The sequence below is a fragment of the Coturnix japonica genome, chromosome Z (genome assembly GCF_054131305.1).
Source record: "Coturnix japonica strain WE chromosome Z, WE-NBRP24, whole genome shotgun sequence".
In the NCBI taxonomy this organism is placed as follows: Eukaryota; Metazoa; Chordata; class Aves; order Galliformes; family Phasianidae; genus Coturnix; species Coturnix japonica.
In genome coordinates this window covers 69,453,448-69,525,536 of record NC_140702.1, presented here as the reverse complement: position 1 = coordinate 69,525,536, position 72,089 = coordinate 69,453,448, and positions in this window count along the sequence as shown.

The following is a 72,089-nucleotide window of genomic DNA, read 5'->3' as shown; positions in this document are numbered from 1 at the left end:
CAGATACAGAAGGTGAACTTTTTTCCACATGCTAGTATGTAATTTATATGTTTGGTTTTGGTTTTTTTGTTTTGTTTTTATTTTTTGTTTTTTTGTTTTTGTTTTTGTTTTTGTTTTTGTTTTTTGGTCTTGTTTGCAGCAAGTCAGTGCTTATAATAAACCTGCATGACACGATCTGTCACCGTCTGTGGTCATTTAGCACATCATCATGTAGTAGAACTCATGCATAGTTTCTTCTCGTAATTCTTTGTCCTCAAAAGATGTACTGTGTCCATGCAATAAAATTTGTTTTGGGTTGTTTTTTTTTGTTTGTTTGTTTGGTTTTTTTGTTTGTTTGTTTTGTTTTTTGCTGTTGTTGGTTTGGTTTGGTTTCTTTTTTTGGGGGGGGGGGGGGGGTGTTTGCTTTTCGTTTTTTGTTTTTCCACAGTATCTAAAGAATCTTAAGTTTCTTTTCACTAAATGCTGTGGAAATATTTCCCTCTACTCTGTTGTGAACTGAAGCTCAGTGAAAGCTCTGAATTCAGTCTTTCCCATGGAAGAGATAGATAACAGTGTTCAAGTAATCTGAACAGAGACTTGCAATTAATCCAGAAATTAGTCTTTGGTTGGTTTGATTGTTTAAAAATCTTATATATATGGGTCCTAGGCTGTCTGAATAATTTTTTTTTTTTTTTTTTTCACCTAACTTTCAGTGGAGCCCTGTATCCAAGCAAGAGACAATGGACACAAACTGGAATATCAGAAGTTCACTGTACAGGTGATGGAATGTTAGAATAGCTTGTCCCAAGTGGTTGTAGAATCTTCTCCTTGGCCAAGTCCAAAAGGCATCTGAATATAAACCTGGACGTCAGGTGATCTTGCTTGAGGAAAGAATCTGGATGAGGTAACCCCCCAAAGATCCATACCAACCTTGATCATTCTGTGATTCTGTATCTTCAGATATCAATGAAAAGACGTTAATAATTTTGTTAAGATCTTCTCTCATCGTATGAACTTAAACAGGTTCTATTAAAGAATTTCATTATGGTGAATTAATTACCCACTAGACCAGTCTAAATAAGCTGCTTAATATATGTCTACAAAATATCTGAAAATCCCCATTATGGGAATACTAATGATGTGAAGCTAAGCATCACCTTAACTCTCTGAAACACTTTGTTGCTAAATAGTAATAGAAAACAGAAAATTTCCACATATGTGTTTATAAGGATTTTATGGAACTTCTTTATCATAATTGATGAATATAAAAAACAAACAAACAAAAGAACAAACACACACACAAAACCCACAAAACAAACAAACAAACAAAACAAACAAAACAAAAACTACAACTATGAAATAATGAAATATTAATGCTATATTCATATATATATTCATATAGCATAGAAATACAATGCTTTTTATAATACCTTTATTTTCCAGGACATTTTCAGTAAAGTTTTTCATTTATTGGAAATGTTAATAACTTCTATAGTTTCACAATTCAAATTATCTGCACATGATTTTTAGTTCTGTCATACGAAATTCTTTCTTTTTATCCAGATTCTTGAAATAAGGTAACCTGATGAAACAAGGCCACAAATGAGGCTATGAATAAAGAGTGTGTTTGCATATAGTTTAATGATTATAAGATCATTCACACAAGCTGTAATCATTTATCTGTTAGCTTCTTATCAGTCATATTCTATTATTAGTTTGCCATCCAGTATTGTTTTTTTAACCATCAGAAAGAGATAGCTAGTTGCAAATGGTGATTTTTCTCAATTGAAGGTCAACATAGTTAAGCTAGAAATGTTTCCGTAAATGTTTACAAGTCTCCATTTTTATAAGGAAGGTTTAGACTATTCCTTTGAGTTAAGATTTAAACAATTAAGAATCTGTGGGATGAGTGTGTATCTTTATGTAGTACAAATATTCCCCTATTCAGGGTCTCAGTGATGTAAAATCATCCCTAAATATGTGAAATTTATATACTCTTAGATTTTGCAAACTGAAGATGTTAAAGATAAAAAAGATTAGTTGGGCAATTTGCATTCCTTATATTCTGAGCTATTTTAAATTTTTAGGAAATAAATATTTATTTACTTGATTGTTGTCCATTAATAATTTATAATATTCATGTATTAGATATTCAAAATCTGCTGAGTATATAAATATATATATATCCATGTATCCATATATATATGAGGTGAGTTTTTTGTTTGGAGAGCCCTGACTGGAGCTCCAGCCCTTGGAGCCTATGGAGAAACATTCCTTCTGAAGGAGCTGGAGACTGTAGTGACCTGTGCTGGAGCCAGATACCCCTGCTCTGTTGAGAAGGGAGTTGAGAGAGCAGCATGGCAATGTTTAAGTATCCTTTGGTATTGAAATACCACTAGACTGCATGAGATGGAACACAGTAGTAGGCTGTAATCACCAGAGTGTTTAATTCTCATGTTTTTGTTCTTTTTCTTTAACCTGCTTATCTTTGTCTAGCTAATCTAACACACTTCATCCTCAAGCCTTATAACATTTTTTTAAGGAAACTGTAGATCCTAGAAAAAATGTTGTGACTTCATAAATAGTGAAACAAAAAGTGGCTAACTCTTTTAGAAACATACTTTAAAATCTTAAACCTTATATAAGCAAAAAGTCCCAGGGGCTATTCAGCAGTTGTTTCACCATTTTAAAACAAAATTTAGGAATATATATTTTAAAAGTTATTATAGCTTGAAAGTGGTGTCTTCTACATAAAATAAACCTGTATTCCTGATGCATCACATATTACACTGGCCATTACAGGGAATGAAAATCTATCTATGAAAACAAAGTTCTGTAGAGTATACATGTCCCTCCCCAGTTTTTGTTATATGTAAGAATATGAAAAAGTGAACCCAAACTATTCTCTGCTGTAGGAATCCTGTTCTAGTTCCCTTAAACTATTCCTGTAAATATGTAATACTTACCAGGGAAATATAGTCAGGCTGAGAATCTAAACAGAAACTGAGTCTTTTGATTTACTGGATTGTGTGAACTAGCCATCAACAAACAATCCTACCTAAATCCACAGAAGAGTACATGGAAGACAAGAGGATGGCAAGGATGCAGCTGTCTTTAATGAGAAGAATGAAAAGGAGAAATGTTGAATCAAAACCAGGAAGATTAGACTGAGGAAATAATTATTTGTTCATGTATGATTTTACAGCAGAAGAGGCAGAAGTACTACATATTCCTATGCAATGGAAGAATTTTGGTAGTGAGGAGCTGCTGAAAGAAACTCAGAGACAGACATAGAATTTATCCTATTAAATGTGGACCTTTAGAATCAGTATTTAGCCAAACAAAATTTATAAAGAGAAAGCAGAAGGGACTGAGAGAAATAATTCTTTCAGGATCTGTCCCATTAAGTGTGCTTGTTCTCCTTCAGTTGCTAAGATGCTCCTGTAAATGACAGACAAGAAACAGACTGATAATACTGCATGGTCATTTCTTTCAGCTTTTAAAATGGAAATGGAGGATATCTGTACTATTGTATCAGGTTCAAATGAAGCTGTGTAGGAAGCACAGAAAAGAAATCACAAAGGTTATGCCATAGCCAGCTTTCTCTTGTTTAAAGACATGCAGGCACATAGCTCTGAAAAGCAAATAGGGTTCTCATTAGAAACATACACAATACAAAAGGGGAAAAAAAGAACCCACAAATCCTAACTTTAGTTTATTCTTCCAAGGATCTGCTAGTTGACAAAAGGTCAGAATGCCATGAACCACAGATGCTTTAGACTTGTAAGAGTAAAAAAAAAAAAAAAAGAAAGAAAAAAGAAAAAAGGAAAAAAAAAAAAAGAAAAGAAAAGAAAAAAAGAAAAGAAAAGAAAAGAAAAGAAAAGAAAAGAAAAGAAAAGAAAAGAAAAGAAAAGAAAAGAAAAGAAAAGAAAAGAAAAGAAAAGAAAAGAAAAGAAAAGAAAAGAAAAGAAAAGAAAAGAAAAGAAAAGAAAAAAAAATCACCACCACCACCAACAAAAAAAAAACAAACACCAGTATATTTGTTTCTGAAATCCTGGTTAGATGAGTTAGAAGAGTTTCCAGGGAGTTTTAGCTTGTCTGTCCAACACCTATAGAACAAATAACTGACATTTTTTTATCGGACTTTACCAGTATTACAGGTATTTTAACAAGGATTAACCTGGTATCAAGCATAAAAATGCTAAATTTAATGTCAGGAATGCAGGTCTGTTTACAATGAACCTGGGTTCCAGCTTTGGAAGGTGAAAAGACAGTGTGAACAGGCTGAAGAAAACCAAAAGTTTTGAACTGAAATGTAAAAGTACAAAGATAGTTGGTAATATGAAGACACTTGAAACAACCCATGTGTGACAGTAAGTACAAAGCTGAAAAAAGCAAATTAGGAAGAACAATGTTGAGCTTCTTATAAAGAACAGCAAGTAAAACGTTTGTTTTATACTATCTATTGTTAGAATGAAAGGTAGAAAAATGAAAGAAGTTTAATCTTGGAGGGGGATGGGGGGGGGGGGAGGAGGGAGGGGTAAGAAGGGGAGAAGCAGAGGAAAGGGAAATTAGCTACAATTACATTGACAAAAAAATGTGACTGAAGAATTTCCTTGTTATATTGATTTTCAAAAGTGCTGAGATGCACAGATCATAGAATCATTAAGACTGGAAAAGATCTCTGCAATCACCTTCCATCTATCACTGATATCACCCGTTAAACCACATCCCCAAATACTACATCTATTCTTTCCTTCAAAACCTCCAGAGACAACAACTCCACTACTTTCCTGGGCAGTCTGCATAATGACTAGCCACTTGATTGGAGAAGAAATTCTTAGTAACAAATCTGAACCTCCCTTGGTGCAACCTCAGGGCGTTCCCTCTTGCTAATTACATTGGAAAAGAGACCAACCCTTATCTCATCACAACCTTCTTTCAGGTAGTTATAGAATGCAATAGGGTGTCCCCAGAATTTCATCTTCTCCAGACTGAACAATCTGACTTCCCTCAGTCACACTTCATAAGACTTGTGTTCCAGACCCAACTCCTCACCAGTTTAACTGTCCTCTGGACACATTCCAGAGCCTCAGTCATTCTTGTAACAAGGGTCCCCAAACTGTACACAACACCTAAGCTGTAGTTCTACCAGGGTTGAGTAAAGGGGTGGCCAATATCTTCCCTGTCTTTCTGGCTTCAGTATTTGTGATAAAAGCCAGAATACAATTGGCCTCCTCGGCTACCTGGGCACACAGCTGGCTCATGTTCAGCTAAGCTTTAATCAACACTTCCAGATCCTGTTCTTCTACACAGGTTTCCAGACATACTGCCAGACACTTATAGTATAGCATGAGGTTGTTGTGACCAAAGTGCTCGACTTAACATTTGGTGTTGCTAAACTTCATTCCATTGGCCTCAGCCCATCAATTGAGCCTGGCCAGATCTCTCTGAAGAGTCTTCCTATCCTATCCTCAGGCAGGTCAACACTTCCACCCAGATTAGTGTCATCTGCAGACTTACTGAGAGTGCACTCAATCTCCTTACTTAAATCACCAGTAAGATATTTAACAGTAAACTTAGCTAGTAGAGTTACGTGCACAATTCCCTTAAGGTCTTTCCAAGCCATCCTTTTATATATTTAATTGAACCAAAGCAAAACCTCTTTAAATAAATGTTCTTAAGGAAAGTAAATAAATAAATAAATAAAAATAATATCTTTTGAGTTATAAAAATTGGAAAATATCACTGTACCAGCAACAACCTCTCTTTTAGCTTTTCATCGTGATTTGTTATTAACCTTGAGTGTTATAGTGTAGTTTTTTATTAAATCAACCTAGACATTTTTAACCACATTTCCTCTCTTCAGAAGCCTCAATCCTTTTAGTAAATGGGATAAATATTGTGCATTCAACAAGACATTTTCACAGTTTCATTTCTTTCTTTCCTTGGTGTTCATGGTTGTTATGTCTACACATCAAGAAACATATCACAGCAGGAAGATGTTCAGTCAAACTAATTGGTTCTGAGACATCAACTATATGTACAATTTAATGTTTTTATTTCAGACTAGATTTTTACTAGATCTACAAAAATATGTAAGAATCTTATAATCACAGAATTACCTATCTGTACACTGTGTGACCAGTTCCTGTCCCCCCACAGGACCACCCTAAAATCAAAACATATGTTTAAAGGCATTGTTCAGATATCCAGCAGGCTTGATGCTGATATCTGACCGTTATCTTTGATTAAACACAAAATCACCCACCAGTTTTCAGTGTCTGAATCCATGTTTTCATTTGTTACGTTTTGTTTTGTTATATATATTTAAAATATATATATATTTTTATATTCAAGTGAGAATTACATCTTCATCTTCTACATCCATGTTCTACAACCTTGATCTTCCCTGTCTCATTAGTCCTTTTTTGTTCTCATTAGTATATTAACTTATGAGTGGCAGATGTGAACATCCTATATGCATATATAGGAAATATCTATATGCCATGAACAAGAATAGGAGGCTCTCATCATATAAATGTCCTTCTCCTTGTCCACCAGATATTCTACTCAAAAGCTGTACATTCCCATTATGCAAAATTGTGGGAATGGTAGATCTTATTAGGTTCATGTTTCCAAGGAGCAAAATTATGTGACCAACCTGCTCATATCTGCCCCATTTCTTTTTCTTTATTCTCCTTGTATGTTCCAGGATCATTCTCCTCTTTCAGTGTTGATTTTTTACTCTCATCTCAGATGGTTATTACTTTAGCATTTTATGACTTCTGCTATCACTGTATAACTCTCAGCTGTAAGAAATACAAACCAAAATGGCCCAAAAAAGAAATATGGATCAGTGAATGAATTCAGTAACATAAAAAGAAGTCGCATCTATTTTATTCTATCTTTCAGTTCAGCCAAGATGCTGAAAATTTCAGCAAACAATGCCCCAACAAGACTGTATATTAAATGTGCAGTACTAGTCTGACATTTAAAACAAGCAAACAAAGAAAAGTCTGCAAGAGCTCACCTTCTGTAAGCTTTCCCAGAATATTAAAATCTTCAGACATTATCAACACTAGAACAAGATGGATAAAATACTCTAGGGCTGTTAAATATCTTGAATTTAGAAGTTAAGAAGCTAATGTCCTTTGACATCAGATAATGACAAGGTTAATAAAGCTATGTCTTCTTCTACTGTCAATATGACTTAACCATTTGATAAAGGAAAAGGGAAGACAAGGTGGTTTTAATTCTAAGCTATCCTTATTCTTGCACGAGGAATATTAATGAAGCAACTCTGTAGGGATGAATTTAAACAGTTAAATAATTTAGGTCCTTGGTTTGCTCCTTGTTCCTTAATTATCCATGTTAGTTTGTTAAGAGGCTCTTTTTTATGACAAAGTCAATGATTTTCCTCTGGGGTGAAATCCTGATACAGTTCTGGAGACAATTAATACCTGCAGACAGTAGGCATGAGGCTATACCATGCATCCTTTTGCACATTTGCGTGGGATTTCCAGTCTCTAATCTGATATTGTTAATAGTTCATCATGTCCTTATGCAATGACTAAGATATTCAACATAAACCCTTGGCCTTATCCTATCAGATGCTTGTACCAGTGTCCCAGTTTCATGTGGGATGGAATTATTTCTTTCTAAGAGTTTGGTATGATGGTATATTTTTTGTTGTAGGAGAAAAAAAAAAATGTTGATGGTGCACCAGTGATTTTAGCCTCTGCTAAGCAGTGTTCACAGAATCACAGAAACACCAAGGTTAGAAAAGACCTACAAGATCATCCAGTCCAACCAACCACCTATCATCAATAATTCTCACTAGACTGCGTCCCTGAAAACAACATCCAAATGTTCCCTGAATGCCTCCCTAGGCAGCCCATTCCACTGCCGGACCACTCTTTCCCATTGGCTTCAGCCCACCTATCCAGTCTGTCCAGATCCTACTGTAAGGCCTCACTACCCTCAGGCAGATTGACACTTCCAGCCAGCTTGGTCTCATCTGTAAACTTACTGAGGGCACACTCAATGTCCTCATCCAGGTCATCAAGAAAGATATTGAAGAGAACAGGCCCCAGCACCAACCCCTGGGGAACACCATGCGTGACCAGCCACCAGTTGGATTTAGCTCCATTCACTGCCACTCTCTGGGCCAGGACCTCCTCTGGGAGACAATGTCAAAGGCTTTGCTGAAATCTAGGTAGACTACATCAACAGCCTTTCCCTCATCCACCAGATGGGTCACTGGATCATAGAAGGAGATCAGGTTGGCCAAGCAGGACCTGCCATTTGTGAACCCATGCTGGCTGAAGCTGATCTCCCAGTTGTCCTGCACATATTGCGTGATCTTCCTCAAGACAATCTGCTTCACAACCTTCCTGGGCACCGAGGTTAGGCTAACAGGCCTGTACTTCCGTGGGTCCTTCTTACCACCCTACTATAGATGGGAGTCACATTGGCAAGCCTCTAGTCTTCTGAATCTCACTGGTCACCAAATAGCTCTGACAGATTATAGAAAGCAGCTAGGCTATCACCTCTGCCAGTTTCCTCAGCACTCTCGGGTGAATCTCATATGGACCCGTGGACTTTTGGTAGTCCAGTTACAGTAGTAGGTATCTGACTGTCTCCTCCTGAGTCATGGGGGCATTAGTCTGATCCCCAGCCGAGACTACCAGGTCAGAGAGTGGAGAACCCTGAGAATAACTGGTCTGACCTTTAAAGACAAATGTAAAGAAGGTATTCAGAACCTCTGCCTTTTCCTTATCCTCATGGTCACATTCCCAGCCTCATCCAGTACAGAATGGAGATTCTCCTTAATCCTGCTCTTAATACTGATGTATTCGTAAAAGAGCTTCGCCTTTCTGATTTTCTATCCACACATCTTAACAACTTCTCTGTACTCTTTCTGAGTCGCCCATCCCTTCTTCCACAGGAAGATTCTCTTTTTCTCCTAGAACCTCAAGAATAACTCCCTATACCAGTCCATACCAGTCTTCTTCCTCACTGGCTCATTTTGTGGCTCAAGCTCCTGCACCTTTAATACATCCTTCTTGAAGAGCCACCAGCCATCTTGGACCCCTTTACTCTCTAAGACTGAATCCAAGGTGACTCCTCCTACCAGTCTTCTGAACAATTCAAAATCCACCCTCCAAAAGTCCAAGGTAGCAGTTTTTCTGCTCTCCCTCCTGGCTCCACCAAGAATTGAGAACTCTACAATTTCATGGTCACTCTGTCCAAGTCAGCCTCTGACATCCACATTTCCCACTAGACCTTCTCTGTTTGCAAACAGCAGGTCTAGCAGGGCAGCACCTCTCATAGGCTCTCACCGGCTGCATCAGAAAGTTTTCTTCCATATACTCCAGAAACCTCCTCGACTGCTTCTTCTGTGCTGTGTTGTATTCCCAGCATGTGTTGAGGAAGTTGAAATCAGACTGAATAACATCAAAGCACTCTTTAACATATGGAGCCACATCGTCACCCAGTCTTCATTGCCTGTCCTTCCTGAAGAGTTTGTAACCATCCATTGCATCACTCCAGTCATGGGAGCAGTCCTACCATGATTCCATAATGACAGCTAAGACATGTTTTTTGGGGACAATTCATTTGTGGAAATGTCCATTATTCATATGTAAGTATGACACAGGACTTATATGGAAATACCCTTTTTCAAGATTTGTATTTATAATACAAAACAATGTTCCTCTCATCTAGATTTCCCTTTATTTCTATTTTAAGATCAGCTTGATGAACTTCCCTCATACCGTTTCTTCTTTGCCAAGCATCTTTACAGTCTGTCTTGGATTTTTATTTATTTATTTATTTATTTATTTTTTAATCAGCTAAGAATATTCCTAGCTACTACTTCTCATGATGGTTTCTGGATTTACTTATTCCCTCTTCTCCAGTTTTTTTTTCATTTTCAAAAAGATAGTGAAAAATTGTCTTATGAAATAAACCTCCAAGAAATGTAGTATGGGGTAGGCACAATGTTCAAAAGAGTGGAGTTTCTTTGTCAACAGATATAATATTTCTTGTGGTCTTCAAGATAATGATCAGCTTCACTTTGCTGTAGGAATCAGTTGACACAAGAAAATTGTTTGACATGTAATGAGTAGCATAATGAAAGTCAGGTCCAAGTTTTTAAGCATATACATTTTATGTCTCTCTTTTTCATGTCTTTTATCTCCCTGTAACAACATATTACTCAACAGGAGAGGTCTCTGAGTGTGTGTTGGACACAGTGTTACAACCCTGGATCCCAGGGACAACTTCTTTGAATAAACTTCCTGTGTCTTTTCTGCCTGGACAAATAAATACTTCATACATTTTTCTCGCGATTTCATCAGAGTGTTAGGCATTGGAATGAGATGATTAGTCAGTCATCTATAGCACTGTTCATGAAATAGCACATAACTGTTCAAGATACTGTCACACAATGTGCAAGTCATTTCCTATTTTCTTGTCGTTCAATAGCAGTCCTTTGATAGATAGGACAGAGAATATATAAATAGCAGACATCTAAGCCAAAATATATGTTCTTGAAGTAATTAAATGACTGGAAGAGAAAGGTAATTTTCTTATTATTAATCCTAACCATTTAGCTCAGAGAGCCTGCACACCTCCAATACGCATTCAGTTTCATTGAATGCTTTTTTTTTTTCTTTCTGACATGTGGTTATTTAATCTTCTACAATCATCTGCCAAATACATTTTTCCTAGCTATACCCGTGAAGCTTTTTATACTATTGATGTTTTCACAGTGAACAGTGTATGTGTGTCAAATTATAGCTATTGATCTATGTCGGTTCTTAATGTGTATAGTTGTTTAGATAGAATTATATTTTGTCTGTTTGTGGTTATGTGAATAAAAGAAAGTAAAAAAGATAAAAAAAACCTATCTTTTTATTTATTTTATGAGTTTCACTGTTGATGGAGGATTGTTTATTTGAATTGAAAACATCCTGAAATCAGTGTTTCTTTGGTGTGTTTTTTTTTCCTTCTTCTTAATAGCAAGCAAAAGTAATAGAACATGCAATCTTAGCAGGAGAGTGAAATCACACCAAAGCTAACAAAACCACCTTCCTTAACTTTTTTTTTTTTTTTTAAGTAACTGTTTTTTTTTAATATGCCTTTTTTAACTTTGATATTTCTGTTGAAGATAATCTAATAAAATTCCGGCACATGAATAGATATGGTCAAGCAGTTAACAAAATAGTGATAATAATTTTACTAATAATGATGATGATGATGATGATGATGATGATGATGATGATGATAATAATGATAATAATACACTTTATAAGTGATGCCTCCCTGAGTAGTGTGAAGAGCAAGTATTTTTTCCTGTCATTCTAGTTTTTCTCTTTTTCTCCATTTTGCACCTATTGCTTTCCCTCTGTAGTATATGGCTTAGAAATAAATGAATGCAGGCAACTCAATTCAGTTACAGTAGTGGACTGTGAACTTAAGGGAAAGCTATTCTTTTCCCACATATGTCACAATCTGATTTGGCGGCTTCCACAAGACTTGTCATCTTGGTGTATACCCAGTTCCATTCTGATTTTGGTTTTGTCTTATATGTTCAAAATCATAGTGTTCAGATTTACTCTTGGGAATGTACTTGAAACTCCATGTAAGAAAAAGAAATAATAATAATAATTTAATAATAATAATAATAATAATAATAATAATAATAATAATAATAATAATAATAATAATAATGCAACTGGAATATCTGAACATCTTGCAGTGTTGAGTCCAAATTTAGTTTCTCTAACTGCTTGAGATAGAATGTGATCAAATAATATTGCTTATTGATTGCTTTTCTATTCTATCCCCTCCTTTTTAAGTTACTAATAATATTTCTATGTCATTGGGAAAAAAATAAAAAAATAAAAAAAGTTTGTTTTACTGTTGCTAGAGAAGGTCTTTTTTGCCCCTTCTTACAAATCTTCCATGATACTCCTGATCTTTTTGTCCCTTACCATAAGGAACAACAGCCCACAGCTAGAGAGCTAATAAATGGTAGTTGTGTTGATGGTGGAAGAGTGTGCATCTTAGTTTATTCCTTTCTTCTTTTACACTTGTATAAGTTTTTATGTTTCAATCTAAGTGACTAGTTTTCCTATTAAATATTTTCAGGGAAAAAAAAAAAAAAAGAGAGAGAGAGAGAGAAAGAAAATAAAACCCCTCCTCTCAATTTAGAATTAATTATATATTTTGTTAATGTAAAGTCTTAAAATACATCTATATATCTGAAATGCAATGATTAAGTGTTGTTTTGATCCTTTCTAATGCCTTGTACTATTCATGTACAAACCAGCTGACATTTTCTAAAGGACTGAGACTGTGGTCTGACCTCACTTCTTTTCCTGTAGTGTTTCTCTTTATCCTGTTTCATTTTTATTTTTACTTTTTCTTTTTACTCCTGCCTTCTTTCCCTTTCATATTACTGCCTGCAGCAAGGTCACAATGAGAAGAGAAATTGTTTGGGAGCCAAGTATCTGTCACCAAGGAAAAAGAATTGTTTATCTGTGGAGATGGCAGATTTAAGGAGTATCAGAATTGTACATAAGCCATAATACTGATGAAAGAAAACATGATAGAAATTAAAAAGGGAAGAAAATATTCTATGGGCTAATACATAACATCAAAGTCCTACTTACATCAAATATAGTGGTTTCATTACTACAGTTATTTGTAGTGCACCCAGTTGCAAATCCCTTCCCCTAGTGCTGGATGTCAAGTAACAACATAAATAGAAATTGGGATAATCTATTACTGAAGTAATTGTGAAGACGTGGCGCTGAAGTCAGTTGTTAGAGAAGGAGATAAGAAATGAATAATCTGGTGAATGGAGTTAAATCCAGCCAATGACAGGTCACCAGTAATGTTCCTCAGGCATCAGTATTGGGGCCAGTCCTGTTTAATATTTATAGATGATCTGGAAAAAAGTACTGAGTGCACACTCGGTACAATTGCTGATGACATATATCTGCGGGAAAATGTTGATCTGCCTGCAGGTAAGAGGACCCTACAGAGAGATCTGGATAAGCTGTATTTATGGGCCAGCGACATGTATGAGATTTAATAAGACCAAGTCTCAGGTCCTGAACTTTGGGCACAATAACATCATGCAATGCTACAGTGGCTGGAAAGCTGTATGGAGAAAAAGAATCTGGGCTGCTAGTTGACAGCTGGCTGAACATAAGTCAGCAGTGTACTGGACTACTGTGTCCAGTTGTGGTGCAAAAATGATACGTTTCTCCTGGAAAGACTCCAGTGGAGGGCCACAAAGATTAGCATCTCCCCTATGAGGAAAAGCTGAGCGATCTGTGTCTGTTCAGCCTTGAGCAAAGAAGACTTAGAGGGGATCTGAATAATGTTGTTAAATACCTGCAGTGTGGGAGTCAAAGGGACATGGACAACCTCTTTTCAGCAGTCTGTGGGGATAGGACAAGGGGAAACAGCCATAAATTGGAGCATAGGAAGTTCCACACCAATATGAGAAGGAACTTCTTTGCAGTAAGGGTGATGCAGCACTGGAACAGGCTGCTCTTTCTCCTTCACTCAAGATATTCAAGATCTACATGGACACCTACCTGTGTAGCCTTCTGAAGGTGCCTGCATTACAGGAGGTTGGACTTCATGATCTCTAGGGGTCCCTTCCAACCCCTTCAATCCTGTGATTCTTTAGCTGAGATTTCTGAGTATCTCCATAATAGTCAGAAGTCTCTTAAACTTGGCCAATTTGTTTAATGGGAAAGATGAGGAGAACAAATGTTGACTATTCCAGCTATTCAGAAGTCAGTGCCATAGAGTAAAGAATTCCCGCACTTTCAATCACGGCGGTGAACTCTGAAAATTAAAAGGCATGAACAAAAAACAACAGGTGAAGATAGAAGCATTGGCAGGGACTGGAAGGTTTTAAGGAGAGATTATACAAACATATGTCATGTAATAGAATTCTTTCCCATCTCAGAATACGGTGATTAGATATTCTGTATACCTTTCAACCTGTCTTGTTGTTGTTACTGTTGGCTTTTTTGTGTTTAATTTCTATGATTTACTTTATTTTCACATGCGATTGTTTAGTGTTTAACATATGAAAAGATGCTTTATCACTCTAGACAGTGAAGACTGTAATGTTGTAAACATATGCACATTAGAAGAAGACATTAAGTTTAAAGTGGAGCATAGAAATTTATTTTCAAAAAATATGTATTTTTATTATTATTATTTTTCCATGTTTTAAGAATTTTAAGCATTTTAAGTAGTACATTTTAAGCACTGGTTTGAGGAAATTTATATATGATTTTAAATATCCACCTCAGTAATGCAAAACTGCCTTGAAAGTAATGCTTGCCCACAATGTCGGAGTTAAAAGTTCATGGAATGGCAGTAGAGGATGAACTTTCCCACTCATATTCTGTTAAATTTTGTTGCCATGCAACAGATGGCAACAGGGAGGCAGTCAGATAAAATGTTGTCCAACATGGAAGTGTGTACAATGTCAATGAATTCCTCTAGGTGGAAAAAATGTCACCCACTGACATTCATCGACATTTTCAGAATGTTTATGGAGACTAAACTGTGGATTTTAGCACAGACAGGCAGTGGGTACTACATTTTAGCAGTCATGGCAGTGATGTGAAAGACAAGCTATTTTCCATGTGACCATGCAGATTTTTGTGAGCATGGCATGAAAGTTCTTGATCATTGTTGGAAAAAAAATCCATAACTAATGATAGAGTGTTTTGTAGTTGAGAATTTAAACTGTTAAATAGTGCTACTGTGCTCTTTGTAACTGTTGCAGTTTCCCTGGAAATAAATATGAGAAATATGATCAAACTTTCAGAGCAACCTATATGTGTTAACCAAGCAATTAGCCAAGTACATTGAAGTAATGAGAGGTGAGTTTTCACATTCACAGATGTTATTTTACTGACAAAAACGTTGACTACATGTGGAAGATGCATACTCAGTATAAAAAGCTGTCAAACAAAAACTGTATGGAAGCATTTTTTTTTTTTTTTTTTAAATGAGACCCAGAAAACAACCAAATAAAATTTGCAGTGAATTTAAAATGGAGTTTATGGATATGAAACTGTGGGAATTTGAAATCCAGATTACAGTTCAAAATCTTTCAAAGTATGAAAAAAAAAAAAAATTAAAATATAGTACAAGTGAATTGCCTGAGAAGGAATTACAATGCTTTAAAAGAAAATCCTTTCCTTTTTCCAAGTCCATCTTCAGTGCAGACTCTAGTGTTCCCTCCTTGGTTGAAAAGTTAGCCACATCCCTTTTTGTGGTTTAAAAATCTTAAGAGAAATTGTGTAAACATTTTCAAACCCCATGCAGCTGGAGCCCTGAAGCACTGAGCTACAAGCAGTGGTGGAGTGCTGTGCTGTGTTTTTGCAAGTACAAGACAGAAAATCTATGTAATTACCTCTGAAGCAGAAGAAGCTGTGCAGCCTGACAGAACAGCATGTGTAGGAAGCACTTTGTCAGGTCTCTGCTGACTAATTTCCCACTCTACACAGTGTGGTTTTTTTTTTGTGTGTGTGTGTGTGTCTTTTTTTTTTTTTTTCCCCTCCTTGTAGACTTTCAAGATTAACCCATTCTATGCAATATTCTGTCTCTCTACCCAAATGTAAAAACAAAGAACTATTTTCAGTACCAAAAGTCTAGTCTGGGTACCTAAAGAAGTGAATGTTTGTTATGTAAGTAAGAGCTGTGATGTTAGATAACTGCAAAGAGGGAGGCAAGAGGATGCAATGACTGAAGTGAGGATTTCCTTTTCCAAAAAACTCTTTCAACATATGTTTTGATGAGAAGATGTTAATGCAGCGCTTGATTATGCAGAACTCACTTTGGAAAAGTTTCTTAGGTTTCAGTCATCAAGAGGCACTGGAAAATCCTTTTTTTTTTTTTTTTTTTTCTCCCTCAGAGATTTAGGAAAACTTGAATGTATCTTCAGAATTTCATCATCCAGCTTCCTGCTTTTGCAGACAACTGTGGGTTGGTATTTTTGTTTGTTTGTTTGTTTGTTTGTTGTTTTTGTTTTGTGTGAAGATTCACCCTCAAAGACATTCCTATCCTGATATTTTAGTTGGAGAATTGCAACAGAAGATCTATCCCTGGATAGTTTCAAACCCATTTCTGATTTCCAGCCTGGACACTCTTTTGATTATGTAAATATACTGGAAATATTTTAAATGTAATAAATGGGGATCCTCTTCTGTATGAGCAATATGGTAGGAAACTATGGAAATAAAGTGAAATCATAAATCATCCATAGGTTGACTTACTCCAAAACTCCAAACTGTCATTGTTTCTGTTGGAAACCTGGATTCAAATGGATTCATGGAATCTGAAGCTACAAAAAGTCACTTTAATCTCTTTTCTGACCTCCTGCAGCACACAAGTTGTAAATCATTCTCTGACTCCTGAATGAAACTCTTGTATTTCGGACCATCCTAAAGGAAGCTGATGTCCAATATGGAATCTGGAATATTTGAAATCCATTGGAGAATTTGCCTAATAATAACAGTTAAGATGGAGTAAGCCATGTATATTCTTCAAAAATAATATTACCTCTTTGGATCTGGATCTGATGTCTGAAATATTTTCTCATTCAGGCAATTCAGATAATGAAGGCATACTGCCTGGTTTGGTGGTGTGTATTAAGGTCTAAATGATGGATATGTATTATACATAAAGTGTCAGTGCTAGTAAATAAACCATGTCTTAGTAAGTATTTGTTGACACAGAGGAGTGCATGACAGCTAACAAAAATCACTGATTAAGCCATAATAACTGTGATCAGAGGTCAACTTGAGCAGGACAAACATAAAAATTATTATATTAATAATATAAAAATAAAAGTATTTTCATCACAGACATATAAATGTAACTTATATGTGTTCCAATGCAAGTGTCTTGTCCATGATTTAATACACATATCCTCCTAACAGAGTAATAGGAGGCTAGGTGGGAAACCATCAAGCACTGAAAATACAAATATCACAGAGTTTGAAAACTTACCTCATACAGATATCTAATAGATATATCCTGGTTTGGAGCTGAATCCTACACAAACTATGAATAACTATGGCTCCTTATAGAGCCATGGGTTTATGTGGACTTCTAAAACACTGTCCAAGTAAACCAGCCACATAGTTGATTTTAAAAGAATCAGTGTCCCCATGGAGCCCTGTAGCCATTAATTTGTATTTTTGTGCAAGAACTAATAAGCCCTTTTGAACATGGATGGAGGAACTCCTGTCTTCCATCATTCCATTTACAACAGCAGATTTAATGCTGTCACAGCACAGAGCTTGGAATCTACATCTTCTATGCTGTTTCCTCATACGCTTCACTATAGAAGTTTTCATCAGTGAATTTCCTCCCCACATAGCCTTTGTTTCTGTTCATTTAGTTATAAACAGCCAAGCCTTCACTTTGAAAGTAGATTCTTTCTTCTATTAATAAAAACAATAATAATAGTAGTAACAGTAGTAGTACTAGTAAAATAAAATAAAATGAAACAGAAAGAAAATGAAGAAATGAAGGAATGAAGGAGGAAAAGCATCAAGACTAGAGGATGTTTCAGATTCTCCTCAGGCCTTCTATTAGAATTATTAGTCACTTTTCCCAAAAGCCCTTGAAACACTGGATATTTAGCAGGTATATCATACAATATCATTTCACTGACAACAGTGGTCTAGAGGAAACTGGGTGTGCACTGTTTATTTTTAAAGCATATAATTGGTATCTGGTACAAGGAACTTATTGTTAAACACAGCCAGTAATTCCTAAGTAATACCTGTGAAACGGATGTAATTATTACTCCCCTCTATTACCAAGAACAGCTACATTTTTTAGTGAAAGGGTTTTTGTTTGTTTATTTGTTTTTTATTATTACTCCATCTTTTTTTTTTTTTTTTTTTCTTTGACTGACTAGACTTTTAGCTATACTTATATCAATGTATACATTCTGGGTATTTGTAGACTTGCTGTTTCCAGAAATGTCAGTCTTGTGCAGTGAACCTACCAAAGGTAATGGTTTACCTTCATCCCATGGAGGGAGCTTTTCTTCTCCTCTAAAAAGTATACTTGGAGCTTTCAGTCCTGTTTCATACTATTTTTATCCCAAATGGATGTAATTTGAATAAAAGTTCAAAAGTTTAAAAGATGACTTATTCTTCAGTTTTGGGGTAGAGACACAGTTGATAGGAATTAATCAACATCATTATGTTGCTTGTCACCAAAGTTTTTTTGTCTATTTATGTTCAGTACAACATCAAAGTTTTTATCCACATTGTCACACCTCCAATCATACAAGTTTTGGCTGGTTCTCTCTGATAGAAGCCAAGTGGGAAAGACTGTATTGCATTTTTGCACTTTTTTTTATTGTGTTTGGAATCAAGAAAACAGGAAAAGGTTGAAAACTTGTATAAGAAAAATTTCAAAATCATTAAGAAAAATGTATCAAAGGAAAATTTTTTTGGTAAAGTGTGTTTTCTTCACTAGCTTAGAAATTCACTGCACATTTTCCTGTGATAAACACATATTTTTTTCTTTTACGTTTATTAATTTGTTTTTCTGTTGAAGTCATCCTGTTGAGATTTCGTTCACAATTCACAGGCAAAAATTCATGTGCAGCTCAAACCTGATTTCAGGTGACTGGAAGCCTCTCAAGAGCTGTTTTCAATGGATGGGAATCAAAAGAAAATTGGAGAAATTAAAGTAGTAAATAAATAAAAATAAAAAGTTTGTGGATGATTTATCTCATTTTTTTTTTTCTTTTGCATTTTATTTTCCTTTCCTTCCTACTGATCATATCTAGTCATCTTTTCATGACCCCTGTAGCCTGTACTGAAAGTGTGCAAGATGAAAAAATTCTGGATGAATTTCTTTCACTGTCTGAGGAGGACAATTATATTGTTAAGTTGGGTATTTCAGTCAGATATAAAATCTATCAAATCAGAGATCTAAGATCAAAATACTTTGATGTCTGTTTATACACAACAGCTTGTTCCTCAGTGTCAGGAAGGATTTTGCTCCTTCTTACCAGCTGGTGGTATAAGAAAGTGTGGTAGACTGATCAGCAAGAAAACAACCTATTCCCAGGTTTGAAGAATCAGCATGCCAAAATAATGAGATTTTTACGTCCATGTGTTGTCTTTCTCCCTGAAACTCAAAGGTTTTGCCATCCAGCTCAACCTGGACATTCAAAATAGAATGAGAAACCATGAAAGAAAAGTTCAATGTTCATATATTGTCACAGTAAAATGAATCCCACTGACCACTAATGAGGATGCTGGGAGATGAGAAAGATTTTTTTGTTTGTTTTTTGTTTTTCTCCCGTTTAATAAATCTCCTATTCAAGAAATGCACTGTATAAGCATTGGAAGAAATTACTATTCAGGGGTAGTAGAAAATCGCACTGTATATTCTGTTGGTTCGGCATTTTTATAGCTGAGTATAAAGACTAAGAGTCTAGCTAAATTCTCATTCACTTTGATTCATATACAAAATAGTTCTATTGTATCCCAAATTCTGATAGATACACAGCATTCTGCTTTATTTTGATCTACCAAGATAGGAATAAAATCTGAACAAAACATCCTGCAAGTAAGTACACTTTCTTATCGTCAGTCCTGCGTCCTTTTGTTAACAGGAATTTAAGGCAAATTTTTCCTGCCTATGTTATGTACTAAAATAGCCAAGGAATATATTGATTAGAGAGAAGAAACAAACATTGATTACCTGCATGATTGTTACTCACACTGATTTTCAGAAATTATCTAATTATTTCTTAAGCACCAAAAAATTTAAGATACTACAGAGACTCACTGAAGAGTGTCTTACATGTAGAGAAACAAACAAACAAGCAAACAAAGAAAGAAACAAAACCATATTATTTTAAAAGCTTTTATTATTATTATTATTATTATTATTATTATTATTATTATTATTATTATTATTATTATTATTTTATAATGGACATTAACAGTCTTTCCAGAAGAAATCATTTTTCTTGATTTATTGGAATAACTTCCTCAGCAGTGTTGGAGGAAATGGTCCTGAAATCCCAACAAAAATGTATGTCAACTTTTTTGTTTATTTTGGTTGGTTTGTTGATCTTTTCGCACTTACCTGTTTAGGAGAACATATGTTAAATGAAAAAGAAATAAATACATAAATCAGAAATGTCTTATTGATTTATTTTTCTTTTCCCCTTCTCTTTTTATTAATTGATTTTTGCTCATGTTGTGTGGAAAGTTTTCTTTAAAAGCACTGAATTCTTACTACAAGGATATACAAAGTGCTCACTCAGCTCCAGCTCCAGATCCCATTCACCGATGACCTGAGACAAGACATGCTTTGTTACTTCCCCAGCAGTGTAACTTTAGGTCACAGAGTAACAAATCAGGTTTTAACTTTGCCTGTCTCTGGTTAAATCACTGCTGTACCAACCAAGAGGGTGGCCACCACACACTGTTCACAGGAAGTTTATTGAATTAATTAACATAGACCTTGGAATAATGATCTTGTAACAACCATGACATCACCTCATTAGCATGATCACTTTCTTGCCAAGTGTGATACCTGCTATTGCTTTTCTTTAATGAGTGGAAATTATACTGTTCTCAGCCATTTGGATGAAATACTAATTTCTTCACTTTTCCAGATGTTTCTTCATGAGTGGGATCAACTATAATATATTGAGAGGACTAGGTGGTTCAGATTGTCTTTAGTCATAAATGACACAGAAATCAGTAGAGTTTGCTGAAATATTAATCACAATATTTTGTAGTTTTTTTTTTTTTTTTCCCATATTGTCTATATTATTCATATTTATATACCTATACTTGAGTACGTGAATGTCCACATTATAGAGATTTTTGTGTGTGTGATCATGGTGGAAATCAATCATGCTTCTATGTCAGTCTTATAATAATTAGAATGAGTAAATAGAAATTTTAGTTTTAGGTGTTTCTTACAAAAAGTTCTTTCAAATATTTAATACTATTCATATATATATATTTATATATATATACACACACACACACACACATGCATATATATATGTATATATATTATTGTGTAAAATATTAATCACTAATTTGACTGATAATTCTCACCCTTAAAGAAAGAAATGAGCAAGTGAATAGAAAACAACATGTTGTCTGTACATCAGATATCAGGTACCAGGTGCTTTACATGAATGCACACAGAATGGGTAATAAACTGGAGAAGCTGGAGGCCATTGTGATGTTGTAAAGCTATGATATAGTTGAAATCATGGAAACATGGTGGAATGATTTCCACAGATAGAATGTTTTGATGGATGGATGCTGACTTTTCACAAGAGATAGGCAAGACAGGAAAGGCAGTAGTGTAGCCCTCTATGTTAAGAAAGAATGTGAATGTATGGAAATTAATGATGGTGATGATAGGCTGGAGAGCTTGTGGATCAGAATAAAAGTGAAGACTAATAAGACTGATAATATTATGGGTGACTGCTACAGGCCACCCAACCAGGATGAAGAGGTGGAGAAGGCACGTTATAGACAGTAGGATGAGAGGGAACAGTCCTGGAGGTTCCTAGAGTGTGTGGAAGATAACTTCCTGACACAGCTGGTGCGGGAGCCAGTGAGGGGAAGCAAAATCCTGACCCTGCTGATTGTTAACAGAGAAGGTCTTGTGGGGGATGTAAAAGTTCAAGGTTGTCTGGGGCATAGTGATCACGAGATGCTAGATTTCTCAAGCCTTGTTGAACCACCACAGAGGAGAGTCAACAGAACTGCCACCTTGGACTTCCAGATGATGGACTTTAATCTCTTTAGGACCATGGTTGAGAGGGTCCCTTGGGAGGCTGTTTTGGAGAGTGCACATGAAGTCTGGAAATACTTTAAGGAAGTTATTTTAAAGCTGCAGGAGCTGACCATCCCCAAGTCACAGAAGACAAGACAATGGGCAAAGAGATCAGACTAGCTGTACAGAGACATTTGACTGGATCTCAAAAATAAAAGGAAAGTTGATGGTCTCTGGAAGAATGGAACAAAGAGTTTCACTTTTCACTTGTCACAAATAATAATAATAATAATAATAATAATAATAATAATAATAATAATAATAATAATAATAGTAATAATGCTTTTGAAGTTAAATGTTGTCAGCTGTGCATAGCAGTGTAGTTAAAGTGTTATTAAATTTCAGATTTAGAGCCACTGAAAAACTATTTGCCTATTCCACTACAGTGTTAAGGCAATTTCCCATTCTTACTGAATTTATAGTATGAGGGTCTACTTTTATTATGTCTTATCACTTCTGGAACACAGACTCTATGAGGAGTGGCTGAGGGATTGCTCAGTATGGAGGAGGCTCCAGGGAAACCTCATCACTCTCTATGATCACAACTATGATCACAACTACCTGAGGGAAGGTTATAGTTAGCTGCAAGTCAGCCTCTTCCTCGTTACTAGTGAAAGGACTAAAGGGAATGACCTCAAGTTTCTCCAAGGAGATTAAGGCTGGACATTAGGAAATTCTGCTTTCCCAGAACAGTGGTCAGGTACTGGAATGGGATGCCCAGGGAGGTGGTGGAGTCACCAACCCTGGAAGTGTTCAAAGAATGTTTAGACCTTGTCTTGAGGGACATGGCTTAGAGAGAGCTGTTGATGATAGGTGGACTGTTGGGACTGGATGATGTTGTAGGTCTTTTCCAATCTTTGTGATTCTGTGCTTCTACAATCCTATGAATCCAATACCTGATGTGTTAATAAGAATTATTAACATTATTGGGAATGGACTGTCTTCAGCAGTACAATGAGATTATACTCTGGTACAAATAAAAATGGAATTTAGAGTTACACTGTTAATTTGGATGGAATCTCTTTAAATACTATGATTCTTAGCCAATACAATCATACTTCAGCACAGACTATGTGCCCTCTAAACTACTGAATTATATGTAGTTCACTACAAAAGCAATTCCTCCTACTTATTTCCTGAAAATTATCAAAGAGCACAATGACATTATTTGGTAAAGAAAATTATCAGCTAGGAAATACTATTTTTCAGCTTGATTACCACCACTCCTTATTCATTTTTACCAACCATGAACAGGAGTCTGCATGTTTTGCTCATAAAATCTGCACCAGTGGAGGTGACCCACAGTCAGTGTTGCCAGTGGTGAAACACCCCACCTAACCCACTGCCTCACTGTGCTCATATCCATCATTTTGTCTACATCAATGCCCAGCAAGCAAAAGTGAATATCAACAGGTCACATTTTTATCCACACACTGGAATTTAATTCCACATCTTCACTACATACACATTTCCATGTCAAGTGCCATTTTGCCAGGCTGCCCTTTTCTGTTGCTATCTGTAGCACAGAAACAAAACTGAATGGAATATTGTTGTGTAAGTTCAACTGTCATACCATGAATACCTGCCTCTGATGTTGTGGGCCAACATAATAAAATAAAAGGCATTTCTTTTAGAGCTGCCCTCATAAATGTCAGTTACACAAAAAGTCTGTATTAATTGATTACATTTCTTTATTCATTTTTTGGTGAAGAAAATAGAAAATAATTGTTCCTTTTTTTCATACTCCCCATTAAAAAAAAAAAAAAAAAAAGAAAGAAAAAAAAAGAAAAAAAGTCAAATTAGCAGATGGAAAAAATAACTGAATTTGTAAGCAAGAAGAAATATTTTCTACTGTTCTGGCCTCACAACATGGAAAAGACATCATACAAGAATCAATCAATAGTTTAATAAATCACAACAGATTAAGAGATTTCTGTATTTTTGGCACATTATATCACAGAATCACACAGAATCACAGATTCTGTGATATATCACAGATATATCTTTATTCCTTCATATATATATATATATATATATATATATATATATATATATATATATATATATATTTATTCCTTCCACATATATATCTTTATTCCTTCTTCTCACCCATAGCTGACAAGTGACTACCTTACATATGCACAACAGTGTATGAAAATAGTCCTTAAATGCAATTATCAAAAACTGTGTTTTTCATCATGTCAGTTGTTTAACATATGGTCTTTAATCTAAAAATATTCTGTGCCTTATTATTTTTGCCTATAAACTAGGCAGAAACTTTAAAGGTTTGTCTTGTACTGTATCAAGCTGCTTTTGAAGACTGTAGTTTATTACTTTGCCCATAAAACCAAGACAGCAAAACACAGTTTATTAGGCAGACTGTGCTGCTAATTTAACAGCAGTGGAAACATACTTTATTAATTTCATAAGGATTAACACAGAGGAAAATGGCATTGACTATATTTTAAAATCATTATAAAAACATGTTGTTGACATTCTGGAGACAGGATTCCCACTACCCAGAGACAACAGATCACTTCTTCTTGCTAATAGCTGAGGAAAAATTCTTCTGATTAATCTGTGCTATGGCTCTGAGAAATGAATGGGATTACATCAGTGGCCATCTGGATCCCATTGGCTACCAATGTCATTGTTATGTCCTGAACATTTTATGGAAGCCAAAGTCAATTCGTTTTTCAAGTATCATGTTCCTGGATACACACATATGTACCACAAATTTTCACCCTATAAGACTAGCACCAGAGGACACAGATTCTTAACTGATTTCCAAAAAAATCTTACTAAAGTGGAAGCACATATGAAGTGACGATATTTCATGTTTTATTCGATTCTGTCACAACTAGAAATACTCCTGCAGATTGTTTGATGTTTTGAGATTTCTGGTTGCATGTTTGAGAAAAAGGAGACTCAATTTAATTAAATGGACAGTATAGAAAGATCAAGATAACAAAGCATGATTCCGCAAGAACTATAAGTGTATCTATAAGGAGAATTTCTATTCCTTCAAGGGTTTCTGGTCAAAGTCCTTTTCTAGTGTGAAAAGAGATAATAAGAAATTGAGGCAATGTTATCAAGAAATCCAGATTGGTCAGTCACAAAAATTGATGAATATACATGAGAATGTGGGAATGCTTATTCCAGCAAGGGGAATCAGGAATAACAGAGAAGGCAGAAAAGGGTAGTAAAGGGCCAGTTGTGCATAAACAGAGCAGTTAGTGCATTCACCCTTTTTTTATTTTTTTTCACTAGTTACAGTATTTTCTTAATTCTCACTCTCAATGATATATGTGTGTACAGATGGCACATGCACTGTGGAAGTAACTTTGGGGCCAGTGGAGCCCTCACATCACTCTGGGAGCCAGTGGGACATTCTCCTCACAGCTCTGGAGTAGGAGAAACGTGTGCACCTAAATGAGCTTCTGCTGGACCAGTGGAAACAGCTTCTGGTCTTCCCAGTTCAAAATTGACAGGGAACTACTATAGAGTGCTACAGAGATGACTGTGATCTTGGAGCATCTCAGGAAAGGCTGAGAGATCTGCAATTGTTCATTCTGGAGAAGACTGAGAGACAATCTTATTCAAGTTTATAAATATCTAAAGACTGGAAACCACATGGATAGGGCCAGGCTACTCTTGGTAGTGACCAGCAGCAGAACAAAGGACAATGGGCACAAACTAGGACACAGGAAGTTTCAGCTGAGCATGAGGAAAAGCACTGGAAGTTACTCAGAGAAGCTGGGCAGTGTCCTTCCCTGGAGATACTCAGATCTTATCTGGTAGCTTTCCTGTGCAACTTACTACAAGGAACCTATTTAAACAATGGAATTTGACTAGATGAACTCTGAAGATCCTTCCAAGCCTTGCAATTCTGTGATTCAGCAAGCAGAGATGAAGAGGTCCTTTGGTTAGCAGCCTATGTTACCATCCATGCTTATGTTCTGTCTATCTGTGCATGCCTGCATGTCTGGGCTCTAGCAACAAACAAGATAATCTGGTCTCCAGCAGTTGGAGAAGACAACCACTCTTCAAATGTTCAGTGTTTAGACCTTTAGCCATACAAGCATATCCTTCTGTTCTGAGTCATGGAAGAACCCACAATGTTTGGGAGATACTCATTTTCTTATTTAAAAATAATAATAATATTAATTGGTAGAGGAAGTTAATTTTCTACCATGTTGTCTACCTTTGAACAAAATGAAATGTTTGGAATGGGTGGAAGAATTCTGAGAAATTCACAGCCACATGTTGAATGTTGCAACCTAAAAATGTTCAGTGGAAAAAGCAAACAGAACACAGATTGTGTGCTTTCCACACTTTCCTCTATGCCTGCACAGACACTGTTGCTCATTGCATCACTGGTGTTGGAAGGCTTTTACTAGAACTATGTCAACTATCTTGAGACATTAACTTTCCTGTAGCAGAGACATGTTTAAAAGCAGGATCTTGCTCTGCAGTAAATCAATGTATGTACCAGATTTATTTTTTTTTATTCCTATTTATCTCAAGGCTTTTAAGGATGGAATAACCATTTGAGATAAAATAAGAACTGGCTGGATCATAGAATCATAGAATCACAAGGTTGGAAAGGACCCACAAGATCATCTAGTCCAACTGTCTTCCCTTTGCCATACCTACAGAAAACCAGTAAACCATATCCCCTAGCTTCTTATCCAGACGCCTCTTGAACACTGCCTGGGATGGCACCTCCACCACCTCCCTGGGCAGGCCATTCCAGTGCCTGACTATTCTTTGAGAGAAAAAGTTCTTTCTTATGTCCAGTCTAAACCTCATCTGATACAACTTGTGGCAATTTCCTTGGGTCCTGTTTGTTGCCTGGGGAAGAGGCCAAGCCCCTCCTCATCACAAGCTCCCTTCAGGAAGTTGAAGCATCAGAAACAAACAAACAAACAAACAAAAAAAAGCTACTTGTTAAAAGAAAATAACTTCATGTATACAAAAATATTTTGGTAAAAAAGGAACTAAGAAATTATTCTTCATATTTGGTGATGGGAAGAATAACAGAAGAATAACAGAACAAGAGACTAAATTCCATACTTATGAAAACAAAACCAAAAACAAACAAAGCCAAAAGCCATCTTTTAGGACAAGCACTGGAATAAACTAACAAGATGGCTAAAGAATCTTTCAGTTTCTAAAAACAAATCTCGCTTTCAATTCTGCTTAAATAATCTCTCTTTCTCCACTTTTCCTTTCAGGATTCCACTTTTTTTTTTTTCCCCCTTTCAAAATTAGGATTTTATCTATGTTTCAGCAAGATAATAGGACACAATACTTAGTGTATATTGGATAAAAATCAAACATATAAATCTCACTCAGAGCAGAAGACAAGGTCTGATTTCCTGAAAGTACTTCGGAGGATGTATTTTTCTAACTAAACATACATACATCAAAACCATGCCTTTGAGTTTGCTACTTAAAAAGGTAACCTCGCTGGATTGGAGTTTTTCGTGGCAGTGAGCTGCATGCAATTAAGAGTTCCACTAGCTGGGCTGTTCCTGCCTGCAAAAATGAATAGTTTCTGTATGACTTAAAAAAAAAAAATTAAAAAAAAAAAATAATAAAAAAAAATCAGCAGTTGAAATATACAATAAAAATGTCATTGCTATCTTTGCTTTAATTATGGAACTCACATTGTGATTATATTCTATCCCAGTTTTTCAGAAAATGAGACTGTAACCGTTATTGCTAAGCACTGTAACATCTCCTCACTGAGTTTGTGTGCCCTCATTTTTATTCAGTCATATTCAAACCCTATCCTTTTCTCACAGCCTTGCAATAACTAGGACATTTTTTTTTTCTTAGCTCATTCTGCCTGTTATAAATGAATAGCCTGGAAAAATTTCTACTCACTCTGTGCTAAAAGGCACTGATCAAGGACACAAACACACAAAAATTTCTCTGCAGCCATTGTACAGAAGACCTTCCAGTATCACAGAGGATCTCTGTGGCGTATTACCTGCCTGAGTGTTAGCTTGCTCTAGCAGAGGCTAGTGAGAGTTCAGTTCGTTACTGCAAAGGCCTGGTAAGTGAAGAAAAGAGATCTGAAAACCAGATTAGTGACATCAGTGTTGTTGTTAACTATTACCCCCATTAGAAGGTTGTTTAAAACACATAGATGTATTCTGAAATAACTGTGCTTCTGATCTAAGAAGTGCTGATCTCACTGTGTGGGTTTTCATGCTCAGGACAATCTCAGGAAGAACCAGATTTCCAAAATGCCTCAACTGAAACTGAGAAACACATTAAGCAGAGACAGAATTGTAAATGCATACTGCTGGTATTGTTTTTTGGCTGTTTTTTTGTGGGTTTTTTTTTTGTTGTTGTTTGTTTGTTTTGTTTGTTTGTTGTTGTTTTGTTTTGTTTTGTTTTTTCCCCATCAGAATTTAAGTACAATTTTGGCATTTGTATCTGTATGTGAGATAACTCTTTTTCTTTCTGTTCACCTTTTCCAGTGGCTTGTAAGATCTAAACATCATAGCCTTCACAAGAATAATAATTACTGCTAATAATAAGAGAGGGGTACATAGGGAGGGAAGAAGGAGAAAAGGGAAGAAGGGGAAAAGGGAAGAAGGAGAAAAGGGAAGAAGGGGAAAAGGGAAGAAGGGGAAAAGGGAAGAAGGAGAAAAGGGAAGAAGGGGAAAAGGGAAGAAGGGGAAAAGGGAAGAAGGAGAAAAGGGAAGAAGGAGAAAAGGGAAGAAGGAAGGAAGGAAGGAAGGAAGGAAGGAAGGAAGGAAGGAAGGAAGGAAGGAAGGAAGGAAGGAAGGAAGGAAGGAAGGAAGGAAGGAAGGAAGGAAGGAAGGAAGGAAGGAAGGAAGGAAGGAAGGAAGGAAGGAAGGAAGGAAGGAAGGAAGGAAGGAAGGAAGGAAGGAAGGAAGGAAGGAAGGAAGGAAGGAAGGAAGGAAGGAAGGAAGGAAGGAAGGAAGGAAGGAAGGAAGGAAGGAAGGAAGGAAGGAAGGAAGGAAGGAAGGAAGGAAGGAAGGAAGGAAGGAAGGAAGGAAGGAAGGAAGGAAGGAAGGAAGGAAGGAAGGAAGGAAGGAAGGAAGGAAGGAAGGAAGGAAGGAAGGAAGGAAGGAAGGAAGGAAGGAAGGAAGGAAGGAAGGAAGGAAGGAAGGAAGGAAGGAAGGAAGGAAGGAAGGAAGGAAGGAAGGAAGGAAGGAAGGAAGGAAGGAAGGAAGTCTTGACTGAACAAGATGAAAAGCTTCTTTTCTGTGAACATGACAGAGCATTGGAACAGGCTTCACAGAGAGGCTGAGGATTATCCTCTGGAGATTCTGAAAACTTGCCCAGATTCTTTTGTATGCAACATACTGTAGAGAACATGTTTATTCAGTGTGGCTGGACTAGATGATCTCTAAAGGACCCTTCCATGACCCACAATTCTGTGGCTTCTGAATTATTTGGTTTGGATAACAATATTTAAATTAAACTAAATTTAAATATTTGCCATAGAGTTTTATTTGACACCACAAAGATGTTAGGGTTTTAATTTATGAAATTTCACATACATTCCAATGGTAAATAAAATAAAGAGTCTCAACAGGTTTTACTATCACACCTGAGTTCAGATGGGTGATGTACTTGTATAAAGATATGATAAAGCACTAACAATTTTTTCTTCCAAAAAGTCTCAATAAATACGTGAGACCCAAGTTTCCACCCTCTTCTATTTCTGACCCTAAGATTTTAGTGGTGACACATATGGCAGTGTTTATATACTCTAACAATAGAGTAGTCTAATGATAAACAAGATTAACACCAGACATGAATGTTTGATATTCTGTCTTAAATGAAATATATAGATATATGTGTATCTATTCTATAACAAATACTTAATTAGGACTCTGATCTGAACCCCTACTGGCTGTGCAGACAAACCAGAATGAAATGAATTACTGTCATGCAGGGGGTGATACTAATGGTGTCCAGCTTTATAAATGAATCCAATTTTTACCCACTTTGCTTGCTATCATACTGAGAGAGAGCACAACACATGCAACATCATTTCTGTACTGGAAATGGTGAGATTTAAACTGAAAATAATTTTAACTTGCAGATGTTTTGCTGCACTAAATTTTCATAATTAGCTTGATTTTACAGACAATTATCATTAAATATAATTTAAATTTTACTCCTTTCAAGAGCCATTTTTTTTGCTTTATTTTCTGAAATCCATATATTATCAGTTGGACATTGCTATGATTCTGATTTTCCAAAAAGCTAAAATTCTGAGTGATGCTTACCATAAATCCTTGCTTTTGGGCATTTCTAATTTACTACAGTGCCATTTTACTTAAGCGATGTGTGCAGTGCAGGATGCGTCATACACTCGGGTCTTCACATGATAGTAAGTGACCTTCAGTAAGATCCTGTGCTTGCTACTTCACCTGGAGAAATTTTCCTGCTTGAGGGAGCAGTCATGCAAAGTCTCATACCTGTGAATAGCTTGAGTCTTTTGAGCATTTTGTCATTGATTGTCCAAGCATTATGTGCATGTGCAAGCATTTCCAGGATTCATATGTACCATCAGGGTTTTAGTTTAAATGTGTATCATAATGTCTGTTTCATTTAAATCTTCCAGACTGCAGACATTTTCACTTGGAAAAGAGTCCTCACTTATGTAACTTGCATTTTTCTCCTCTCCTGCCAGAAACACCCAGATAAAAATATTACAAAAAGGCAAAATCAACTTGCAGTCAGCTTGAAATCAAAATTCTTTCTGAATGGTGAACAGCTCACATGGCTAGTAACAGTGCAGATGAAACCATTCCCACTACAGCATAGATCAAAAAAGCAAGCAGGAGAGCAAAGAAAGGCCATATATTTTAAAGACTTCTAGTGAGCTGTTTTGAAGTGCACAATATAGTTCTTCTGTTCTAAAGGGGAGCTACAGGAAATAAGGGGACAGAGTCTGCTAAAGTGTCTAAGGCAATAGAACAAGGGGAAGTTCTTTCAAGTTTGAAGAGGGTAGATTTAACTTAAATATAAAGAAACTATATTTTACAGTGAGGGTGGTAAGGCACTGGAACAGGTTGTCCAGTGATGTGGTTGATGCCCTGGGCAAGCTGATATAGCTGTGGACATCCCTGTTCATTGCAGAGGAGTTGAACTAGATGGCCTTCAGAAGTTCCTTCCAACTCGAAGATTTCCATGCTTCTATTCTACTCTAATCACCACAGACTTAGTGAAGAAGCAGAGTTAATAGAAAACTAAACAGTTTCTAAAATGAAGATTTTGATTCATCTCTGGTTTGTCTGAAATAACAAGGATACCTGACCATACCAGTGATCAAGTATTCATGTGTAGCAGAGATGAATGGAATGCTTTTTAGCCTGTCTCAAGGATTAGCCTTGAACTCATAGAACTTCCTATGCAATAAAGTATATTTCTCAGTTCTCCTGCACCAGAAATCTTCCATTTTGAAAAAAAAATGGCACAGGTTAAGAAGAAAGAGAAAATAACAAATCCATACTTTCTTTTCCAAGGTAAAGATGAATTTTATTGAATAGATGAAAATTTCTTAGGAATTTAAGGACTATGACAAAAATAGTTCTGAAATTCAGTTCTCTCTGTATTTCTTTCTTTCCACAAGTATTTTCTCAAATAAAAGGAACTTACTCTTTTCCTTCCTCTCTGCCTTTGAAAAGTACTTAATTTATCTATGTGAAACAAATGGGAAAAAGGGGGAAAAAAAAAAAAAAAAAAAAGGTCATTTCTCTGAGCACTGCACGTTTCTCTTAGCTGATTAGTAATAAGAAAGGGAGTTTAAAACTTCTAGGTCAGTGATTTGAACTGAGTTTAGTTAAGTAGTGTATGTTACACACAAGTTCATTATTACTTTTTGCTTTTAATTATTATATTTGGTTGACTTATCTGAAATGATTAATAGCTCTATTCAGAGTCTAAATCTCACTTTTGGTCCTATAAATAACATTATCTTCAGCTGTCTCGTTCAGATGTTACCTGTCACTGAAGCTGAAATTTTGACCACTAAAATATAGTTCCTTCAAAAAACACTTCAGGAGTTAAACGCTTAAATCCTGCTGAAGTTTACAAAAAGGATGAGTTACATTTAAGATTTAATGAGACCATAATTTCTATCTGAAATAAAGAAATTCTAAGTAACTTTGGATAAAATACTCAGTTTTCTCTTTTACATTTGAATAACTGTGTTTCCTAAATTAGCTGAATATTACAAGATTAAATATATTAAAAGTGTTGATAAATTTTGTGTAATTAAAAAAGTAAGATTCATTTCATACAATTGTAGCCACCAGAACTTAGACTTCTTGTCTAAGTTGCTCGTCTTTGTTCCCACATTACTGAGAGACAGAAATGTCTAAAGAGAATGACTCATACTTTATATTTTATGCCTTGTGTCCTTTTCTTAAAACAGTCTGCATCTTCTTACTAAAGACAGAATAAGTCTGCCTGAAATGCAATAGCTTTTTGAATGTTAAAATTTAACTAAAAATCATTGTAAACCATTATTATGAGCTCACCCCCATAATCTCTTGCACCAAGAATGGCTGAGGTCTGCAAGTGATAAGGGGAAGAAATACTTTCCCTCTGTTTTATCTACCAGTCTTCAAAAAAGTGGCCCTGACATGATAGATAAGTGCAGTATATAAGTTCTTTCTTTTGTTCATTTTGTACCAGTGTGCTTATTATAGCAGCATCATTTTGGAAAAGAATAAAATTATTTTTTTCTAAAAGAAATCATAGGGCTATTAGACAATATCTGGAAAAATCTCACATAGCATAGCTGTAACTGTAACTATTTAATCCTCATTTAGTTTGTGTTACTATTGTATATTGATTATCCATTATCCTCATGCAAATGGCATGACTTATCCATTGAAACAGCTGTGCATTGTTTTTAATTTTGTACAAATTCTTTTAGTGCCTCATGAAAGGTGTCAGATTAACAGCCCCAGGGACTGAAGGCCTTTGTTTATCCACAGAGCGTATTTGAGTGATAATGATGGATCCACTCATGCAGCTGCCTCAAACATTACTTATCTTAAGGATTTGTTCCACTGTTTGTGGGGCCAAAACATCCCTGCTTTTGTACAAATGAAAATCAAAGTGACTTTAGGCCCCAAAATGTAGAATGAGAATGTTTAAATCACAGTACATTCAGCAATTACTTATTCCTATAAACTAGGGTATCTCTAAATAAAACTGAGGAAACGGAAGCATAACATAGCTGTCCAGGAAGAAGTTTCTGATTAAAAGATTGATATAATGCTTTCTAAGGGATGATTCCTCTTTTCACACACTACTTTGTCATAATCTCCTTTTCTTATGCTTTCCAGATCACTAATTAAAGCATTAAAAATAGATCTATGCACAACCAAATACAAATCCTACAGTCCAACAATGAAGTTGCAGGATCGAGCCAATTAATTGGATTCCCATAAATATTATCTAGGGTTGTTTGTTTGGTTTTTTTTTTCTGTGCTTCTTCCCAACCTTTTCTAAATTGTAATGTCTTTGATGGGATACAAATAAGCTCCTCCTCTGGAATAATAGCTAATTAAATGAAAAGGTGACAAATGCAGGATAAATGTCTCTAAATTCTATAAGAAACTGCTCTGCCTACACACCAAGACTAAAGCTAACCACATATGGCTTGAGAAAAAAAAAAAAAATACACTCCTCAACAAACAGTCAAGATTATATTCACAGAATCACAGAATAAGCCAGGCTGGAAGGGACCTCAAGGATCATGAAGCTCCAATCCCCCTGGCTGGCAGGGCCACCAAACTTCCATGTTTACTAGATCAGGTTGCCCAAGGCCCCATCCAACCTGGCCTGGAACACCTCCAGGGACGGGGCATCCACAACATCCCTGAGCAGCCTGTTCCAGGACCTCACCACTCTCCTAGTAAAGAACTTCTCCCTGACATCCAACCTAAATCTTCCCTCTTTCAACTTAAAACCACTTCCCCTTGTCATGGTATTATCGGCCTTTTCAAAGAGTTTACTCCCCTCCTGATTATAGGTACCCTTCAGGTACTGAAAGGCTTCAATGAGGTCACCCTGCAGCCTTCTTTTCTCCAGGCTGAACAAGCCCAGCTCACTCAGCCTGTCTTCATAGGGCAGGTGCTCCAGCCCCCTGACCATCCTTGTGGCCCTCCTCTGGACCCTCTCCAACAACTCTATGTTGCACTCAATTCCATCATCGATGTCACTAATAAAGATGTTAAAGAGCACCAGTCCTAAGACAGATCCCTGGGGAACACCTCTCGTAGGCCGGTAGGCTTCCACATGGACATAAAGCCATTGATCGCTACCCTCTGTCTGTGGCCTTCCAACCAATTTCTTATCCATCGAGTGGTCCTCCCATGAAATCCACTTCTCTCCAATTTGGAGATGAGAATGTGGTGGGGTACCATGTCAAAGGCCTTACTCAAGTCCAGGTAAACAACATCAGTCGCCTTCCCTTCATTAACCAATGCCATCACTTCATCATAGAAGACCACAAGATTGGTTAAGCATGACTTTCCCTTAGTGAAGCCATGCTGGTTGTCACGGATCACTCATTCATTCCTCATGTGATCGAGCATGTCATCCAGGAGGATCTGTTCCATGATATTGTCTGTAAAAATTAATGCAGAAGAGAAAAATCTAGTCCTAACTATGTGTTCACAGTGATATCTAAATTACCTGTTAGCGCAGAGGAAAATAACTTGGGATGCAATGTGTATATCTATAAGTGTCAGGAAAACATAAAGTTAAGAAATTTTAGCTAAAGGAAGACTGAAAGATCACTATATCACAGGAGATGCATATGTTTCAGATATATTTTTAACACTGTTGCCATTCTGATGACAACATTTTAAAAGAAGATGCATCAGAATTAGACAAACACACATGAAAAGATGGCAAATGTGATTTGTGTTTGCAAATTTGTACCATATACAAAAGGTCTCAATAGTGTCAGACTCTGGCATTTGGGGAAATTATGATGTCAGGTTTCTCTCAGAGTCCTGTAAAGTCATTTACAGAATGAAAAAGGTGAGAGGGAACACAGCATATTTCTTAAAATAGAGCAATCAGTGGCTGTCAAAGAGAGTTTGAAACAACAGAAAATTAAAGACAGTTATGCAAAACAAAATTAAACACAAAATTAGCCTGAGTTATTCATAACTGTAGAACTTTTTGGGTCTCCAAGTACATTTTAAAAGATAGGAGACAAACCCATAAAAAATTTGTTTGTGGGAGGCTATTAAATTTTGTGCACTAGATGCTAGTTTCTGTTAAGGAAGTGCCAACATCACAAGATTCCAGAAGCTGGAAGAACATTTTAGATATCACTTTAAAATTGCTTTATGTGTTTTATTCTTTTTCTTACTCTCTTTCACTTAGACTCCTTTGGAGAGAGCTCTTGCTCTGGATTATTTTGGAGTACAGTCTTAGATCTCTGTAATCACTGCTTTACAGTGAAAACTTTTTTCACTGTGGTAGGAATTTATATAATGTATTTCTATTCTGTGACTTCTCTTCTTGATTTCAGTTTTCTTTCTCCATATAAATGAAAAAAATTCTCATTAGAATGAGACCTTAGAGTCATCATAGTAAGTTGAAAGGTATTGAAAGGAAGAGAGGAAGAGAGAATACTGTTTTGCACATCAGCACAATGTAAGGAATAGTCTTGCATTAGGATTAACTTAAGACTTAAGGCATGATTCTGTGAGGTTGCTGACTCATTTGATCTGTAGTCATGTCCAAGAGCAAGTCCTCCAACCCATCCAGGTTGGTGAGATTGCCTAGTGTGAATCAACCTACTTCTAGTACTATGATCACACCTCTGTGAAGAAAACAAAAAATAGATTATTTTCTTAGGTGACTCTTCCAAAGGGAATAAAAGGTCTATTATGCCAACCAGGCAAAAGTTGTTATTGGAAACTCAGTAGCATGGTACAGCTCAAAGAATGGCTTCAAAGATGGAAAATGGTATGGGGGGCAGGGTATGTGATATGCAGCTAAGGTCATCTGTTCAGCCCAAAGAAGAGGAGTCTAAGAAGTCTTATGGTGGCCTAAAACTTCCTTACAAGGGGAGCAGAAGGGCAGGTGCCTACCTCTGCACTCTGGTGCAGGAGCTGAGGGAAAGGCATGGAGCTGTATCAGGGGAGAGTCAGGCTGGCTGCTACAAAAATGTTCCTCATTGAGATGTTCGGGCACTGAAATAGACTCCTAAAATCAGTGGTCATGGCACCAAAATATCAGGAGTGATTGGACAAGGCTCTCAGACATATGTTTAGATGTTTGGGTTGTTCTGCACTGAGTCAGGAGTTACACTCATTGGTGCTTGTGGGTCTCATCCAATTTGAGATCTTACATGATTCTATGATCACTTATCTAGTTATCTAGTTTGGCTTGGATGCACAGCCGTCAATGGGACTGCTAACAGGAAGATGGCAAGGTTCTGGAATCTATCCTCCCTGAATCATCCCTACTTGTAACAGAGAAGAACTAACCAATCAATCACTTTAATTGTGACATAACTGATTCTCTGCATTTTGGGTACTGGGTTGAAAATGCAGACAGGGAGTCTGTTTCTGAAGAGGTGCTGATAGGAAGGGATAGGGAGGAGCTACAGATGCATTCTGGTATACTGTATTTAGTATTTCAGTTATCTTGTTCACCATTTTTTAAAAAATTGCATGTATCTGTGACAGCGTATAAAGTTTAGGGGAAAAATACAGATAAGATTATAAAGTGGAAATTATATGAGGGGAATTTGTATCATCAACCCACTAGTAGGTGCCTCAGCTAAAATTAAAGGCTTGTCCAATTAGATTAGAAAGTAGGTTCACACTTACAAATAGTAAGTGCAACAAGAAAGGCAACAATAGGCTACACCATATCTCTGTAATCAAAAGTTTCTATAAGTTTTCCAAGATACTAGAAGATGCATGATTCCCCGTTAGAAGCCTGAGGATACACTTGATACTTCCTCCCATTCTATATCGTGTGTATATGAAAGTATGATTTCTAGCCCCACAAAACTTGCATCCTAACTTTTGACTTTTTGTCATTATGAGGTGACTTTCTAGAGTGCGGTGAAAGAATAAAAATTAAAATTAAAAAAAAAAATTAAAAAGGATGACAGGAGAGATAAGAGACATTGATACACCAAGTTGGATATTCATGACTTAAGCCATGTTTAGAACACGGACAGTCTAACTAGAGTTCAATTTTAAAGATATGAATAGCATTCCAGGAAAAATATATTATATTGCAAAAGATGCCTATAATAGATCATGTTCCCAGAGAAGAATAATATTTCCTATTCATGTAATGCACTTTTATTTTTATTATTTTTAAATTTAAATTTAATTTTATTTTTAATTTATTTATTTATTTATGTGAGGAAACAAAGCAGGTAATTTTATCTGCAAGAAATGCAAGAAAAACGGTAGGTGAGAAAGGCAAAAGATTGATACTGGTAGCAAAATCATGGCCTTGAATAAGACAAACAGAGGAGGAGATAAAGAATATTGTTTTACCAACTTTGTGACCTATGATAGGGCATGATCCCTGGTCCCTAGCCATCTGGGGTAGATTAATTCATGTTGTACTTCTTCCTGCGAACAAGACCAGCAAACTGACCCCACTTTTTGCTTGCTTGGTGGTTGCTGTTTTGGTTTTTTTGTTGTTGTTTTTGTTTTACTTGTTTATCTTCTTTGCACAGCTAGATGCTTCACCTGAGGCAGAACCTTGAAACAAAGTGCATGCACAGGACAGGAAGTTTAAGGTGAAAAGCCATGGATAATTGTGTATGCTCTCTTTGAGACCCTCTAAGCTATATGGTCAGATGTAGAGCTTCTCCAAGGCTCATTCTGACCAGTATATAGGACAAGCATCTTTACCTTTCAGAGACTTTCTGATAACATACATGTATGTGTGCATACTTGTGAGGAAGATGGCCATCTCCGAGGAATTCACATGACTCTGACCCGAGCCTTCCAGAAATGTCTCGAAGGCTGGGAAGAAGTAGGATAAAGTAGGTTTGTTTGTCTGCTGCTGCTCTCCCCTATGCCTATTTTGCCCCGGATCAATGAAACAACGTGCAACGGGACGCTGCTGCATCCAGGTGGTGACTATTCCCCACTTTTAAGCAATTCTTGCCTCTTTTCCTACTTTTTCTATTGCCTACTTTCCCGTCCCCATCACCCTAATTTTGATATTCACCACTCTCCCTTCCCCATCCCCACAGATGTCTATCATTTCTAATAAACTGGTCGGATCAACATTTGAATGTTTTTCTTCTTAAGCTCATAACATAACATATCAAAAGAACCTCGCCTAACTCCTAAATTGGAGCGAGACAGATCCCAAAGATAAATTTTTAATGTAGGTAATAAGTTTGTCAAAACTAAATAAATAAGTAAGGAGTCTTAATACTGCATAAATGCTGCACTGACATATCTAGAGCTTAGATATCTTTCTCTATTGGCCTAAAGGCGTTCTTGGGAACCTCAGTTTATCTAGAAATAGTATGATTTTCTCTCTCATACCAACAAATGACTCAGTGGAAATCACATGGCAGGTTAAAAAATATAATCACTGCATTGTCTTTCTGATCAAGTGTCTTTTGAATATCCTGGCTGAGGTTATTTAAGTATGCTTATGTGAAAACAAACAAACGAGCAAACAAACTAACAAAAAACCTTAAGAAATTGTCCTGCTTCATTCCTTTTGTAAATAAGATATTGTCTTGTTTAAAGAAAAAAATATATATTTTTTTTATATATATAATGAAAATTAAAACTAAAACATAAAAGTAATCATTCAGCTTTTGTAACATCAGAACATCAGTTTATTGATGAATTTTGAATAGTACTCATAAAATCTTATTCCAAATTTTGACCCTGTCTTTTACTATCTGGTAGAACTGTAGAGTTAAATGCCCTTGGAGAAGAAATCAAAGATAAATTATTAATGAGACGTATTTCTCTTGTTTTCATAATACCAGCTGGACTTGAAGACACCATTCTTTCACTGGTAAAATGAAGGATACACATGTGAGAACACCAGTAACAGAAACAGTATTACACATCCCAGGAGGACATTTTTCCATGTCCAATGCCATTCTTCCCTGAAAATCACAAATTTGTTTTTGGAATTATAATAGTTAACAAATCATTTTCAAAACTTGTTTTATTCTGCTCAAAGGCAGAATAGTTTTGGGAATAATTTAATCTACTGAAATAGATATACCTGGAAAGTCCTGGCCATTGTATAAATTTAATGCTAATTTCACTAGTATTCATCATTTTTACGTAGGCACAGTACTGTCTTCTAGACGGATAAAATGTACAAAATACATATACAGTTTGTAACCTAAAGCTTGCTTCATGGTGAGAAAGTTGGACAGACTAAGTTGACTTCTGTGGCATGTATTTTCTCCTCTACTCCCTTTAACAACAATTGTTGATGAGTTATTTTTGCATTCTGCTGGTTCTTCTTGATAGTGGGGAGATCCTAGAGCATGTAGTTGGTTATGAGAGCAAATACCGATGGTCTTCTAATGTCAGTGAGAGAGACTCAACACAGCCAGGAGGATGCTGTAAGGTATAAAGAGTACATGCATTTTATGCAGTTTTTACTTCCTTTCTGAATCTATGCTGGAGATCTGGGAAATTAATGAAGTCATTCCATTGTACTGGTTAACTTCCATTTGGAGACACTCGGACCTGGTGAAAAATTACACTGTGCTAGCCGTTTGACTCTTTCTATTAAATCTGTGCAAGGACTGGTATAATGAAGCTGTATGGATCATCTGAGAAGTCTCTCATTTTCTTAATACATAACTAAACACAAAGGTGAATTTCATCACCACTTATCTGGATCACTGGGCCAGATAATACCAGTGCAAGTAACCAACATTTCAAATCTGTATAGAAATAAAATGAGCAAACTACACAAGGACTATATTCTGACTGACAGCCATGAGGTTGCTCTCAGCTTTTGGTAAATTCTGTCTGAATTGCCATGCTCTGACTGGTCAGCACTCTGGCATTTAAAGGTACTCTCAGGTAAAACTGGCTGAAACATCAGTGTGGCAAAAGATTTACTTCTACTTTACCATCCCTTTTACCATCCAATCATTTCAGTTTTTCTGTTATTTCTGATCTTTCCTAGCTTTTAAATAAGGGAGTTCAGAACAGTAATGCAATGCAAAATTAATCAGCTGTCAATAGCATCTCCAGACTCGAAGAGAGGAGAGGAGAGGAGAGGAGAGGAGAGGAGAGGAGAGGAGAGGAGAGGAGAGGAGAGGAGAGGAGAGGAGAGGAGAGGAGAGGAGAGGAGAGGAGAGGAGAGGAGAGGAGAGGAGAGGAGAGGAGAGGAGAGGAGAGGAGAGGAGAGGAGAGGAGAGGAGAGGAGAGGAGAGGAGAGGAGAGGAGAGGAGAGGAGAGGAGAGGAGAGGAGAGGAGAGGAGAGGAGAGGAGAGGAGAGAGAAAGAAGGAAAGAGAAACACACATAGGCTTGTTTCACATCTCATAGGATATTAGGAAAGATAAGAAAGCAAAGCAAATAAGGAAAAAAAGAAGAAAAGAAATATATATTATACTTTCCTTTAATGGTGTGTAAAACAGCACATATTATTAGAAAAGAAAAGAAAAGAAAAGAAAAGAAAAGAAAAGAAAAGAAAAGAAAAGAAAAGAAAAGAAAAGAAAAGAAAAGAAAAGAAAAGAAAAGAAAAGAAAAGAAAAGAAAAGAAAAGAAAAGAAGAGAAAAGAAGAGAAAAGAAGAGAAAAGAAGAGAAAAGAAGAGAAAAGAAAAGAAAAGAAAAGAAAAGAAAAGAAAAGAAAAGAAAAGAAAAGAAAAGAAAAGAAAAGAAAAGAAAAGAAAAGAAAAGAAAAGAAAAGAAAAGAAAAGAAAAGAAAAGAAAAGAAAAGAAAAGAAAAGAAAAGAAAAGAAAAGAAAAGAAAAGAAAAGAAAAGAAAAGAAAAGAAAAGAAAGAAAAGAAAAGAAAAGAAAAGAAAAGAAAAGAAAAGAAAAGAAAAGAAAAGAAAAGAAAAGAAAAGAAAAGAAAAGAAAAGAAAAGAAAAGAAAAGAAAAGAAAAGAAAAGAAAAGAAAAGAAAAGAAAAGAAAAGAAAAGAAAAGAAAAGAAAAGAAAAGAAAAGAAAAGAAAAGAAAAGAAAAGAAAAGAAAAGAAAAGAAAAGAAAAGAAAAGAAAAGAAAAGAGAAGAAAAATCCTTAAGGGCATTTGTAGTATGACAGATGAAGATCCAGGGGTAAATGAACAAAGAACAAACAAAAAAAACAAAAAAAAATTAAGTCTGAATTTTGTCAGGCAGAGGTGACAAAAAAAAAAAAAAAAAAGAGATGAGTGTTTGAAAGAAAGGTCTCAGCAGTGGGAGGGTTTTAGAATGCTAAATTCTAGTTGAATTGCAAACTCTGGGCATCCCCAACTTTTCCCTGATGTTCTTGTAGTCATGAACACTCCATGCTTTAAATTTAAATATTGGTAAATCTAATTGTCTCTCATGAAGCGGAACCTAGAATTACTGTGTCTTAAAGGTATGAACCAGTGTAGTGGAGGAGGAAAGAATTGAATCCTTAAGGCAAGGAAACAATGCTGTTTCGAGACTTCAATGAAGCCCTTAAGACTGGTCTTCTCTCAACAATCTTCTCTTCCATATGGCCAGTGAGGACATTCAGAATTACAGCACATTTCAGAGCACAGCATTTTTTCTCTCAAGTGATCCCTAGGCATACTAAAGACACTATTGGGCCCCTTAAACACACTCACATATGCTCCCTTCCTCCACCAGTCTGTGTTCTAAATTTCTCTTTTCTGGTCATGTTTAAAGAAAAAATTGCCAGCCACCTCTATCCTAGTTTGTGCCTCAGTCTGACTTTGGCTTGGCTTGGTGATGATTATGAACTCTGCATGTCTAGGCTTTCCTAGACATGTTGTCTGTGTTCTCTGCAGAATTTTGAAGGTAATATGATTGCTGTGACGTCCGCACACTTAATTTTTCTGTACTGTAGGACCAAGTGTCATGATATTTATTTTACTGAAAAAAAATATTTCAGTCATAATTTACACTGAGAGGGGAATCAGGAGACAGAAGATTTTTCTCCTTATACCTACAGTTGATTGTGAATGTTTCTTTTCTCAGTACTGCAATATTTAACTTCCAGATCCCCTGCTACCTAGTGCAACCTCAAGTCCCAGCAAAGAGATCGGACTTTGTGAAAATTTAATGGATGAAATAAGTACCTAGATAATAGTTCATAGAGTGATCATCAAAGTTCTGAGATACACCCAAATTTATCAAGGAAGAATGGAGAGAAAAACTGGGACTTTTATTTATTTGTGCATTTTTCACATAATCATTTCCAGACAACTTCCCTGAAGTTAAGGGAAACTTTTTACTAATTTGTTACTTGTTTTATTTATTTATTGTAATAAATATTAAAAGGCTACACCCTTAGGAAAGATAAGAAATAACATATTTACATGGGATTGCAAAGTGTTTCTGAGGTTCATAACAAATTTGAGGCTGTGGAGATGATAGCCCAAGGGAAAACCTGTTACTTTATGTCCTTCCTGAAGCATAAAATTCAGCAAAAATTCAATAGAGCTGTCAAATACCAAATAGTTAGGTCAATGTGTTAAACAAGAAGTAGTGACACTTCTAAAGAAATAGGCCAAAGCTTACAGCCAGACTAGGATATAAACTCTAATGATTTTGCACCTTAGTCCATGTGTGGAATAACACACTGATCAAGAAATGGATGCTGCAGATTTTACAGCTCCCTCTCATTCAAGTGTACATTTTAATACTGCATTTCTTTAACTGTGTTGCAGTGCTTTTTATATCCATTTCATTCTTGTTAGGGATGAAAGAAAAGTTAAAATGGTCTCTGACCCTACATCAAATATGTGAACAATCGAGACAATTATATTCTGAATTATGAAACCCGATATTACTTTACCAGCACAAAAGTAGAAACTAAACTAGATATGGAAAAAAGAATTATTTTATATGGTATTCTTAAATTAACCTGTTCTGGTCCAAACCCAAACTCACAAAAACAACCCATGACTCAAATTTCTTTTTTCTAGAAAGAATGCAATAGCTCTAAAATGTTTGAGATCTACAGCATAATTGACTTTATGAAGCATAATGATTAGCTGTTCTAGGAATGGATTGTTTCTTACAGTGTTTATATAGCATAACATTCTGAATGAACAAGTGTTCTGAAGTTCTGTAACTCTCCACTTCAAAGCTTCAAGATGGGACATACATCGCCTGTATGAGATCAGTTTAAAAGCAGGTATGATTTGGAATGAACTGTGTCTTATATAACATCTGAAAAAGTCATTTTTAAGGAATTACAAACTTTGTAATTCTTTCTTTTGCATGTAATGGAGATTTTTCTATTTTTATTTTTTTTTTTCAAAAGCATAATATGCTGCAGTAGAGCCTCTCTTAAAAACATACTGTAAAACTGGCTTGCATTATCCCAAATAACCACAATGCTAAAAGGCCTCATAATCTACTAGCTGTGTACTGCATTGATACAGATAACAACATAAAAGGTAAGCAATATTTTGTATTAGCATTATTTGCTATGCTAATGCAATGTTGAACCACCAAGGCAGCATTGTTAGAGTGTTAGACTGCAATGACAATGAGTTAGATTATTTTCTACTTTAAATCAGTCATTTAGTGGTGGTATAATTATTTGCTGTTAATAAAGCTCTTTTTTCCCCCTATTGTAAAATTGAAAATGTACAAAAGTAATTGCATTGTTTTCCTTGCAGCAGGACTTCTTAAGATTAGAGTTGGTGAGGAAAGATGTGACACTCCTAATCCTTTGACATTTCAGGAGGAATGCATGAGTAATATTGCATAGCCATGTAATTAATCAACCTGAGTATGCTCTATAAAGCTTGTATTTTTAATTGCATTTGGAAGAGAAGGTTGAGTGGTGGGAGAGTTTCTGTGTTCTACCTTTCAACTGCTTTAATTACAGTGCATCATCATCTCCAGTGATTTCTGCTGCAAAGTTGGTGTCTGCCTTGCATGCTAAGACATAGATAAGACATGCTAAGACACGAGAAGATAACATTTTGGATCTGTAATGACAGTGGTTGCAGCAGCAACAAGCACAGAAGCATTTTCATGAAGTGGTATTCAATAGTTCTGAAGAACAGTGACAAGATATAAGAGGAAGCTGGGGTATGCTAAAAACTTTTGTCTTTTGTTCAGCAGAATGGGAATAAAGCAACATCTCAAACAACAACAACAGGCTAATGTTAATGTCTTCTGCTTTGAAGAGATCTGGCACAGGATGTGTGTTCTAAAAGAAATATATTACCACTCTGCAGAGAGGTATGTTGCCTCCCTCTGAGTAGAGGCATTGACAACGATCCAGAGATCCAACACACCTTAAATCAGCTAGATATTTTTCTTTTATTTCTAGAGGATAGGTTGATACTATCAGCTGACTTGTTCTTTTATTAGGATGCAGTGCTACCAACCTCAATGGATACAATGCTGTAAAAATAAAATTTTATAACTATTTAAATGCTTTATAAACTTAATTAAGCAGGAATAGAATGCACTGCACAGTTTTTGCAGTACTTTCAGTTTGGATGAAATGAGCATTAGGGTGATAATAATAATAATAATAATAATAATAATAATAATAATAATAATAATAATAATAATAATAATAATAATAATATCAAGTAAGAATGGAAGATTATCCATGAGCTAACATTAAATCTTTTTAAGTTGATTCATTTTAACCATGGGCATATTTTCAAGGGGATATTTTTAAAAGTATGTATCAAGATCCTTTCTGTGACAAATTAAGCTCTGAACTGGACCTCCAACACCCAGATCAAGAGACCTATTAAACTTCATACAGCCTTTGGCTCTGTTATATAAATATGAAGACTTTCTTCCTTCTACTAAGCATAGATGGTTTCTAGCCACTTTTATGTTTCTGTTTTTAAAATTGACAAATGGATACCGGTAATAATAATTTGTATGCCTGGTACATGTTGATATTTTTGGTACATTTTCTCTAAAGATAAGCAGATGGGAGTTTATTAAATTCTGTAAAACTGTATGCTTTAAAGAAATAGAATATTAAGGCAACTTGTAAAGGCATGCTGTGCTAGCTTAATTTTAACTGATTCAGAACTAAACAGATAAAATTTTAGTTACATATTTTATTAATTGGTTATGGTATCTTATAGTTCTAGTCAATAACCAAATAGAACTGTGATAGATTGCCTTTCTTACATTTATTTTCTTCACAAACAAATAACAGCCCACTTATCTGCGTCAAAATTAAGTTAAGCATACAAATTATAATAAAACTCTGGCATACCATCTTGTGCCAGCGACAGATGAGTAAATTCACCAAAGACTGACAGTTACCTTCAATTTGAAATGTCAAGCCCATGGTATGGTAGTAAAATTTGGGTTGACTCTCTATCTGACTATGAATGTCTTTATTCATGCTACAAATGCAGAACAAAATAAAGAAATGCAGTTATATTCTCCAAGATATATTTTTGTTTCTGTCACTCCAAGTGCAACAGTGCTCTTCAGGTGGCATTTCAAGGCTCTGTATATAAAAGGGGAGAAGGACTGAAGGTCACAATAGGAACACATCAACCATAACAGCCTGAAAAAAGGAGTGAACTCATTGCAGTAGTTCCTGCTTTCACACCTCTGAATGAGTGTTCAGAGTTTCATTTGAGGAGCTGCAGTCCACACAATTATATCTAAGACCACTGAAGAAATTTTCAGTGTATTGTAGATGCATTTTGTTATTATCACTGAACACCACATTTCCAATGAAAGGTAAATGTCAGGTGAGATGACACAGAGAAAGATGGGACAAGATTTTGGATTTGATTAATGCAATGCCAGATGCACAGAAGTGTTGGATGTGGGACTCACACAGAAAAATAAATAAGTAGTCATAAAAAATAATCCAGTGGTTTTCCAGACAGATGTCAAGTTTAAAGTGAGAATGACCATTCTTGTGAAATTCTGGCTTTTATACAATTTTGAACAATAAAATTGGTTTCTTGCAACTGAATGAACAAGGCTTTGATTTTGGAAATCCAGAGGAAAGAGACAAGGGCAAAATTCCATAAGAAGCCTTTTGTGCTTCATCATGTTTTCGAAGATGACTATTTTGACTATTCTCTAAATCAAATTCAGCATTCCTAATAATGAATAATGATGAATGATGAATAATAATGATAAATAGTAGAGTTAATCCTCATTGGAAAGATTTTCTATAGCTTCTTTCCTCTCTTTCTCTACATATGGAATGTCATAGACTGTTTGCACGTGACAACAACAGCAAAAACAACAACAACAAAAGTTATATTCAACTTTTCCATAAATCTTAGTTGTAAAATCTGTTGAACATCATCATTTTAAGCATTTGGTAATGAACAGGACTGGGCACAACAAATAAAATGAATTATAAATATTTATTTAAAGTGTAGACTGCAGATTGAGATTTAGGTTATATTTTATATTTGCATCTCCTAGTAACTTCTTGGTACCACCAGGTTATGAATATATAGATGGTATGACATACAAATGATGATTCACATGAACTCATTTCAAGATGAAAATATTCGCAATGCAGCAAGCTGTTAAAGATGGGGTAAAAAAGCCCACCATTTTAAAGTGTTTTTTGTTTGTTTATTTGTTTTGTTTTGTTTTGTTTTACACTATGCAACAGAACAACCTGGGAGATAGATAGATTACTATGATTCTATGATCATATGGTCTGAATGTGTTACTCCTGACAAATCAGAGCTGCTGTGAACTCCCACTCCTAAGAGAGCTACAGTCACAGCCACAGCATCAAATGCTACCAAGCCAAACTGTAGTGCCTAATTCTGTTTCACTTTCTAAAAGCATAGCCTTAAATCAGTGCAAACAGCAGTTAATCTGTATGGGAGCTCCTTCCTCTTGTTTCTAACTTTGAAACACATCTAATTATGTTTCATTATTAGCTTTTTGGACCCACAGTTTGGAACTCCTAAATGCACCAGTTACATGAAGTCCAGTAAGCACCTGCTGAAATGCCCCTTGTGCATGCACCTGCCCAATTTTCACTGTTTTTTTTTTTTTGCCAGTCCTGATCACTGCATACATAAGAATGTAACAGTACTCTTGAACTTTGGAGAATCAGTCACTGAAGATTTCAGTATAAGAACAAATTTCTGGCAGTGAAGAGCTTGTCCAGGCCTCCTCTAGTGGATAAATGAGCTTATCACAGTTTTTAAAGCTGTTCTGTTTTGTCTTTTCACAATGGAAAGCATAACATTCTTTTCAGAATACTAGAAGCTTCTTATACATGCACACACACACACACACAGCTGTAAGATTACAGAACAGACAAACTAATTGAGACATCTTTTGTTTCCAGAGGGAAAAATAGTGATGAAGACATTGAAAGATCAGAGAAAGATCAGAAATCTGCCCCATTATGTGCCTCTTGTACAGTGGCATTTCCACTTTGGTTTCTTTATGTTTGAATAGATTGTTAATACAGAGTTGTGGCTATTAGAAGAGATTGATTTGTTGATATTTACAATGGTCCGAATATATAAGTAAACCACAAGAAAAAGGTTATCCTTTTATCATTATTAATCATTTTTTCTCTTCCTCAAATCTAAAAGGTCTAAACTAATAAAGCCATTAGTACTAACAAAATAAGTTGAAATTGTATTGTTTTTCCACCAGCGGGGATGGTAAATAATAATAAAAAGAACAACCAAATAATAATAATAATAATAATAATAATAATAATAATAATAATAATAATAAAAGATTTTGATCTAGTATGATGTGAGTTGTCTTTTTTTTCTTTCTTATTTCCTTCCTTTTAGAGTATGAGGAGAGGTCTTGATTCACATTCCAAACAGGTGATGTTCATATTTAGTTCTGGCTGAAGAGCACCTGGTTTAAGCGTTACACACTTTGCTGAAATACATCCACTGCAGCTATGATCAATGGTGCCAACAGGAGCCAGGGAAATGTAGATGATAGCTGACAGCTCTTTAAGAAGACAGCAAGCCAGACAGATCTTCTGTCAATGGAAAAACTTAATATCAACTGTAGAAATACAGATTTCCAACTAATTCATGTTCCTGAAATATAACCTTTTTTTGTATTACTTTCACTCACTAGAAGTGGAAATTTGACCACAGGAATAATGATGCGGTTAGTATTGTGTTTAATATTAGAAAAGTTAAACCAATCATTGTCTTAGGATGTATCTATTGTATGTAAGCAATAATCAAAAAGATAGTGTCTGAATCTCATACTGTTGTACTTTTCCACAGGTCAGAAATAGAAAAAGAAGTTACAGGTAACTTATTCATTTTTCTAGTTTATTCTTTGGCAATGAAAAGGCTGGTATTATCCATTCTGATAGCAGTGACATAAGAGAGTTCATAGAGAGTTTATTAAAATGATCTCTCTATATATACTGGATGAAGGAGGGGGTCTACAGAGATTCTCGCAGTGTTTTCGATGGAGGGAAGAGTATCTAGATACATCATAGCTTGTTCGGAGATATTCCTCAAGTAATTGGCAAGAAATCTAGAGTTAATGGAGTTAAAATAGTTTTTTGTTTTTTGGCTGTTCCCTCCCCCCCATCTCTCCTCCCTTCCCTCCCATAGGTGCATTTCTTTTTTGGGAACCACTGTCAATAGAAATTCTACTTTAATACATTATAATTAGCTATGCAAATATGAACACAACTTTGCTAACACGTGATTTCTATCCTTATAATCTGCACTTACAAAAATGTGGGTAGCTGGCTTTGAGTTAAGCATCCTAGACTCTTTTTATTACCAAAAAGAAGAAATTCAAGCATTTCAGGTGTTATTCACATTATCCTAGTAAAACTGTATAAATTAAATCATATGACAAGACTCGTCTATTTTTCCTTACAGAAAGTCAACCTATATACAGTACTTCAGGTTTTGAAATCCTCAAGTCCTGTAATGGAGCTAAGGATGTTACTCCAAACTGCAGTGTAATCTGTGACCAGTCCATTAGTCTATTAAATCATTGTTCCAAACAAAAAGAAACAAGTTCTAGAACTGAGGCCCTACTTCTCAAATTGTATATAAAATATTCAAAGCAACATTCATAGTGTTGATTGTTATCAACAAAATGGACCTAATTTTATTTCCAACCACAAAACTCTGAAAATATACAGGAGTCTACAGCCATGGCATTTAGTGTTTTAAAATGCAGTTGTAACTACATGCATAGCCAATTTTTGTGCAGAAATGAGAAAATACTTAGATACTTTGTAGATGCTAGTAGATGCTTTGGACCGTGAGTTCTGTGAGTAGACATTGCTACTGCCTCTTGTCTTCAAAAGACCAACAACATCTTAAGTATGATGGCATATTTTGCCTAGGAAATGTTTCTTACTTCAGAAGTGCGTTTGCGCATGTGTGTGTGTGTACAAGTGTGTGCCCTTGAATTGCTTTTTGCATTGCACTTCAAGATTTGATGACTCCAAGTGATCCTGCTATTGATTCAATATTAGGGAAACAAAGAGTTATTAAGTGATAACCTGTTGGTGTATATTTTTGCTCTGTTCATATAAACCAGTGGAGCAAGATCAATTTACTCTCCGGTTGAATTGCTTTTCTTGTGGGCACCTGAAGCATACGTTAAGCTAGCAGCTTCCAAGAAACAAATTTATTTCCTGAAATGATGGTCTTTATTGGCAACATCTAGTTCTTTTAATTTTACAGTTGGTTTACCAGTTATTATCTCTGTTTTCATGAAGCATAAGAAAAATGCTAGAACAGTTAAATGTGCTTACCATATAGTTTGTGGATTAGTGGCTCCTTAAAATTGGCAGCAGATGTGGAGCAAAACTGCACTGTCAGTTCTCCTTTCCATTTTTCTCTTTCCTTCCCATGAAACCTGGGAAATTATTTGCCTGGCACAGTTTACCAAGATGCCATCAGCATCTCAGACACAGCACACAGAATGATATCAAATATTTGCTTCTATGCCTGACTATCTCATTTGACTGTAACAAATATGAGCATGCTGGGAGTTGGGGATTCTGTGGAAGGGGAAAGAAGTAAAAATAATTCAATTTATTATTATTATTGCTTTAACCTTTTATGCATTTGATAGAATGTGTCTTTTGAATGACTTGTGCAACTCTTCTCAGGTGTGCTATGGGCAGAATGGCAGCAATTGCCAGTGGTGACTAAGTGAGAAGTGACACTCTCTGTCTCTCTGAGGGTTTCTTCAAGTCCAGTTTGGAACCTTTCATTACACTGCAAGAATCCATTAAGACAGAAACAAGGTTATTCCATGAAATGTTTTTGTGACTAAAGAGGACATCCAGCTCTTTAATCAGTGACAGAACATCTACTTTGACAAGACTGAGTGATACAGTGCGCTTGGCTAGCACCTTTGCAACTGAAGGGGAATATAACTTACAAGGACAGACAGTATTCTCATTAAATTGCCATTGGTTGATTCATCAATGCTCCAGTGAAAATAATTATTCTGTATATGTTTGATGTAAATGTCTATGTCAAATGAAACCTCATTTTGTATTTTGTGAATGTCTGATCCATGATAATTTCGATAATGCCTTTAGGTCATGAGAAAACTGTCTACTCCCTTCAGTTATGACAGGGGCTGTGCTGAAAATCTGAGTGATGAGAGAAAAAGAAATACACATACAGAGCCACAGACACATAGCCACACACATATTCATATACAAACAAACAAACAAAAAGCCATTGTAATGTCAGTATATATCCACATGGATTTAACTTTTCCCATGCGGGTCTGTCAGATTTTGACTAAAACAAACTGAGAGTAATTTTATTGACTTTTACAAAGTCACCCCAGAATATCCTTTGCAGCTAGATACTGGAAGCCACCGTGGAGGAAAATAGTTTTTACATACTTAGATATGCAAGTACAATGCTATATAAACACATATAAGGCTACAGATTGATTTTGGAATGAGCCCTGAGCAAACTGGAAGATGGATGCACAGTGAACTACTGAAGAAATAGCCCAGAAGGTTTAAGTCTATCTGAGTAGCTCTGATTTCATTTCTTCCCATTTTTCCCGAGAGAGGAAGGTTATGCTTCATACACATACCAACTATTTACCCATCTAATACTGTCTATACTAGTAATGGGTGAGCAACCCAAAGAAAATGCTCTCACTGAGAAAGTAGTAAGACACTGATTAACCCCTTTCAGTAATAAGTGAAAGAGCATTGATTTAAAGAGATTAGTGTTGGAAGTTGTTACAGTGTTGTTGCCTTCTTCGTAAGCATATTATCTTAGAAACAATCTAATCTATTCTATGTAAAATGGAGGTTCTTTGTAGTTTAGATAATTGCTAGATTAATATACCCTTGATAACACCTGGTTATATCTTTTTTTATGAGCAGAGACACTGGAATCAAAGGAAACAATTACTAGATAAGGAAAAACGCAACTCTTCATTAAAACCCTAAAACTTTGGCTTATTTTATTATTATTTTCATTATTTATTTTTTTTTTCTTGATCGGGAAATCATTAGGAGGAAAAGTGTAAAAAGGGAAGAATAAAAATGAGGGGGAGTATTGATTGAGATGTTTTCTTTCTTTGCACAGAATTTCCTACTTTCATATTCTACTGAAACCCATGGAAAAATCGGTATTAGTGGTAACAGCATAAAGAAAGGGAGCATTAAAATAAAATAAAAACAGTAACTACAGATAAGATGTTTTCCTTCTCAAAAGAAATAAGCATACATTTTACAGTGAGAATATTTTGACTGTTTGTATATTTTCCAGAAGAAAATGTTGCATCATTTTTCTTTTTAAATTATCTCTAAATTTTAGGAAAACAAAAACAAAAACAAACAAAAAAAAAAAAAAAAAAAGGAAAGAAAAGAAAAGAAAATATTGAGATAACAAGGAAAGCTTGAATCAAAATTTTAGAAAATTTAATAAAAGAGGGAGAAAAATAAATCTTGCAAAGTTTTTCTGAGACATTTATGCAAGTGTTCCCTGCATGGAGTGGGCATGATTCTCAGTTCATGTAAAGAGTTCATTTAGAAGCTGGATTTATAGAGAAAAACAAATTTGTCTTTAAGTCAAAGTTAAGAATGTAATTTTTAAAATTTTTATTTATTTGTTTATTTTTTATTTTTATTTTTTTTTTCCTGGATTTAAATGTCTTTACATTTTTTAATCCACAGAAGGACATATACTTTTTTAATCCACAGAAGGACTGTTGTTGGGGGAAAATCAAATCTCCCTTCTTATTTGTGTGGTAACTACATGGTGCCATATTGAATTTCAGAATCATATTTACCCTGTTAGCCCCATGAAGTAAAGTATACTGATTTGGGCAAGTATTTTCATTAATTAACATATGTCTAAGAATTAATCTTGAAACTCATATAATGCACTGGATATATCTTTCTTTATCTACAGTGTTGAGCTGCCCTCTGTTTCACTTAGTTATCAGCCATGGGGCAGTAAGTTCCTAGTGAGGCTCTGATCTGTTTCTCCAAAGGAGAAATGGTGCTTCTCCTTGAAAAGAACCACAGATCTCAGAGCGACATCTTCACAGCAGCAGAAGACCAGAAAATATAAGGATTTTGTTAAGGATATCTCAAAGAAAGGCAGTTCTTATGCATGAGAGTTATCAAATCAGAATGCTTATACTTTCCTTTAATGATGTGTAAAACAGCACATATTATAAAAGAAAAGAAAAGGAAAGAAAAGGAAAGGAAAGGAAAGGAAAGGAAAGGAAAGGAAAGGAAAGGAAAGGAAAGGAAAGGAAAGGAAAGGAAAGGAAAGGAAAGGAAAGGAAAGGAAAGGAAAGGAAAGGAAAGGAAAGGAAAGGAAAGGAAAGGAAAGGAAAGGAAAGGAAAGGAAAGGAAAGGAAAGGAAAGGAAAGGAAAGGAAAGGAAAGGAAAGGAAAGGAAAGGAAAGGAAAGGAAAGGAAAGGAAAGGAAAGGAAAGGAAAGGAAAGGAAAGGAAAGGAAAGGAAAGGAAAGGAAAGGAAAGGAAAGGAAAGGAAAGGAAAGGAAAGGAAAGAAAGAAAAGAAAAGAAAAGAAAAGAAAAGAAAAGAAAAGAAAAGAAAAGAAAAGAAAAGAAAAGAAAAGAAAAGAAAAGAAAAGAAAAGAAAAGAAAAGAGAAAAGAAAGGAAAAAATCTTCAGTGAGACAAGATCCATTTTCTTCCTCTGTAATCAGTAGAAAAGACACCCTACCAATCAACACTTAGTAAACAAGGTGCATGTTAACCAGACAAAAGTTAGGAATCGATCTTTTGGATGGCTTTCCTTTTTGCATTTCTAGAATGAATGATTTTGCATTGCAAAACACATGGAGCAGTATTTTATTATTCCTTTAAATGAGGGTTTCAGGTAGGAGATGATCCAATGCAATTACTTAAGTGCTTAGTTTGCTAGATATAAAACTATCCTTAGAAAAACAGATGCAAAGAAAATCCTCAAGTGAAATCTTAGGAAGATATTTTCTGTTTAAAAGTTGCATCGTATAATGAATAAAAATGGTATATTAGAAGATGAAAAACTGGCAGTTATTGAACATTGCCACTGTCAGAAGGAAGTAAGGTAGCAAGGAAGCATAACTTCTTTACCACTAGAAAACCAATTGTCTCTGCATGCTACATTTAAGCACATAAAAAGTAAATAAACAAATAAACAAAAAAAACATAAAACAAAAACAAACAAATAAAAATACGAGTGGGAGAAAATCCTTGCCTCAAAAAATAAATTGCCAAATTGAGGCTTGATACAGCTAATAGGTAATCCTTTGCATATTAATGAATGATAAAAACATGGGTATTCCTGAATGTTCATGTGTCACACTTGGATAGCTTGTTAGATAGATGAGTGGCAGTGCTTATACACACATACACACAGATACATATTATATTACTGTGTCTTGCATCTTTTTCTCAACTCCTAATACCATCTGTGTACCCAAGACAGGAATCCTTGTCAGAGATTTATTCTGCAAATTAAATGAGCTATAGCCTCTTTCCTTATTTTAATGTACACTTTATTCTCAGAGCCACTGCTATTTAAATTTGTTCCTTAACACATGCAGTTCACTTTATTTTACTTTTACTGTGTCTGGACTATTCAGAACTGACACATATAAAAAATAGTGCCGTTTCCCTGAAATAGCAGTGCCTTTGTATGTGCAAAGCTATAAATAAATACTGGCAGTTAAACTTCTGTGCTTTTAAACTTTAGCCTCTTTATCTTTGTCACTGTTAGAGGCCCCTATCTAGTCTACCTCTCTTTTTTGCTTATGACAAAATGCTTATGCAGCAGTAATCAGTCTTACAGCCCTACCCTCCCTTCCATTTCTTTCCTTCTCTTTTAATTTCCAACTTGCAGGCAACAGTTTCAGTGGTGTCTGCTGCTGCTTGGCCAACAAATCAAAACAGCAAAGCTTGTTTCTTCTATAGGCAGCCTTTCCCTTTCTGTGAGCCCACAATGGTTTTTAGTCATAGCCAATTATAGAGAGCACTGACTTTTCCCACTCATTACAGATCTGATACAGTCAAACAACGTTTTTAAAAATGAATAATAGTAATAAAAAACAAAAACAAACAAACAAAAAAAAAACTGCTTCTGCTTTGCAGTTCTTCGAAAACGCCATGTGTCCAAAGAAGCATAGGAGCTTTTTGGGGGTGACTTTCTACATAGTGCCATATAATAAACTGCTGCACTATCCTAATTCTAATCTTGACAAATAGCCAGTGCTCATGGAAATTGTACAAAAATGAGGAAAACTATTGCATTTTCATTTTGTCTTAATGTACACTAAACATTATATGAACTTTCTGAGCTAAAGATCATACATGGTTTGGAGAAAAAAATCTTGCTTAGGATTAAATAATCCCCTGAAAATTTCTGGCAATACTGACAGCACCTCTATGTATGAAGACCTTCAAAATTTGGAAAATTGAGTTCAAGTTCAAAGTCATATGCTAATTTCTATGTTTCCAAATTTACTGCTTTGACATCCTGGTGATTATGATCATTTAAATTGCTTCAGATTTAATTGACTGAAATCTTTTCAAAATCATCAGAAGTTTGCTGCAGCTACAAGCTTTCACAGGCAAATCTGTCACTTCCAAACATTACAGAGCATCTTTTTTTACATGTGTGCATATTACTTTCTTTTTTTCCTTTCAAATTTTGGCTCAATAATATTAATATTAACATTAATATTAGTTTCTACTTAGGTTTTCTAAATGGTCCTATTGAGAATTTTAATTCAGATGTTATTAACAACCCAGTCAAGTTGAGTCATGACTGAATGTTCTCATGCATAAGTAATAAAATACCAATTCTTATTGCCAACACACTGCTTTTCGAGTTATTAAAACACTCTTCAGACAATTCAAGATTATAAATGAAGTTTTAGCCTAAACACATAGATTTCATTTCAAGGAAATACCTTAATATGTAAATTAAACTTATATATAATATTTATCAATATATGACAAAATGTTAGTCTTCCTGCTTTTCTTTGAAGAAGCATATATACATGCATACATATACATACATACATATATATGTATATATGTATATATATAAAACTCAGTCAGCATTCTTCATATTAGAAATTTATTATCTCAAACACATACATTTTTAAAATGATACAATGAGCTCTGCACCATACTCTGTGTAATATCCATGTACGCAGTGGAAGAGAGTTACACTTATTATGAAGAACACAGAGCTCAGATTTAATCTCCAATTTTTCCTTGTTACTAAATAAAGTATTTGTGTTATAAGACTAAAATCAAGTTTCTCAATAAACTATTCTTATCCTTTCTCCATTAAAGACTGTTAAACTTCCCAGCGCTTTTTTTACACTTCTATTCCTATGTAAGACATAAAAAATCAGGTTTCTACATGTTATTATACTGTTTTCTTTTTTCATCAGAGTAACTGTCACTTGAGCAATGGCTGAGTTAATGGAGACATCTTATCTTGTTTTACTGTGATGGTAGAACATCTTTCTCCTGTGAAGATGTAGATTTCAGTTCAGTGGGACAGCATTTGAACCATTCAAGGTTCTGGGTGGTCAACACGGACCACTGAGTTCTGGTTGCTGTTGCAAGAGACAGAATGGTGAAAGGGAGAAGAGATAAGATCAGATGTCAGTAAGGTAGAGTGAATCCCTGAGGAAGGAGGGATAAAGATGAGATATAAAATGTACTGTTGGGAATAAAATTTGGTAAAGCAGTTCTGAGGCAGATTCAGACAAGACAAGCCATCAGTTTTTAGAAGCATTCCAATTGGATTAATGGAGGCAAAGTAATAGGAAAAAGCTAAAGGTAAGGTATATGACAAATAAGCATCATATGAAAAAAGGAGAATACAGAGAAATGTAGACAACTGTAATTTAAAATGCAATTTACCAATTTATTTATCTGTATTTCCATTACGAACAGAATAAATCAGAAAGCAATGTTTCTGATAAAACGTAGATCACAGGAAATTAACAGCTTCTATTTCCCACTCCTCCAACATGTAGAAAGTGACTGGTTTCATAGATTTTTTTAAGAGATAGAATATTTTTAAGACATAATTCAAAAATATATATTTAAATCTCGATTAAAAATATTTTGGACAAAAAGCTATTTTTCCTTCTCTTTGTTTGAATAAGAATCATTAAAGGTTGTTTTTGTATGTGGTTTTCTTTGTTTGTTTGTTTTGCTTTGTTTTGTTTTGGCCTCATGCTTCTTACCATTTAGGAAGAGCTAAGAAAGCAACATAACTGACAACAGTAAAAATTCTCTTCTCCAAAATACACCAGCACTTGCAGTTATTTAACATTTGTTCCTGACTTATTCAGAAAGGCTATTAAGCACTACATAATTGTGAGCAAATTAGAGGTAATAAGGAGAAGATCAACACACTTGATTGAGAAGATGGAAGGATTGATTTCTGAGGAGAGATGAAAAGAAAGACAGTAAATTTGTTTAGCTTGGTCAAATGATTTTGGGGTAAAAAGGAAGATAAACATCAACAAGTACTCTATATGAAGAATGGTGTGATCAACAAGGGTTAGACATATCCAATGTGCAACATCATTGAAGTCAACTTCAGCAGTGCTGCCACAGGAAGAAATCTGGTGATGAGAGAAAGAATTGTTAAGAGAAGTATGAGGGGATATGACTCTGAAAGCCATGGAGGGAAAATGGAGCAAAAAAGAGAGCATTAAGTTGCATATCAGGAAATCTTACCAGTGACATCTAGAAGGCTAATGAATTAGTTAACGAATGAAAAGCACTTTGAAGATGAAAAATGCTATTCAGATGAAGATAAGTATCATTACTAAGGGTAGAGCCGAGCAAATAATTTGTGGTGAATTATGTATTCAAGCAGATAAGAGCTAGATTTTTAAAAGCACTTATGGGAATTAGATGTCCAGTAGATGAGTGATTCATGTAAGGTTATGTGCTACATTTTTTTTTTTTTTTTTTAAGATGCCCTTGCAAATCCAAGCATAATATTTGGTTATACAAAAAAATAAGCACAGAGACATTCAAACAGATATGTGTTCAGTCACCCAAGAACAAACACACAAACACAAAAGCTCATTGGAGAAATGTCACAGTTTGAATGAAAATCCACCTGCGTCCGTGACAGGGGGCCATGGGCCCCGCAGGGGCCCTAGGCCAAAAGGAAAAAAAAGTTAGTTAGGAGAAGAAAACAGCGACAACGATCTAAGGAGGCACACTTATTTACTAAATACTATATCGAAATAGAGGATAACACAATATAATACAGTATAATTGAAAATTGAGCTAACGAATCAAGCAAAATAAATCAAGCAATGAATGATCAAGCCTACTGTGAATCTAGGCGAAACGGCGAAGGCTCCCACACACTCCCCTGAATGCCAGAACTCGAAAGACGTCAGTCTAGCCTGCGACCAAGTTAATATATAGTGTCCAGGTCCCGTGACCTATCGTGTTGTTCTCTGGGAGATGTAGTCTTCTTCTGTAAGTCGTAGATTCAGTAAAATTATTCATGCTTTATATGATGTTATGATGTGGAATACTGATAGCAAAATTACAAAATTATTAAACCATGACAAGAAATGCTAACAAAATTATCCAGATATCCTACACATAGCAGATGGTGTAATAAATTTACAGGATGCACAGTTCTGCCATTTTACATGATACACCTTACAATCTTACACAGAAAAAAAATCAAGTTTTACTGAATTACCTTGCAGAATTAAGGGTCACAAAAATCCATCCCTGGGTAACTACTATAAAAAATGTGCAGAATCTCAGGACAGATACAGCTGGTGTAATTCTGTATCTTTGATAAAACTGTTCGCTTTTTTTTTTTTTTTTTTTTTTTCTGTTCGTACCATTTGAAGACCATAGTTTTCAAAGCTAGAACAGGACACTAAGAGCAGTCTTAAAGTACATTTATCTCCAGAGCTCTGTGCTGCTTTCCATCCCAGCTTTACTTCCATAATTACTCGTAAGGAGCAATTTGTCCCTAGTCTCATCATATTTTCGTCTTGTTGAATAAAATTTAAATTTTTCAACTGAAGAGAAATCTTGACTCATCTGTGAAGTATTGGAGTAGGAAAAGACAATAACCATGATAAAATTTTCAACAGTTTTAGGTGTTCCATCTTCATGTAATTTTTCTGGAATGGGATGAATGATTTAGTGTCAATGAAATAAGTGTCGAGATAATGTCTGTCATCTCAGTCATAACATCTTCAGGTCATCATAATGTAAGTAGTAATAAGGTAAGTGTGGCATGTCTACAAGAACAGTGCAAGTCAAAGTGGTCACTGAATTATTTGCCTAATCTGGATTTCTGAGGAAAGACTTTCAGAATAGAAGTCACTTTGTAAAAAATTAAATTATTTCTGACTGTTGATGCAAACAAAAATAGTATACCTGAGTTAGAAAGAAATGGAAAATACTAAACATTTCTCATTTGCACTTACCATTACAAGCATCATAAGCAAACAAAGCATAAGTTCTTATATCTGAACATACATTCAAATGGTAGTATCTGTATACTACTCTGAATGCAGATGATGTAAATTAATAAAAATAGCCAGAAAAAATACACACATGCATGCATACACATGAGCTAAGAAATGAACAAAACCAGCTCAAATGGGGTATAAATGTGATGGACCTCCACTCCACTGTTGGAACAATGAAAGTTAACCTCTGTGTCTCAGAAGAAATAGTTAGAAAACATTTTCTTCATTCATTCAGCACTGTTCATTTCCTTCTTTTAACGTGGAGTAATTCAGCTGAGCACGATTATGTGCAAGAATTAATAATAATACTGTAGGAATAATATTACTATATTAATAATTATTAATTAGAATTTACTGTTGATAATGCAGTATTCATAGTGCTACCTACTTTCAAAGTCTTGGCTGGACATTATTTAGCCAAACTGCACCTTATGTTAGTGATCCAACAGGAAAATGCATGGGATAGATGTTAACCCAGAATCAGTTTTTTCTGTTGCAAGCCCTCAAATGGTATTTGTTTCAGATCCTCTCCTCTCTTTCAAATCCCCTTTTATCCTACCTACAGTCCATATAAGATATCTATGATAAATACTTTAGATCTGAACCTTCAGTATTTTCAAACATCCCCTCCATTCCTATTGATCACTCTGATATGCTTTACAACAGTGTCTACACATTTATTAAGTACAGCAAGTATCATTAAGTACACTGGTGCATAACAGTCAATGTAATTAAGACACCAAATTACTTTAAATATATGTGTCCTCTTCTAAGTCTGTTTTGCATAGTCCAAGTCACAAAAAACTTAGAAGTATCTCCTCTGTGCTGTATAACTTACCTGGCCTGCCGGTAGTGCAGGCTACTTAGCAACTCTTACCTTTTTTGTTGGGTTCTTCTTCTAAGGAAGCCTCAAGCTGGCCACTTGTCAGAGTGATACAAATGTATTTTGACATCAGTAGGACACAGAGACTGGGGTCATTTCCCTTGGCTTTTCCAATTACACAGCTTGCTGCAAGGAGCTGAATCAACCATGAATGTCATTCTGCTCGTAGTGGCCAGGAGGGTGCTCTCTGTTCCGCCCTTGGCATTTAACCATGTTGAATTATGAATGTACTACCAATCTCACTGTTTGCCTTGGAGCTGGAAAGGATGAATCACAGAGACCTTTCTTGAATTAGATTTTAAAGTGGAGCATGCAATTTCTCCACCCCTACACCTCCCCCCTCTTTCTTTTTTTTTTTTTTTAATTTTATTCACAAAGCCCCAGTTATCTCAAGATTGAGTAGATAATAAGAAATAACATTTACTCACTATAACATACTGCCATAATACACTGTGCTACTACCTGAATTTGTCATGTATTTTATCTAATATTAAACAAAAGTAGGAAGAGAAGTCAGGGCAAGATCTATATAATCAAATGACTGACATTTCACTATCTCTACCTTTAAACAAAGAAGTGCAGCAAAACTTGTCTAATACCATTGTACTAGATGAGACATCTCAGAAAATGGGGTTGGGAGGGTTAAAGAAGATACTAAAGTTGTCTGCATCTATATAATATGTTGAAATCCAAAAGAAAATTGATTTTCTTTTCTTTTTTTTTTTTTAAGTTCATTCCATTGTCACAGAAAATATAAAACCACCAACCCCAGAAATTGATGTCTGGTTATTTCTCTTCAGAATGAACGACAGCAGGTTAAACTTCCTGAAATATTTTCCTGTCTTCCCCCATCTCAACCAGTTGGGTAATGTCATTATGAAGGAGGAGGAGAATGGTAGAAATGAACTCAAAATCATCCATCTAACATTAGACATGTAACAAAAAAAGTTTAAGTGAACAGCATCATTTCTGAATGCCTCCTCAACTGTCAGAATTGAGAGATACACATTTCCAAAGATACATTTTAGATGATAGTTGGTAGAAATCAATATTGAGACATCCCAGTCCCTCACCATTGAGTATGCAGTGAGTCTAATGAAATGACATTCAGGCATTTAATTTAGACAACTCATGTCTCGTTCCAGTTTATAGGAGAGAGGCAAGATTCTTTGATATATGTATACTCAGCATGAGATTAAGAAACAACAGTTCAAATGTTGGTCCAACCAGTTTATTACAAGTTCTATCCATTTAGGGAGATAGGGGAGGGAAGGTGGGCGATAGGAAAGGTAAGAAATATAAGCAGTCTCTGTAGAGAGCAAAAGAGATAGTCACCACCATGGGTCCAGCAAGGTACCCAGTAGGTCTGTTGATCTCAGGAACTCGTCTGATCACCGCGGGGGTTGGGAGAAAGATAGGAAGCTCTGCAGCAAGCTGGCCTCGGGGGTTCTTCCGAAGAGGTTTTCCCCCCAGGGAATTCTCCATCAAAGGTGTCTTTGGGAGTTTGTCTCCAAAGTCCCCAGTTTAGTGAGGGCCTTTTATCCCCCTTTTTAGTGGGTTTTTTTCCTTCTTTTCTCTCAGTTTAGTGTGACATACCTGGCCCAACAGATAAGCCAGCAGGGAGTGGTGCCTCTGTTGCCATGCACAAGCATTATCACCTTTTGCAGTGGTCTGCTCCTTCAAGCAGCACCCCTGGAAAAAGACTGCTTTTCCTGCTTCTGCTTATCTTTCCAATCATAAGCAGAGGTACTGTGGCATGGTGACACCACCATTCACCCTCCTAGATAATGAGCAGTTGTCAGTCAGAGTCTTACCATCAGAAAGGCTTCATGAAGCAAGCTTTGAGACAGAAAAGAAACAGTTTTGTCTTTCACAACTCAGTACTGTGTCTTAAAGTTATCTGGGGGTGATTTTACATCTCTAAAAAAACAGCAAATTGGGGTTTCAATTACCAAAACATTTTCCACTGTCTCAATTTGAAATCATTTTTTAAATTAGAGGTTGAGATTATTATGAGTTAAAGCCGTAAATTCTTGTAAAGTTTTTCAGTAAGCAGCTACTGAATATTTCTAACATTTTGGAGGTTCCAAATTCAGGGCACTTTGAAAAAGGGATTTCTTGTTTGCTACTGGCATTAGCATGAAAGTGAGTATATGATATACTAGATATATTGATAGACTAGAATCTTGTACACCCATTTATGTAATATATAGACGTAAAAATTAATTTGCTAGTTGAAATATTGAGTCACCTTGGAAAGATGCCTCTGTCCCTTCTTCTGTCAGATGTAGGAAACATCTAACCAATTTGATTCACCAGACCTAATTTAAGTACAAGTCCCTTGAGTCAAGAGTCTCATCTCTCCTCTCTTCTTTTTTCCCATGAGTGCTTCCACCTTTCCACACTATTCCAGAAAAACCTTTCCACAACAGGACTCAGATCTTCTGCCTTCTAAATTGTCTGAATTAAATAAATCAACACCTACAAAAGTGATCTGGAAATTCTGGATGTGTATCTCTAAGTTTTTGTAACACATTCAAGAACTGCCTGTGGAACAAAGGACTGAGAAGGAAAAACAAACAAAGAAGAAAACAAGTATGGAAAACTGAAAACTGTAGCTTCCTTTACATGTCTAGGTCCATCTACTGGTTCTTAGAAAGACTGGAAATTGCTCAGAGTAGAAGCAAGTATTACTATAGCTCATTACACTGATGGAGAAATGACCATAATGTACCATATACTTCACAGATTTTCGTTCAAGAAACAAAATGCAAAATCCTTTCTTTTTTTTTTTTTCCATATTTTAGCACACTGTTTTAATGTTTCTATGTCAGGGTGGAGGCTGGTCACAAGCAGCATTTCCCAAGGCTCAGTTGCTCAGCCTTGGGACTGGTGCTCTTCAATATTTTTATCAGTGACATAGATAATGGCATGGAGTGCACCCTCAGCAAGTTTGCAGATTACACCAAGCTGAGTGATACAGTTGATACACAGGAGGGAAGGGGATCCATCCAGTGGTAGCTGGACAGGCTGGGGAAGTGGGCCCATGAAAACCTAATGAGGTTCAACAAGGCCAAGTGCAAGTGTTAGACTTGGGCTGGGCCAGTCCCAGATATTTATACAGACTGGAAGAAGACCTCCTTGAGAGCAGCCCTGCAGAGAAGGATGAGAAGGTGGACATGAGCTAGCACTGTGCACTTGCAGCCCAGAAGGCTCCAGGGAGACATCATTGTGGCCTTCCAGTTCTTGAAGGGAGCATATAAACAGGAGGGGAATGACTGTTTATGAGGATGGATAGTGATAGGACAAGGGGGAATGGTTTTAAACTGATCTTTCCTTAAGATATTTTTCATCAAATAATCACTCTAATAAAACAGTGAATAATTAATTAGATATCTAAAATAACTATGTGGTCACATAAAAAATAGTAAAACTTCAAATAGATGCTCCGAATAATCGGGAGTTGTTGTTTTAAATGCTTTGAAAGAAGGTTAAGAAGCCTGTGTTACTAATAATAATGCTACCTGATTTTTTTCACAGAGCAAAACAAGTTACTCCGTTCTCCTTCTAATGCTCTACAGTCAATAAAACCATGTCAGATCCTTTTGACAAATATTCAGACTCCCGCTTTTTTATGTTATCTCACTGGAAGAAATGATTCACAATGCATGAAATCTTGGATATCTTCATTACCTGACTGGCATGCTTCAGCTTTGATATGTCTCCACAGCATTAACAAACTTTAGTAATTCTACCTACACACAGGTTATTTTTTAAAGAAAAATCTAATACATTACAACTGCAAACCATGAAATACTCCTGACTTCTGACCAACAGGTTAGATGTTTTCCTCATGAGAGAACATCTCTAAGAGCTACCATTCAATCCAGCATCCCTCTCAACCTGACTCATATCAGTCATTCCTTCCTTCTGTGCCATTCCTTACACCTCTTGATGTGACTTCCAAGGACAGCTCAAAGTTAAGACGCTAGACAAATAGAACACATTCTAGATACTCTCTGATAGGATGAAGGATAGGACAGGCATCCAATTCCCTTGAGGACACAGATCAAATTATCTTCCACTATTCCTCCCAAGAGCATACTTTAGACTCAACAGATCAGGAAATAAGTAATAAAACCTGCATTCAGAACTGACAAATATTTCTATATGTAGCTGTAACAAAAATGCCATTGATGTAAAGCTTGCCATGTATAGCACTGAAGGTGGGTGAATTCTGAGTGTTTGTATGCTAGTCTAGGATATATTTCATAGATCCAGTATTTACTACTATTGTCACATTTTAAGAACAAGCTTAAAGATGGTGCTATGTTATATCAGCAAACTGGGTCATTGCATACATAGCTTATAATTATTGTAAGAAATCTGCTAATCCTCAGAGGTAATAATTCTAAAGATATTGCCACAAGTCCAAACAGTGAATTTCTTGTTTGTACTGGAAATCATGCATTCAAAAAAGTAATTATTCAAAATCTGTGATAACCATTTTTTTTCTAATAAAAGTTATTTTAAGTGTTATAAAGGATTTTGAATTCTGTTATGAAGGAAAACAAATCCACCCTGTTTTCTGGATTTACTTGTTTATTTTTCCTTGTTAAGAGTTTGAAAGTACTGGTAACTTGAGTATGATTGTAATATTGTTATTATCATTATTTTAGTGTGCCATCTTTTGGATTGTATCTCAAAGTCGCACATCCAACAGAAAGACATTAAAAGAAATGCAAAACACTTTCAACTTATCTAATTGTAATATTGTGAAAAAGATCTTTTTCCATTTTACACCTTCATTATCATTCATTCACCATTTGTTATATATCATAGGATATATAGCTGATGTTAGTTAATTATCTCAGTGTAGAACATTCAGTCTTAAGGATTACTTCTTAAATGACAGTCTTTGTAGGAGCAGTTTATCTTATTATTATTATTACTTGTATTGCCTTTGGAATTCAAATGTTGCTATGTTGCTTATGGTTTCTTTCTTGCTAACTCTGCTTAATTATAATTTACATTTCTTCAGGAAGGCCACCCAATTTGGAATGACCTTTTTTTTTTTTTTTTTTAAATGGGATTTAAATGAAATTCATCATCTCGTTTGCTTATAATTACTTTGAGGTCATTCATATCTAATGGTATAATTGTGATAAAAATTCTTTCACCTTTTCATTATCTGAATTTAGTTTAGAAATACCGTATGTGAAAACTTGTGAGCCTTATGAAGAAAAAAATTTCAGAACATATCTGTTTGCAACCACTGATATTAATTAAGAGTTATCTTGAAATTGAAATATAAGAATACTTAAAATTTGTTTGCAACTTTTCTAGAAAATCTAACATTTCAGTGACCACAGCAGAGAATTCTTTTTTAATGATTTGTAATTGATTTAAAAAATGAAATTATTCAAAAGTAGACCCAAAGTATTAATTAGAAGAAGATTTAAACTACTTTACTTCATTTACATTCATTCAACTAAACTACTACATTACTTCTTGCCATAGCCAAGACTCCAACACCAGGCTGTGATAGATTTTACCACTGCAAAACACAGTATCATGTACATTCATCACTCTTCTTTCTATGGTGCATCCAAAACATCCCCCGTAGTTTATTTAAGTCCGTCTGCGCCTTACAGCCAGTCAAGAAAAAAGATATCATATAGTGAGATGACATATTTGGAGGGAATACTAACTGGATCTCCATGTGATGCACAATGGGTGGTTCTGGTTGATCTGTTCAGTGCATACTGTGGAATTAGAGATGACACTTAGTGCTGCTTCTCAGCATAGATTACAAAAACGTACCAAAGGCTGTCTTGCTACAGTTCAGTCCATGCCAGAATACTTTAACCACCCAGAGAAGTTCATTACAACTCTGCGCTACAGTGAGTGTCCCTTAGTTTCTTCTGTCAGAGGATTAAGGAGTTAGTGCCAAGTGAGCTGCCTTGAAGGCAGTCTTGACCACGTATTCATGCTAAGTCCATGCAATCTACATCCAAGAACAGTCACTGCATTTGACTGTTGATTAAGACAGGAACTTGGATTCCTCTTTCTGACGCAGCTGTATCACAAGCAGGTGGGCTTCTCTCATGCATGAACTCCACCATCAGTCAGGTCACAGGCTCACTGTTTAACTTATGCATTACCTTTTTGACCACTGACCATTTCCCAGACACTAATTGGAACAAAATGAAAACTACAGAAACGAGTGGATAACTAGGATGACTTCTGGGGGTAGAGAAAATGACACCGAGTCCAGCCAGCTAGTCCATAATATTGGACAGCACTACTTCAACTAGCATTTTATTATCCCATGTCCTGGAAGAACTAAAATATCTAGGGGCACTCAAGTAACTCAATGTTTGAATATCTTATAGCTGAGAGGATGTGGGATTTTGTTCAATGACCAAATGTCATGATTGAATTTTCTGAGAAAAATAGATACACCTCACTTATTAATTATCATCTAAGCAAGCATCATGAACAGTACAGATTTTTTTAATGCATTCCATCAGAGTTCATGAATTAGGTCAATGAAAAATAATCCAGAAATGTTAAACCATTGTAGAGAAATAAATTCAACCTTTATGTTGATGATTTTGGAAAAGCAGTTACCACTTCTTGAATTATGTAGCAAAAAGGTACCACAGTTTTAGATTTGACCATTTATCACAGGATTATATCATCCTTAAAGCTGGAAGGGACTTTTAAAGGTAATCTATCTAGTCAAAATCACCTGCATTGAAAAGGGACACCCAAAGCTAGATCTGGTCACTCAGAGCCTGATCCAGTCCATCTATGCTATAGTTTGAAAACATTTCCCCTTTTCCTGTCACAGCAAACCCTGCTAAAGAGTCTGTCCCCACTCTTTGCCATGGCTCCCCATTTGATATTTCAAGGCCACCCATCAGGTCACCTCTAAGCTTTCTCTTCTCCAGGCAGAACAGCACTATCTCTCTCAGCCTGTTCTCATAGAAATGTTCCATCATTTGGATCACTTTTGTGGCCCTCCTCTGGATATGCTCTCCAACAGGTCCATATCTCTTCTATACAGAGGGCTCCAGATCTGGATGCAGTACTCTTGGTGGGACCTCACCAGTACATAGTAGAGGAGCAGGATCACATTCCTCAGCCTGCTGGTCACTTTTCATTTGATGCTGATTAAGGTATGGTAGGCTTTCTGGGCTGTGAGGGCACACTACTGGATCATGACCAGCTTCCCATTCACTAGTTTCCCCACATTATTTTCAGCAAGGCTGTGCTCAATCCTGTCGTCACTCAGTTTGTTCTTGAAGTGGAGGTTGCCTTGACTCAGGTGCCAGACCTAGCACTTGGATGTGATGAAACTCATGAGGTTCTGCTGGGCCCACTTTGCAGCCAGTCTAGGTCCATCTAGATGGCATGCCAACGGCACCCACAGCTTGGTGTCATCTGCAAACTTGCTGAGGGTACACTCAACCCCTGTTAATGTCACTGATGAAGATATTAAAGAATGCTGGCCAGAGCACTGCCTCCTGTGGGACACCACTCAACAGTGATCTCCAATCAGACACAGCTATTGACTACCACACTTTGGATTTAATCCTGAAAACAGTTCTTCATCTACCAAATTCCATGTATTTTCATCCACCAAATCAATGTATTTCTAATTTGGAGAGAAGAATTTTGTGTGGTACCACTTCAAAAGATTTTCTTAAGTCCAGTCAGGTGACATCAGTGGCTCTTCCCTTGTCCATTGATGTAGTTATGCCATCATGAAAGGCTACAAGGCTAGTCAAGCAGGATTTGTCCTTGGAGAAGCAGTTCTGGTTTTTCCATATCACCTCCCTGTGTTCCATGTGCCTTAGTAAAGTTTGCAGGTGTATCTGCTCTACGACCTTTCCCAGCACAGAGATGAGAGTGATAGGTTGGCAGTTCCTGAGCTCATCATTTTTACCCTTCTTAAAAATAGGTGTGATGTTGTCATTTTTCCATTCACCAGGGACTTCACCTGTCCATCATGACTTTTCAAAGATAATTGAGAGTAGCCTGGAGACTACATGAGCCAACTCCCTCCAGACACTCGGATGTTCAGGTTTGTCAGGTGGTCACAAAGCTGATCTTTGCTCACAGTGGGAGTGATATTGTTTCCACAGTCTTTTCCTTCTAAACCAGTTATTTGGCTGTGTGAAGAACAGTTGTCAGAGAACACTGACACAATAATAATAATAATAATAAATATATATATATATATTATATTATACATATACTCATATGTTATATATATATATATATATAAATGTTGAATATCTCATCCTTCTCCTTGTCATCACCAATTTGCCTGCATCACTCAAAAGAAGGATACTCTGGGTTGACTGTTTTAGCTGTAGAAGTTTTTCTTCTTGTCACCCCCTGACAAGTTCAGTTCAAATTAGGCCTTGGCTTTCACGACTCTGTTCCTCTATAGCTTAGAATTTATTTGGGCTTTCAGAGGATATCACATATTGGAAGGGACTTCAAAGATCATCAGGTTCTAAACAAGCAGTTTAGATTAGTTACTAGATAAAGTTGCTCAGGTACTCATCCAACCTGTCCCTGAATAACTCCAAGGATGGGGCACCCACAGCATCCCTAGGTAATCTTTTCCAGCGTCTCAGCTCTCTCTCAGTGAAAAACTTACCCCTGACACCTAATCTAAACCTTACTTCCCTTAGTTTAAAACCACTCCCCCTTGTCATACCACTACCTACCCATGAGAAAAGTTTGTTTTTTGTTTATTTGTTTTTTGTTTGTTTGTTTTCCCTCAAATTTATAATTTCTCTTTATATATTGGAAGTCTTCCTGCAGCCTTCTCTTCTTCAGACTGAACAAGCCCAGCTACTTCAACTTGTCTTCATAGAACAGGTGTTCCAGCTCTTGGATCATCTTTGTGGCCCTTCTCTGGTCTCCAGAAGCTCCATGTTTTTCCTGTGTTTGAGGTCCCAGACTTGGATAAAATATTCCAGATGAGGGTACAGAAGACTGGGACAATCACCTCCCTCACCCTGCTGGCCAGTCCTCCTCTGATGCAGCCCAGGGTACATTGGTCTTCTGCTTTGCAAGCACACACTTCTGGTCCATGTTATTTTTTCAGTATACAAAGAGAATCTTAGAATCATTGAACAGCTTGGTATGAAAAAGACCTTAAGGCCATGGCAGATCGAATACTGATCAAGTACTACATCGGATTGTGTAGGACCCATTGAATCTGGCCTTAAATACACCCAGGGATGAAGCATCCACAACCTCTCTGGGCAACCTGTTCCAGAATGTCACCACTCTTTCAATTAAAAACAACAACAACCGCAACAACAAACCCTTTCTTCTTGTCAAATCTAAACCTCCCTTCCTCTACTATAAAACCATTCTCCTTTGTCCTAGCATCATCTATCCTGGTAAAAATTTGCTTTCCCTCATGTTTATAAACTGTTTTATAATACTGGAAGGCTGCAATGAGGTGTACCACTCTCAGCTTTCTTTTTGTGTCTCTGTGCAGCCTGGTCTAGTGGTTTGCAACCCTGCACATAGGGGGGTTGAAATTAGATGATCTTCGAGGTCCTTTTCAACCCAGGCTATTCTGTGATTCTGTGACCTCTCTTGCCTTGCTGGCTCCCCCTAAGTTTTTCTCAGCAGGGATACTCTCAAGCAATTCTTCTCGCAGTCTATACACTTCTCTAGGATTGCCCCCACCCGAGTTCCATACCTTGCACTTTACTCTGTTAAACCTCATTGAGTTCATATTTGCCCACCTTTCATTTTTATCAAAGTCCCATCAGATGGCATCCCTTTCTTCTGCCATATCAAATGCATCACTGAACTTGATGTCAACAGCAGACTTGTTGAGGATGTGTTTGATCCTACTCTCTATGTCACTGATAAGCATGCTGAAGAGTACTGATCAAAAGACCTAGGGAATGCCATTCTCCACTGGCCTCCAGCCTCCACTCGACCATAGAGCCATTAATCACAACCCTCTGGCTTTGACCATCTAGAAGGCTGCTAGATTGGGAAGGCATGACTTCCCATTGGTGAAGCTCTGCTAGCTGTCACAGATCACCTGCTTGTGCCTCATATGCTTTTACATATCTTTCAGGAGGACTGGCTCCTCACAGAGCTGAGGCTGACTAGCCTGTAGTTCCCTGGGTCTTCCTTCCTGTCTTTCTTAAAAATGTAAGTGATTTTTCCCTTTTTCCAGTCACCAGTGCTGTTGCATAACAGCTACATTTCCAATACAGTTGAGAGTGGCTCAGCAACCACATCAGTTAACTCCCTTAGAAACCTGGGATGCATGTCATCTGGCCCCAAAGACTTGTTCACATTTAGTCCCATGAAGAGGACTCATTCTTGCTCTGTTGTACAGAGAGGGGAAATTTGTTACCCCAGTTCCCAACAAGAAGTTCAAGGATGTGAGATTTAGAGATGTGAGAAATATGAGTTTTGGTGGACATTGAAGACCGAGGCAAAGACCTCACTGAGTGCCACAGTCTTTTTCATATCTGTCTTTCTTTCTTACATTCTTCCTTTCTTCGGAATAGCACTGTCTGTCTATTCTATTATTTCAGTATCTAATTATTTCAGAATATATGATTCAGAGTCTCACTGACATTCAGTAAAAGTCAAGGGGAATTAGGGTTTCACCTTTTACAAATTTCCCCCAACTGCTACTTATCCCAAAATCTTTGATAAAATACTTTTCATACTTGGCGAGTATTCACCAGGAGCTTTAAAGAGTACTGTGTCCTGGATGTCAGTTCTATAGATGAATTAAAGTGATTACAGTGGAGATACACTGATTTTGTCAGCTAAGGATCAAGGCCTCAAAACACCAAATAAGTGCTATATTACTAGGGGCAAGACACATCTGAAATTGACAAAAGAATGTATTCAAAAGGCCTTTGGATTTGTGCAGCAAATCATGCTACACTTGTTCAAAGAAAGGACTAACTTATATGAAGCTAATGAATTGTTACCAAAATTTCATGTTGTCATGGTTTAATAATTTTGTAATTTTGCTATAAGTATTCCACATCATAACATCATATAAAGCATGAATAATTTTACTGAATCTGCAACTTACAGAAGAAGACTACATCTCCCAGAGAACAACACGAGCAAAGAGATTGGTCACGGGACCTGGACACTATATTAACTCAGTCGCAGGCTAGACTGACGTCTTTCGAGTTCTGGCGTTCAGGGGAGTGTGTGGGAGCCTTCACCGTTTCGCCTAGATTCACAGTAGGTCTCCCGGTTACGGGACCTCATTCTCTCTCCTATTTTGCTTGATTCGTTAGCTCAACTTTCAATTATATTGTATTATATTGCGTTATCCTGTATTTCGATATAGTATTTAGTAAATAAGTGTGCCTCCTTAGATCTTTGCCGTTGTTTTCTTTTCCTAATTAACTTTTTCCTTTCGGCCTAGGGCCCCTGCGGATCCCATGGCTCCCTGTCACGGACGCAGGTGGATTTTTCGTTTAAACCATGACACATGTCATTTTCGGCATCAATAACAAATATTTTAGGATTTCAGTTAGCAGCATAAAATAAATATTTCTGTCATAGACTGTTTAAACTATTGTTTAAAACTCTCAGCTCTGTGTGTGTTCTACTATCCTGTGTCAGAGAACATTGTGTGAGGCTGCTTCGGTGTTACTATGTGCATAAAAACACTACAGAATGTTCTGGACAATGAAGCACTTGATACTAGAGTGGATATGTGTGTGGATGGGGAGCAAAACTGCTTGGGAATACCTAGATTATCTCAATAAATAAATAATATATTTATTAGTTCAATTACAAGACAAAATGGAGCACAGCTTCTTTGGAGGCATTATGATGTAGCTGCATATCTGCAGAATAAATATATTTGAAATAGATATTAAGAAGAATATTTGAAAAGTGTACCCCGGTCAGAAAACATCTAAAGAAGCCATGGAGTATACAATCACATGTAAGTGTGACTGTGGATGTGAGTCTCTGATACATCTTTTCTTCACCTGGTCTTAGGACCTACATTGATTCTACCCAGCTTTAAATAAGTAAGTCACTGCTTCCAAAAGACTGGAAACATTAGGAAATCTATAAGTGCTTCTCTGAAAGTAATCTCTCCTATTTTATTATGCTGGCCTCTGATGT